The 70,904-nt window shown below is 44.4% G+C and overlaps 13 non-coding genes across 13 annotated transcripts; all 13 read left to right on the top strand.

The window, feature by feature from the left end:
• The first annotated feature begins 20,022 nt into the window (after nt 1-20,022).
• Nucleotides 20,023-20,094, top strand: trnad-guc (transfer RNA aspartic acid (anticodon GUC)). The gene has a single exon. It is a non-coding gene; the product is annotated as a tRNA-Asp (tRNA).
• A 2,138-nt stretch (nt 20,095-22,232) lies between these two features.
• trnas-aga (transfer RNA serine (anticodon AGA)) lies at nt 22,233-22,313 on the top strand. Its single transcript has one exon. It is a non-coding gene; the product is annotated as a tRNA-Ser (tRNA).
• A 1,838-nt stretch (nt 22,314-24,151) lies between these two features.
• trnas-aga (transfer RNA serine (anticodon AGA)) lies at nt 24,152-24,232 on the top strand. Its single transcript has one exon. It is a non-coding gene; the product is annotated as a tRNA-Ser (tRNA).
• Nucleotides 24,233-26,070: 1,838 nt separating this feature from the next.
• trnas-aga (transfer RNA serine (anticodon AGA)) lies at nt 26,071-26,151 on the top strand. The gene has a single exon. It is a non-coding gene; the product is annotated as a tRNA-Ser (tRNA).
• A 1,857-nt stretch (nt 26,152-28,008) lies between these two features.
• Nucleotides 28,009-28,089, top strand: trnas-aga (transfer RNA serine (anticodon AGA)). Its single transcript has one exon. It is a non-coding gene; the product is annotated as a tRNA-Ser (tRNA).
• Nucleotides 28,090-37,419: 9,330 nt separating this feature from the next.
• On the top strand, nt 37,420-37,491 carry trnad-guc (transfer RNA aspartic acid (anticodon GUC)). Its single transcript has one exon. It is a non-coding gene; the product is annotated as a tRNA-Asp (tRNA).
• Nucleotides 37,492-37,710: 219 nt separating this feature from the next.
• trnas-aga (transfer RNA serine (anticodon AGA)) lies at nt 37,711-37,791 on the top strand. The gene has a single exon. It is a non-coding gene; the product is annotated as a tRNA-Ser (tRNA).
• A 1,873-nt stretch (nt 37,792-39,664) lies between these two features.
• trnas-aga (transfer RNA serine (anticodon AGA)) lies at nt 39,665-39,745 on the top strand. The gene has a single exon. It is a non-coding gene; the product is annotated as a tRNA-Ser (tRNA).
• Nucleotides 39,746-41,618: 1,873 nt separating this feature from the next.
• Nucleotides 41,619-41,699, top strand: trnas-aga (transfer RNA serine (anticodon AGA)). The gene has a single exon. It is a non-coding gene; the product is annotated as a tRNA-Ser (tRNA).
• Nucleotides 41,700-43,556: 1,857 nt separating this feature from the next.
• On the top strand, nt 43,557-43,637 carry trnas-aga (transfer RNA serine (anticodon AGA)). Its single transcript has one exon. It is a non-coding gene; the product is annotated as a tRNA-Ser (tRNA).
• Nucleotides 43,638-45,215: 1,578 nt separating this feature from the next.
• trnad-guc (transfer RNA aspartic acid (anticodon GUC)) lies at nt 45,216-45,287 on the top strand. The gene has a single exon. It is a non-coding gene; the product is annotated as a tRNA-Asp (tRNA).
• An 8,058-nt stretch (nt 45,288-53,345) lies between these two features.
• trnas-aga (transfer RNA serine (anticodon AGA)) lies at nt 53,346-53,426 on the top strand. The gene has a single exon. It is a non-coding gene; the product is annotated as a tRNA-Ser (tRNA).
• Nucleotides 53,427-65,641: 12,215 nt separating this feature from the next.
• On the top strand, nt 65,642-65,724 carry trnaf-gaa (transfer RNA phenylalanine (anticodon GAA)). The gene has a single exon. It is a non-coding gene; the product is annotated as a tRNA-Phe (tRNA).
• The last annotated feature ends 5,180 nt before the right edge of the window (nt 65,725-70,904 follow it).

Genomic DNA, 70,904 nt, shown 5'->3' with positions numbered 1-70,904 from the left:
AAAAGGAGCAGGAGTAGGCCATTTGGCCCCTCGAGCCTGCTCCCCATTCAATAAGATCATGGCTGATCTGATCATGGACTCGACTCCACATCCGTGCCCGCTCCCCATAACCCTTTACTCCCTTATCGCTGAAAATGTGTCTCTCTCCACCTTAAATATATTCAAAGACCCAGCTTGCACAGCTCTTTGGGGCAGCTAATTCCATGGATTTACAACCCTCAGAGAAGAAATCTCAGTTTTAAATGGGCGGCTCTTTATTCTGAGACTATTTCCGCTAATTTTTAGTTTCCCCTATGAATGGAAATATCCCCTCTGCATCCAGCTTGGCGAGTCACCTCATTGTCATTAAGTTTCAATAAGATCACCTCTCATTCTTCTGAACTCCAATGTGTAGAGGCTAAACCTACTCAACCTATGCTCAGAAATCAACCCCCTCATCTCTGGAATCAACCTAGTGAACCTTCTCTGAACAGCCTCCAATGTAAGTATATCCTTCCTTACATACGGAGACCAAAACTGTACGCAGTACTCCAGGTGTGGCCTCACCATTACTCTGTACAGTTGTAGCAGGACTTCTCTGCTTTTATACTCTATCCCCCTTGCAATAAAGGCCAACATTCCATTTGCCTTCCTGATTACTTGCTGTACCTGCATACTAACTTTTTGTGTTTCATGCACAAGACCCCCAAGTCTCTCTGTAATGCAGATCTTTGCAATTATTCTCCATTTAAATTATAATTTGCGTTTCTACTATTTCTGCTAAAGTGGATAACCTCACATTTTCCCACATTATAATTCATCTGCCAAATGTTTGCCCTCTGACTAAACCTGTCTGTATCCCTTTGCAGATTTTTTGTGTCTTCCACACAATTTTTGTAACAACTGCAAACTCGGTCCCTTCATCCAAATCATTAATATGGATTGTAAATAGTTGAGGACCCAGCGCCAATCCCTGCGGCACCCCACTAGTCATGTTTGACAACTGGAAAATGACCCATTTATCCCGACCCTCTGTTTTCTGTTAGTTAGCCAATCCCCTATCCACGTTAATATATTACCCCCAACCCAGTGAGCTTTTATATTGTGCAGTAACCTCTTAGGTGGCACCTTATCGAATGCCTTCTGGAAATCCAAATACATCACATCCACTGCTTACCCCTTATCCACCCTGCTCGTTACATCCTCAAAGAACTCCAGCGAATTTGTAAACTTGATTTCCCTTTCATAAAACCATGTTGAATCTGCTTGAATGAATGATGCTTTTCCAAATGTCCTGCTACTGCTTCCTTAATAATGAACTCCAGCATTTTCCCAACGACAGAAGTTAGGCTACCTGGTATATGGTTTCCTGCTTTTTGTCTGCCTCCTTTTTCAAATCGGCAAGTTACATTTGCGCTTTCCAATCTGTTGGGACCGCACTAGAATCCAGGGAATTTTGGTAGATTACAACCAATGCTTCCACTATCTCTGCAGCCACTTCTCTTAAGACCCTAGGATGCAAGCCATCATGTTCAGGGGACTGTTCTGCCTTTAGTCCCATTATTTTACCTAATACTACATCATTAGTGATTGTATTACGTAACTCCCTACCGATAGCCACTCGCTTATCCACTGCTGGGATGTTTTTAGTGTCTTCTACCATGAAGGACTCTTACTGTATTCTGTATTCTGTGCTAGCTTACTTTCTTCATCTATCTTCCCTCTCAATCATTTTTTTAGTCGTTCTCTGCTGGCTTTTAAAAATGTCATAAACATCTGGCCTCCCACTGGTCTTGGCCACACCGTATGCCTTTGTTTTCAATTTGATTCCTCCCTTATTTCCTTAGTTAGCCATTGATGGTTATCACTTCTCTTAGTCTCTCCTTCTCATTGGGATATATTTTTGTTGCAGGTAATGAAATATCTCCTTAAATGTCTGCCACTGCTCATCAACCATCCCATTCTTTAATCTATTTTCCCAGTCCATTTTAGCCAACTCTGCCCTCATACCTCTGCAGTCTCCTTTATTTAAGCTTAGGACCCTAGTTTGAGAACCAACTTTCTCACCCTCCAGCTGAATTTGAAATTCCACCATATTATGGTCACTTATTCCAAGAGGATCTTTTAGTACGAGATCATTTATTAATCCTGCCTCATTACACAGTACTAGATCTAAGATAGCCTGCTCCCTGGTTGGTTCCACAACGTACTGTTCAAGGAAACTATCCCGGATATACTCTATGGACTCCTCAAGGCTACCCTGGCCAATTTGCTTTGTCCAATCAATATGAAGTTTAAAATCACCCATAAATATTGCCGTTCCTTTATTACAAGCCTCCATTATTTCTTGATTTATACTCCGTCCAACAGTGTAGCTACTGTTCAGGGGCCTATAGACTCTGCCCACCAGTGACTTTCCCTTTATTATTCCTCATCTCCACCCAAACTGATTCAATATCTTGATCCTCTGAGCAAATATCATTTCTCACTAATGCACTGATCTCATCCTTTATTAACAGAGCTATCCCACCTCCTTTTTTTTCTGTCTGTCCTTCCGAATTGTCAAATACCCTTGAATATTTAGTTCCCAGTCCTGGTCACCTTGCAACCACGTTTCTGTAATGGCTATCAGATCATACCCATGTGTATCTAATTGTGCCGTCAACTCATCTATTTTAGAAACATAGAAACATAGAAAATAGGTGCAGGAGTAGGCCATTCGGCCCTTCTAGCCTGCACCGCCATTCAATGAGTTCATGGCTGAACATTCAACTTCAGTACCCCATTCCTGCTTTCTCGCCGTACCCCTTGATCCCCCTAGTAGTAAGGACCTCATCTAACTCCTTTTTGAATATATTTAGTGAATTGGCCTCAACAACTTTCTGTGGTAGAGAATTCCACAGGTTCACCACTCTCTGGGTGAAGAGGTTCCTCCGCATCTCGGTCCTAAATGGCTTACCCCTTATCCTTAGACTGTGACCTCTGGTTCTAGACTTCCCCAACATTGGGAACATTCTTTCCTGCATCTAACCTGTCTAACCCCGTCAGAATTTTAAATGTTTCTATGAGGTCCCCTCTCATTCTTCTGAACTCCAGTGAATAGAAGCCCAGTTGATCCAGTCTTTCTTGATAGGTCAGTCCCGCCATCCCGGGAATCAGTCTGGTGAACCTTCGCTGCACTCCCTCAATAGCAAGAATGTCCTTCCTCAGGTTAGGAGACCAAAACTGTACACAATACTCCAGGTGTGGCCTCACCAATGCCCTGTACAACTGTAGCAACACCTCCCTGCCCCTGTACTCAAATCCCCTTGCTATGAAGGCCAACATGCCATTTGCTTTCTTAACCGCCTGCTGCACCTGCATGCCAACCTTCAATGACTGATGTACCATGACACCCAGGTCTCTTTGTCCCTCCCCTTTTCCTAATCTGTCATCATTCAGATAATAGTCTGTCTCTCTATTTTTACCAACAAAGTGGATAACCTCACATTTATCCACATTATACTTCATCTGCCATGCATTTGCCCACTCACCTAACCTATCCAAGTCGCTCTGCAGCCTCACAGCATCCTCCTCGCAGTTCACACTGCCACCCAACTTAGTGTCATCCGCAAATTTGGAGATACTACATTTAATCCCCTCATCTAAATCATTAATGTACAGTGTAAACAGCTGGGGCCCCAGCATAGAACCTTGCGGTACCCCACTAGTCACTGCCTGCCATTCTGAAAAGTACCCACTTACTCCTACTCTTTGCTTCCTGTCTGACAACCAGTTCTCAATCCATGTCAGTACACTACCCCCACTCCCATGTGCTCTAACTTTGAACATCAATCTCTTGTGTGGGACCTTGTCGAACGCCTTCTGAAAGTCCAAATATACCACATCAACTGGTTCTCCCTTATCCACTCTACTGGAAACATCCTCAAAAAAATCCAGAAGATTTGTCAAGCATGATTTCCCTTTCACAAATCCATGCTGACTTGGACCTATCATGTCAACTCTTTCCAAATGCACTGCTATGACATCCTTAATAATTGATTCCATCATTTTACCCACTACCGATGTCAGGCTGACCGGTCTATAATTCCCTGTTTTCTCTCTCCCTCCTTTTTTAAAAAGTGGGGTTACATTGGTTACCCTCCACTCCATAGGAACTGATCCAGAGTCAATGGAATGTTGGAAAATGACTGTCAACGCATCCACTATTTCCAAGGCCACCTCCTTAAGTACTCTGGGATTCAGTCCATCAGGCCCTGGGGATTTATCGGCCTTCAATCCCATCAATTTCCCCAACACAATTTCCCGGCTAATAAGGATTTCCCTCAGTTCCTCCTCCTTACTAGACCCCCCGACCCCTTTTATAACCGGAAGGTTGTTCGTGTCCTCCTTCTTGAATACCGAACCAAAGTACTTGTTCAATTGGTCTGCCATTTCTTTGTTCCCCGTTATGACTTCCCCTGATTCTGACTGCAGCGGACCTACGTTTGTCTTTACTAACCTTTTTCTCTTTACATATCTATAGAAACTTTTGCAATCCGTCTTAATGTTCCCTGCAAGCTTCTTCTCATACTCCATTTTCCCTGCCCTAATCAAACCGTTTGTCCTCCTCTGCTGAGTTCTAAGTTTCTCCCAGTCCCCAGGTTCGCTGCTATTTCTGGCCAATTTGTATGCCACTTCCTTGGCTTTAATACTATCCCTGATTTCCCTTGATAGCCATGGTTGAGCCACCTTACCTTTTTTTATTTTTATGCCAGACAGGAATGTACAATTGTTGTAGTTCATCCATGCGGTCTCTAAATGTCTGCCATTGCCCATCCACAGTCAACCCCTTAAGTATCATTCGCCAATCCATCCCAGCCAATTCACGCCTCATACCTTCAAAGTTAGCCTTCTTTAAGTTCTGGACCATGGTCTCTGAATTAACTGTTTCATTCTCCATCCCAATGCAGAATTCCACCATATAATGGTCACTCTTCCCCAAGGGGCCTCGCACAACGAGATTGCTAATTAATCCTCTCTCATTACATAACACCCAGTCTAAGATGGCCTCCCCCCTAGTTGGTTCCTCGACATATTGGTCTAAAAAAACATCCCTTATGCACTCCAGAAAATCCTCCTCCATCGTATTGTTCCAGTTTGGTTAGCCCAATCTATGTGCATATTAAAGTCACCCATTATAACTGCTGCACCTTTATTGCACGCACCCCTAATATCCTGTTTGATGCCCTCCCCAACATCACTACTACTGTTTGGAGGTCTGTACACAACTTCCACTAACGTTTTTTGCCCTTTGGTGTTCTGCAGCTCTACCCATATAGATTGCACATCATCCAAGCTAATATCCTTGCTAACGATTGCCTTAATCTCCTCCTTAACCAGCAATGCTACCCCACCTCCTTTTCCTTTTATTCTATCCTTCCTGAATATTGAATACCCCTGGATGTTGAGTTCCCAGCCCTGATCATCCTGGAGCTACGTCTCCATAATCCCAATCACATCATATTTGTTAACATCTATTTGCACAGTTAATTCATCCACTTTATTGCGGATACTCCTTGCATTAAGACACAAAGCCTTCAGGCTTGTTTTTTTAACACCCTCTGTCCTTTTAGAATTTTGCTGTACAATGGCCCTTTTTGTTCTTTGCCTTGGGTTTCTCTGCCCTCCACTTTTCCTCATCTCCTTTCTGTCTTTTGTTTTTGCCTCCTTTTTGTTTCCCTCTATCTCCCTGCATTGGTTCCCATCCCCCTGACATATTAGTTTAACTCCTCCCCAACAGCACTAGCAAACACTCCCCCGAGGACATTGGTTCCGATTCTGCCCAGATGCAGACCGTCCGGATTGTACTGGTCCCACCTCCCCCAGAACCGGTTCCAATGCCCCAGGAATTTGAATCCCTCCATGCTGCACCACTGCTCAAGCCACGTATTCATCTGAGCTATCCTGCGATTCCTACTCTGACTAGCACGTGGCACTGGTAGCAATCCCGAGATTACTACTTTTGAGGTCCTACTTTTTAATTTAGCTCCTCGCTCCTTAAATTAATTTCGTAGGAACTCATCCATTTTTTTACCTATGTCATTGGTACCAACGTGCACCACGACAACTGGCTGTTCTCCCTCCCTTTTTAGAATGTCCTGCACCCGCTCCGAGACATCCTTGACCCTTGCACCAGGGAGGCAACATACCATCCTGGAGTCTCGGTTGCGGCCGCAGAAACGCCTATCTATTCCCCTTACAATTGAATCCCCTATCACTATCGCTCGCCCACTCTTTTTCCTGCCCTCCTGTGCAACAGAGCCAGCCACGGTGCCATGAACTTGGCTGCTGCTGCCCGGTCCTGATGACTCATCCCCCTCAACAGCACTCAAAGCAGTGTATCTGTTTTGCAGTGGGATGACCACAGGGGACTCCTGCACTACCTTCCTTGCACTACTCTTCCTGCTGGTCTTCCATTCCCTCGCTGGCTGTGGACCCTTCTCCTGCGGTAAGACCAACTCGCTACACGTGATACTCACGTCATTCTCAGCATCGTGAATGCTCCAGAGTGAATCCACCTTCAGCTCCAACTCCGCAACGCGGACCGTCAGTAGCCGGAGGTGGACACACTTCCCGCACATATAGTCATCAGGGACACTGGTGTTGTCCCCGTGTTCCCACATGGTACAGGAGGAGCATATCACGTGACCGAGCTGTCCTGCCATGACTTAACCCTTAGATACAATTAAATTGCCGACAACAATGTTAAAAGTTACTGATTAATAAAGAAAAAGAAAAACTACTCACCAATCAGCAGCCAATCACTTACCACGTTGGCTGTGACGTCACCTTTTGATTTCTTTCTACTTCTTTTTTGACTTCTCTCAGCTGGAGCTGCACAAGTCACGCCTCTCTGGACTCCCCGGACTGCTGAGCCTTATATAGGCCGCTGCCTCTCTCGACTCCCGCCTCTCTCGACGCTCCCCGGACTGCTGAGCCTTTTATAGGCCGCTGCCTCTCTCGACTCCCGGTTCTCTCGACGCTCCCCGGACTGCTGAGCCTTTGAAAGGCCGCAGCCTCTCTGGACTCCCATCTCTCTCGATGCTCCCCGGACTGCTGAGCCTTTTATAGGCCGCTGCCTCTCTCGACTCCCGCCTCTCTCGACGCTCCCCGGACTGCTGAGCCTTTTATCGGCCGCTGCCTCTCTGGACTCCCGCCTCTCTCGATGCTCCCCGGACTGCTGAGCCTTTAAAAGGCCGCTGCCTCTCTGGACTCCCGCGCCTCTCGATGCTCCCCGGACTGCTGAGCCTTTTATAGGCCGCTGCCTCTCTCGACGCTCCCTGGACTGCTGAGCCTTTTATAGGCCGCTGCCTCTCTCGACTCCCCCCGGACTGCTCAGCCTTTTATAGGCCGCTGCCTCTCTCGACTCCCCCCGGACTGCTGAGCCTTTTATAGGCCGCTGCCTCTCTCGACTCCCGCCTCTCTCCTACGAATGTTATGTGCATTTAGACAAAGAACTTTTAAATTGGTTTTTTTACCTGTTTTTCCTGCTTTTTTCTTCTGTCCTTCAAACTCACTTTCTACATTTTTGCTTTCTCATTCCAGCTTTACTTCCCTACCGACTGAATCTATTCTCAGGTTCCCATTCCCCTGCCAAGCTCGTTTAAACTCTCCCCAACAGCACTGGCAAACCCCCCCCACCTCCGGCGAGGATATTGGTCCCGGCTCTGTTGAGGTGCAACCCGTCCGGCTTGTACTGGTCCCACCTCCCTCCAGAAGCGTTCCCAATGCATCAGGAATCTAAAGCCCTCCCTCCTGTACCATCTCTCCAGCCACGCATTCATCTGCTCTATTCTCCTATTTCTGTACTCACTAGCTCATGGCACCAGGAGTAATTTTAAATATTACTTTAGACCATGTCACTGTTTATAATTACACATGACCCTGTCTCGGTTTATTTTACATTCGACCCTGCCTCTGTTTATATTACACTAGACCCTGTCCCTGTTTATATTACACTAGACAGTATCACTGCTTATAAATAGAAGTATAGAGTACAAACGCGTGGATATTATGATGAACCTGTACAAAACACTGGTTCGGCCTCAACTGGAGTATTATGCCCAATTTTGTGCAACACACTTTGGGAATAATGTGAAGGCCTCGGAGAGGGTGCAGAAAAGATTTACGAGAATGATTCCAGGGATGAGGGACTTCAGTTACCTGGACAACTGGAGCAGCTGAGGTTGCAAGGGGGATAGAGTATAAAAGCAGAGAAGTCCTGCTACAACGGTACAGGGTTTTGATGAGGCCACACCTGGTGTACTGCGTACAGTTTTGGTCTCTGTATTTAAGGAAGGATATACTTTCATTGGAGGCAGCTCAGAGAAGGTTCACCAGGTTGATTCCTGACATGAGGGGGTTGACTTATGAAGAAAGATTGAGTAGCTTGCGCCTATACTCATTCGAGTTCAGAAGACTGAGAGGTGATATAATTGAAACGTATAAGATATTGAGGGGGCTTGACAAGGTGCATTCAGACAGGATATTTCCACTCATAGGGGAATCTAGAGCTAGGGGGCATAGTTTCAAAATAAGGGATTGCCCATTTAAAACTGAGATGAGGGGGAATTTCTTCTCTCAGGGTTCTAATTTTGTGGCATTCTTTGCCCCAGAGAGCTGTGGAGACCGGATCATTGAATATATTTAAGGCGAAGATAGATAGATTTTTTAGCGATTATGGGAGTAAAGGTTTATGGGGAGCGGGCGGGGAAGTGGAGCTGAGTCCATGATTAGATCAGCCATGATTTTATTGAATGATGGAGCAGGCTCGAGGGGCAAATGGCCGACTCCCATTCTTATTTCTTATGTTCCCCTTAGAGCAGGGAAGATTGAGCGGAGATTTGATAGAGGTGTTCAAAATCATGAGTGGTCTTGCCAGAGTAGATCGTGAGATACTGTTCCCATTGGCAGAAGGGTCGTGAACCAGAGGACACAAATTTGAGGTGATTGGCAAAAGAACCAAAGGCGACACAAGAAAAAACCGTTTTGCGTAGCGAGTGTTTAATATCTGGATTGCACGGCCTGAAAGGGTGGTGGAGGCAGACTCAATCACGGCTTTCAAAAGGGAGTTGGATAAGTACCTGAAAGAAAAACATTTGCAGCGCTGTGGGGTAAGGGCGGGGGAGTGGGACTAGCTGAGGTGCTCTTGCAGAGAGCTGGCACGGGCTCGACGGGCCGAATGTTCTTGTTCCGTGCTGTAACCATTCTCTGATTCTATGGTTCTTACTCTCTCATCATAAGCCTCCATTCCCTTCTCCCTCATATGCTGATCTTCAGTGCATCGATACTGGAAACACAGAGCGACCAATCCAGAGCCGCTCTGTATCAGGGTGGGCGCTGGATGCAGAAGTCGCTCCCTGGCCTCCTGTGTGGGTCTGTTTGTTGCATCAGTTTGAGCTGGATTGGAGAGGGGGGAGAAGCTACTGGGTTTAAACCCCAGTACCTCTGGGCCCAGTCGGGACCAACAATTTCCGATGAGAGACTATCAACGGCGGTGGATTCTAGGGGAGATTAGGTTGTGAAACAGACACTGCCCGCACAATGTAGAAGAGTATTGTTTTAGGAACAAGTATTTCTGTAGGGGCTTTCAATATACAGATTTGTTTTAATCCATTCTTAGGATGTGGGTGTCGCTCGTAGGGCCAGAATATATTTCCAATTTCCATTTGCCCCTTGACAAGGTGATGGTGGACCTTCTCGGACCGCTGCAGTCCGTGTGGTGAAGGCCCTCCCACAATGCTGTTAGGTGAGGAGTTCCAGGATTTTCACCCAGTGACGATGTAGGAACGGTGATATATGCCCAAGTCAGGATGGTGTGAAACTTGGAGGTGATGGATTTCCCATGCACCTGCTGCCCTGGTCCATCTAGGTGGGAGAGGTTGTGGGTTTGGGAGGTTCTGTCAAAGTTCTGGTCGAGTTACATATGTTTAAATTCCCTCCCCTTCGCCCTGCCCACCTCTCCCTCCTCCCATAGAGGCCAGAGTCTTGTGTAGGCCCAGACCGGGTGGTGGGTACCCTTCCCTGAAGGACATTGGTGATCAGTTGGGTTATTATGACAATCCGGCAGCTTTCGTGGTCACTTTTTCTGTTGGCGGCCGCACAAATAGCCAGGTTCATTCAGCTCAATTTCAGAACCTGCATTTGTGTTTTTATGGGTTCTCTCTCACCCACCTTTTTTTTTGTTTGAAACTCACTTTACAGGTTATTAAAAGGAGAAGATTTGTCGACCAGAGGCTCAAACCAAACATCACATTAAGATATGACTGAGTCACTCGATTCATCGGGAATGGACTATCATCGGCCTTTGACCATGGAAGCAAAAAGCACTGTTCACAGTGGGGAGAAATGGTACACGTGCTCTGCATGTGGACAAGGCTTCAGCCGATCAGCCAACCTGGAGAGACACAAGTGCAGTCATACTGGGGAGAAACTGTGTAAATATGGGGACTGTGGGAAATGTTTCAAGCTGGAAACACATTGGCGAGTTCACACTGGGGAGAGGCCATTCAGCTGGTCCGATTGTGGGAAGGGATTCACTTGGTCAGCCGACCTGCTGATACACCAGCGAGTTCACACTGGAGAGAGGCCGTTCACCAGCTCCGAGTGTGGGGAGGGATTCACTCAGCCATCCAACCTGCTGATACACCAGCGAGTTCACACTGGGGAGAGGCCGTTCACCTGCTTCGATTGTGGGAAGGGATTCGTTCGGTCCTCCCACCTGCTGAGGCACCAGCGAATTCACGCTGGGGAGCGGCCATTCACCTGCTCTGAGTGTGGGAGGGTATTCACTCAGTCATCCACCCTGATGAAACACCAGAGAGTTCACAAGTGACTGCAGGGGTGGGATTCTGCTATTATTGCTGCTGTTAATCACATCCCGACTGAACCATGTTCATTCTGACAGTTGAGGTTTGTTTCTGCTGATGCTAATAACTCCTGTAACTTGACTGGAGTTTAATATTTGCGATATAGACAAATAAATTAGTGTTGCTTTCAACATATTGCTGTGGATTTTTGTCTTTACCATGCGGGAGTGTTTAGCATCACCTGGCTGGAGCTCAGTGAGGACAATCTGTGGGGAGGATTGTATGGGGGGAGAACTTCTGCATGGGCACAGTCCTTCAGGGTCACACTGAGAGGGGCAAACGGCACTTTGGTCTTTCTCATCACACTTCACTGTCAGCAAAGTCACCGAGCGGGGTAAACTTGATGGTGTAAGGTGCGGATGATATCCACCCAAGTGTGTTTAAAGAGATGGGATGGGTGCTCTGTTAGCCCCTTGCCCATATCTCCAACAGCTCAGTAGAATCATGGGTAGTTCCCTGAGAGTGGAAGGTAGCACACATAGTTCCCATTTTTCAAATTGGTCACAAGTCAGAGCTCTGGAATTGAAGGCCCATCAACGTGACCTCAATCACTGGGAAGGTGCTTGAAGGGTTCCTGGGAGATGCTGTTTTCCATCATGGGGAAAGGGAAGGGGCCATTAGAGATACTGAACATGGATTCCGGTAAACATGGTCACGTCTTACAAGCTAGCTTGAGTTTGTGAAGAAGTTGTTCGGTTGGTGGATGGGGGAATCTGGTTGACATTGTCTACCTCAAGGTGTCAAACTCATTTTCTATAGTGGGCCTGATCCAATATCCTGGCACTTTGCATAGGCCACATTCAGAAAAAGCTATTAAAATAGGAATACATGAAATAAACTACATCGGAATTTACATTTAGATTTGATTTACTGCCTCTGCTCCCGATCTCTGGCACCTCTGAGCTTGAGCATTCATGAACTGACCCTGCTCAAACCATAACCACAAGGATATCGGTGCATGGTTCTGCCTGTGACCACAAGGCTGTGTCACTGCCACACACACATACCGTTTCCTTGTTTCACATCTCCATACAAACACCATCATCCACACATCCCCTTTCTACACAATTGCAGCAGACATGAGCAAGGACATGAGGCTTATTAAAAGACACATTTCATTACAGCAAAGGTTACACTGGGAGACATGTTCAGTTATCTTCCATTACAGGCAAAATGCCGGGCAAACGAGCAGCACACTGGCACCTGAGCACTGTCTCATCGGCCTACAGGCTTTTCTTAAATATATTTTTTGCCTGGATATAAACATAAACCAGCTTTGCAGACGTGATACTCTATTCACACATAGAAGGTGAGAGAGGTGCAGTGGGGAACATACTAAGTCCAGTAGCTGAAAGTGATTCACAGACTGGGTTTTATGTTTAGTGATCCCGGGCGTGTTACCAATACCAGCAAAGACGAAGCCCATGGAATAAAACGGACAGTGGATACTGTCTCACTGTCAGCGATTCAGAATGAGAAGCTTTAACAACAGCTGATGTTTCACAAAGGGAGACCTCACCAGACCAAAGGACATTGGAGGCGTTTAATGGGCTGTTTGTGTCACTGGGCTACAGGAGGCTATTTGTGACAGAAGGAAAGCTGGTCACAGCAAACAAACAGTTTACCTGCCAGTCCAGGCCCACTCTGGCCCCCACCTTCTCTCTATCACTATTGATGGACACTGCTGCAGTAATTGCTCCTTTGACTTTTCCTCTCTTCTCCCTCCTTCACCCTTAATACACGACCCGACACAATCTCCCTCCCCCGACATCCTCACTGTGCTGGAGTCCACGCCAGTCTCCCCATCTGCTCCTTGTTCTCTCCCTGGATCCTGAAACTACAGTCTTCATCCCAAGGTACTTAAGGAAGTGGCCCGAGAAATAGTGGATGCATTGCTCATCATTTTCCAACAGTCTATCGACTCGGTATCAGTTCCTATGAACTGGAGGGTGGCTAATGTAACACCACTTTTTAAAAAAGGGGGGAGAGGAAAACGGGTAATTATAGACTGGTTAGCCTGACATCGGTCGTGGGGAAAATGTTGGAATCAATTATTAAAGATGAAATAGCAGCACATTTGGAAAGCAGTGACGGGATCGGTCCAAGTCAGCATGGATTTATGAAAGGGAAATCATGCTTGACAAATCTTCGAGAATTGTTTGAGGATGTAACTAGTCGAGTGGACAAGGGTGAACCAGTGGATGTGGTGTATTTGGACTTTCAAAAGTTTTTTGACAAGGTCCCACACAAGAGATTGGTGTGCAAAATTAAAGCACATGGTATTAGGGTTAAAGTATGGATGTGGATAGAGAACTGGTTGGCAGACAGGAAGCATAAAGTCTGGATAAACGGGTACTTTTCAGAATGGCAGGCAGTTACTCGTGAGGTGCCGCATGGCTCAGTGCTGGGACCCCAGCTATTTACAATATACATCAATGATTTAGATGAAGGAATGGAGTGTAATATCTCCAAGTTTGCAGATGATACTAAGCTGGATCGCGGTGTGAGCTGTGAGGAGGATGCTAAGAGGCTGCAGGGTGACTTGGACAGGCAAATGCATGGCAGATGAAGTATAATGTGGATAAATGTGAGGTTATCCACTTGATGGCTAAAACATGAAGACAGAATATTATCTGAATGGCGACAGATTAAGAAAAGGGGAGTTGCAATGGGACAAGGGTGTCATGGTACATCAGTCATTGCAAGTTGGCTTGCAGGTACAGCAGGTGGTGAAAAAGGCAAATGGTAAGTTGGCCTTCATTGCAAGCGGATTTGAGTATAGAAGCAGGGAGGTCTTACTACAGTTGTGCAGGGCCTTCCTGAGGCCTCAACTGGAATTTTGTGCTCAGTTTTGGTCTCTTAATCTGAAGAAGGACATTCTTGCTATTGAGGGAGTGCAGCAAAGGTTCACGTGACTGATTCCAGGGTCGGCAGGACTGACCTATGATGAGAGACTCGATCGACTGGGCCTGTATTCACTGGAGTTTAGAAGAATGAGAGTAGATCTCCTAGAAACATATAAGATTCTGATGGCACTGTACAGGTTCGATGCAGGAAGAATGTTCCCGATGTTGAGAAAGTCCAGAACCAGGGGACATAGTCTAAGGATAAGAGGTAAGCCATTTAGGACCGAGATGAGGAGAAACTTCTTCACTCAAAGTTGTTAACCTGTGGAATTTTCTGCCGCAGAGAGTTGTTGATGCCAGTTCGTTACATATATTCAAGAGTGGGTTAGATATGGCCCTTACCTCTAAAGGGATCAAGTGGTATGGAGAGAAAGCAGGAAAGAGGTACTGAGGTGAATGATCAGCCATGATCTTATTGAATGGTGGTGCAGGCTCGAAGGGCCGAATGGCCAATTCCTGCACCTATTTTCTATGTTTCTATATTTCTAACTAACTCTTCCCCCTCCTGAAGTCTACAGGCTCTAAAACTGAAGCTTGGTGGCCCTCAGTCCCTACTCCTTGATTTACATCCCCTTCTCTCCTCCTCTTTCCCCCTTGGTTGTGTTCCACATTCTGGGCCTTGGGCCTTCCCTGGGGATTCTCAGTATGAACAGGGTGTGTGTGTTGAGACAGGATGTCCCAGTTCTCCACCTTTAAAGGGACAAGGAGAGGACCAGCTTGGCTGAATGGCCCTGCTTAGTGACATCACTGCAGCGCCTAGCAACCATCCTTCCTGAGCCCTGCTCATTATGGGCTGGGTTGAGCTCAGTGCTGTCACAGGAAGGGCAACAGGAGCAGGATGCGAGCCGTGTGGAGCCCAGGATTAATGGGGAGAGGTACAGGATCAATTTATACCTTATTGAGTGAGAAATGTCAGTGTCCCAGACACTCCCTGTCCCTCAGTATCTGTGTCGAGGAGCGACCGATGGGTTCAATCTGCATCTAACCCATGCTGTGCCCGACTGGAGAGTGTTTGATGCTGGCACGAGGTGCTCAGCTCAATGAACACAACATTTTAACCAAAGATGATCAGATAAACCCATCAGCTTCTCCCCTGGACACAGGCCCTGAAGGACCGGGAGTGTCTCTAATAATTTAGCTGGTGCCCTTGATTAAATTTAAGCACCTCACATCTCTTTTTAAAAATTTGTTCAGGGGATGTGTGTCTCGTCTCTCACCTCTCATTCTTCGAAACGCTGGAGAAGAAAGGCCTAGTCTACTCAATCGCTCATAGGACAATCCCCCCATCCCAGCAATCAGTCTGGTGAATCTTCATTGCACTCCCTCTATAGCAAGTTTATCTTTCCTTCGGTCAGGAGACCAAAACTGCACACAATACTCCAGGTGTGGTCTCACCAGGGCCCTGTATAATTGCAGTAAGACGTAAATATTCAAATCCTCTTTTAATAAAGGCCAATAAACCTATTGATTTCTTAATTGCTTGCTGCACCTGCATATTAACTTTTAGCGATTTGTGTACAAGAACACCCACGTCCCTCTGAACAGAATGTTTCCCAAACTCTCACCATTTAAAAAAAATACTCTGCCTTTCTATTTTTACTATAAGTGTCTAACTTAACATTTCTTCACATTATATTTTATTTTCCATGTTCTTGCCCACTCACTGAGCCTGTACATATCCGTTTGAAACCTCTTTTCATCCTCCTCACACTTACATCCCCAACGAGCTTTGTAGCCTCAGCAGACTTCGATATATGACATTTGGTCCCCTCATCCAAATTATTGATATAGATTGTGAATAGCTGGGGCCCAAGCACCGATTCTTGCAGCACCCCACCAGTTACAGCCTGCCAACCCGAAAATCACCCGTTTATTCCTACTCCCTGTTTTCTGTCAATTAACCAATCCTTAATCCTTGCTCGTATAATAATCTCTTGTGAGGCACCTCATCGAATGCCTTCTGTAAATCTAAATACACGTCTGTTCCAATTGGATTCTCACAGCCGCTTTGTCTGACTGTCTCTCTCTTTCCCATCATTTCCGTCTGTCCCTGTCTTTGCCTGTCTCTGTTAGTCCCTGCCTGTAAGCTGAGAAGTATTTCCATCATTTTCTGTTTTAATCTCTATCGCTCTCTCTCGATCTGTCTCTCTCCTTGTCACTGTCTTTATCATTGTCTTTCTCTCACTCTTTCCCTCTCTCTCTCAATAAATCACACACACACATCTCTGTATATGTATATATTTGATTCTTTTTCGCACTCAGTCTTCCTCTCCTTCTCAGTCTCACACTTTCTGTCTCTCGTTGTCTCTATCTTGCTGTCTGTCTCTCCCTGTTTGTCGGTTTGTCTCTGTCTCTCAATGTGTCTGTCGACATCTCATGGTGTCCAGTTCTGTTCACAGTGGCTCGATTCCTGCTCTGACAGAACTGGTACCCGTCAGTTCCTCGTTAGTATACTGGTGAGTACCCCTGCCTGTCACGCGAGAGACCGGGTTTGAATTCCCCAACGGGAAGGCAGTTGTTTCAAGATGTCGAATTTTACTTCTGTTTCTTCGAAGAGATGCATATTAAAAAGTTCCAGAGCAATATCGAACTGTAAAAATACAGGTAGATGAGATTGCCTCGTCCAGATTTTTAGCAAACGGAGAATTTTTCAGGAGTCTTTGGCCGTCTGCTGCACAGAGATGGATGACTGAGTTTTTTCTGAGTAACGTTTAAAAAGGCAGCGACGCAGTAGTCGTGGCCGAGTGGTTAAGGCGATGGACTAGAAATCCATTGGGTTATCCCGCGGAGGTTCGAATCGTGCCCACTACGATTCTCAGCATTTTTCATTCCATTTCACAATTTCACCGGTTCTCTGCCAAACTGATCCTGAGATAGATGGAATAACATCCCACACCTTTCAACTTTGACATGTTTTTCTCATTTATATTAATCTGCAATATTCACGATACATCCGTTTCAAAAATCGCAAACATCAGTCAAAGTTGCGACAGAGATTCAGCCTGTCTATCCCTCGAGATGTCTAAGGCATCTGTGCATGCCCGTTGGTGCGTGCAAATTTTTGGTTATGTGTGTGTGTGTCTCTGTGTCTGTCTATCTCTTTATATGTCTCTGTGTATGTGTAACTGTCTGTGGAAATCATCACTATGAATTTGGTATGTTCTGGAACTTATAAAAACGACTTGGGGAAAATAACACGGTTGTGAAATTTTGTATCGGCTTTGGTTCAGTGGCCGCATTCTCGACTGAATCGGGAGTTTGTCTGTTCAAGTCGCACTCCTGAGACTTGAGCATATCATCTTGGCTAACACTCAAGTGCAGCACTTGGGGAATTTTGCAATGTTGAAGCTGTTGACTTTCGGATGAAATGTTAAATTGAAGCTCCGTCTGCACCCTCGGGTGGATATGAAAGTTCCCAGTGCATTATTCGAAAAAGAATAGGAGAGTTGCCCCCGTGTCAACATTACTAAAAATGTTCGGAAATGCTCACTGAAAGCCGATGTGCATGTGTTTGTATGTGGGGTTGGGGTTGAAACCCAGATTCTCACAGAGACAGAATCCAGGTTCTCACAGGACCAGAATAGCCGAGTGGTTGAGGCGTTGGCCTTAAAACTCAAGGGGTTTGTCCCGCGTGGGTTCGTCCCCCACTCCTGGTATCTCTTTAATTTAACACGGATTTCCTCCCATTCTGATCAGTGAGACCGGATTTTCATCGGTTGAATCAGCAATTTTCTGCAACAATGTGACACTCTGAACCGATAATGAAATGAAATTGTGAAATGTATCTGTGTCGCTCGGTTTCTGCATCTCTCTCTCTCTTCAGAGAGTTTTGTATGTTTGAGTCTTTGTCTCTCTCAGTCTGACTCACTCTGTCTGTCCCTGTTTCTCTGTTTGTCTTTGTCCCTCAATCTGTCTCTTTCTCACGGTGCCACGCCTGGTCCAATGGGATTCTCTCTGACTGTTTGTCTGACTGGCTCTCTCTTTCCCATCATTTCGGTCTGTCCATCTCTTTGCCTGTCTCTGTTAGTCCCTGCCTGTAAGCTGAGAAGTATTTCCATTATTTTCTGTTTTAGTCTCTGTCGCTCTCTATCTATCTGTCTCTCTCCTTGTCACTGTCTTTATCATTGTCTTTCTCTCACTCTTTCCGTCTCTCCCTTAATAGATCACACACACATCTCTGTATATGCATATATTTGAGTCTTTTTCTCACTCAGTCTCCCTCTCCTTCTCAGTCTCACACTTTCTGTCTCTCGTTGTCTCTATCTCGCTGTCTGTCTCTCCCTGTTTGTCGGTTTGTCTCTGTCTCTCAATGTGTCTGTCGACTTCTCCTGGTGTCCAGTTCTGTTCAAAGTGACTCGATTCCTGCTCTGACAGAACTGGGACCCGTCTGTTCCTCGTTAGTATAGTGGTGAGTATCCCTGCCTTTTACGAGGTAGACCGGGGTTCAATTCCCCGACGGGGAGGCAGTTGTTTCAAGATGTCTAATTTTACTTCTGTTTCTTGGAAGAGATGCATATTAAAAAGTTCCAGAGCAATGTGGAACTGTAAAAATACAGACAGATGAGATTGCCTCGTCCAGATTTTTAGCAAACGGAGAATATTTCAGGAGTCTTTGGCCGTCTGCTGCACAGAGATGGATGACTGAGTTTTTTCTGAGTAAAGTTTAAAGAGGCAGCGACACAGTGGTTCTCTGCCAAACTGATCCTGAGATAGATGGAATAACGTCCCACACCTTTCAACTTTGACATTTTTTTCTCATTTTTATTAATCTGCAATATTCACGATACATCCGTTTCAAAAGTCGCAAACATCAGTCAAAGTTGCGACAGTGATTCAGCCTGTCTATCCCTCGAGATGTCTGAGGCATCTGTGCATGCCTGTTGGTGCGTGCAAATTTTTGGTTATGTGTGTGTGGGTCTCTGTGTCTATCTATCTATTTATATGTCTCTGTGAATGTGCAACTGTCACTGGAAATCATCACCATGAATTTGGTATGTCCTGGAACTTATAAAAACGACTTGGGGAAAATAATACGGTTGTGAACTTTTGTATCGGCTTTGGTTCAGTGGCCGCATTCTCGACTGAATCGGGTGTTTGTCTGTTCAAGTCGCACTCCTGAGACTTGAGCATATCATCTTGGCTAACACTCAAGTGCAGCACTTGGGGAATTTTGCAATGTTGAAGCTGTTGACTTTCGGATGAAATGTTGAATTGAAGCTCCGTCTGCACCCTCGGGTGGATATGAAAGTTTCCAGTGCATTACTCGAAAAAGAATAGGAGAGTTGCCCCCGTCTCAATATTCCTAAAAATGTTCCTAAATGCTCACTGAAAGCCGATGTGCATGTGTTTCTATGTGGGGTTGGGGCTGAAGCCCAGATTCTCACAGAGACAGAATCCAGGTTCTCACAGGACCAGAATAGCCAAGTGGTTGAGGCGTTGGCCTCAAAACTCAATGGGTTTGTCCCGCGTGGGTTCGTCCCCCACTCCTGGTATCTCTTTAATTTAACACGGATTTCCTCCCATTCTGATCAGTGAGACCGGATTTTCATCGGTTGAATCAGCAATTTTCTGTAACAATGTGACACTCTGAACCGATAATGAAATGAAATTGTGAAATGTATCTGTGTCGCTCGGTTTCTGCCTCTCTCTCTCTCTTCAGAGAGTTTTGTATGTTTGAGTCTTTGTCTCTCTCATTCTGACTCACTCTGTCTGTCCCTGTTTCTCTGTTTGTCTTTGTCTCTCAATCTGTCTCTTTCTCACGGTGCCACGTCTGGTCCAATGGGATTCTCTCTGACTGTTTGTCTGACTGGCTCTCTCTTTCCCATCATTTCGGTCTGTCCATGTCTTTGCCTGTCTCTGTTAGTCCCTGCCTGTAAGCTGAGAAGTATTTCCATCATTTTCTGTTTTAGTCTCTATCGCTCTCTCTCTATCTGTCTCTCTCCTTGTCACTGTCTTTATCATTGTCTTTCTCTCACTCTTTCCCTCTCGCTCTTAATAGATCACACACACATCTCTGTATATGTATATATTTGAGTCTTTTTCTCACTCAGTCTGCCTCTCCTTCTCAGTCTCACACTTTCTGTCTCTCGTTGTCTCTATCTCGCTGTCTGTCTCTCCCTGTTTGTCGATTTGTCTCTGTCTCTCAATGTGTCTGTCGACTTCTCCTGGTGTCCAGTTCTGTTCACAGTGACTCGATTCCTGCTCTGACAGAGCTGGTACCCGTCAGTTCCTCGTTAGTATAGTGGTGAGTATCCCCGCCTGTCACGCGGGAGACCGGGGTTCAATTCCCCGACGGGGAGGCAGTTGTTTCAAGAGGTCGAATTTTACTTCTGTTTCTTGGAAGAGATGCATGTTAAAAAGTTCCAGAGCAATATGGAACTGTAAAAATACAGGTGGATGAGATTGTCTCGTCCAGATTTTTAGCAAACGGAGAATTTTTCAGGGGTCTTTGGCCGTCTGCTGCACAGAGATGGATGACTGAGTTTTTTCTGAGTAAAGTTTAAAAAGGCACCGACACAGTAGTCGTGGACGAGTGGTTAAGGCGATGGACTAGAAATCCATTGGGTTATCCCGCGCAGGTTCGAATCTTGCCGACTAAGATTCTCAGCATTTTTCATTCCATTTCACAATTTAACCGGTTCTCTGCCAAACTGATCCTGAGATAGATGGAATAACGTCCCACACCTTTCAACTTTGACATTTTTTTCTCACTTTTATTAATCTGCAATATTCACGATACATCCGTTTCAAAAATTGCGACAGTGATTCAGCCTGTCTATCCCTCGAGATGTCTGAGGCATCTGTGCATGACCGTTGGTGCGTGCAAATTTTTGGTTACATGTGTGTGGGTCTCTGTGTCTGTCTATCTATTTATATGTCTCTGTGTATGTGCAACTGTCACTGGAAATCATCACCATGAATTTGGTATGTCCTGGAACTTATAAAAACGACTTGGGGAAAATAATACGGTTGTGAAATTTTGTATCGGCTTTGGTTCAGTGGCCGCATTCTCGACTGAATCGGGAGTTTGTCTGTTCAAGTCGCACTTCTGAGACTTGAGCATATCATCTTGGCCAACACTCAAGTGCAGCACTTGGTGAATTTTGCAATGTTATGGCTGTTGACTTTCGGATGAAAAATTAAATTGAAGCTCCGTCTGCACCCTCGGGTGGATATGAAAGTTCCCAGAGCATTACTCGAAAAAGAATAGGAGAGTTGCCCCCGTCTCAATATTACTAAAAATGTTCGTAAATGCTCACTGAAAGCCGATGTGCATGTGTTTGTATGTGGGGTTGGGGTTGAAGCCCAGATTCTCACAGAGACAGAATCCAGGTTCTCACAGGACCAGAATAGCCGAGTGGTTGAGGCGTTGGCCTTAAAACTCAATGAGTTTGTCCCGCGTGGGTTCGTCCCCCACTCCTGGTGTCTCTTTAATTTAACACGGATTTCCTCCCATTCTGATCAGTGAGACCGGATTTTCATCGGTTGAATCAGCAATTTTCTGTAACAATGTGACACTCTGAACCGATTGTGAAATGTATCTGTGTCGCTCGGTTTCTGCCTCTCTCTCTCTCTTCAGAGAGTTTGTATGTTTGAGTCTTTGTCTCTCTCAGTCTGACTCACTCTGTCTGTCCCTGTTTCTCTGTTTGTCTTTGTCTCTCAATCTGTCTCTTTCTCACGGTGCCACGTCTGGTCCAATGGGATTCTCTCTGACTCTTTGTCTGACTGGCTCTCTCTTTCCCATCATTTCGGTCTGTCCATTTCTTTGCTTATCTCTGTTAGTCCCTGCCTGTAAGCTGAGAAGTATTTCCATCATTTTCTGTTTTAGTCTCTATCGCTCTCTCTCTATCTGTCTCTCTCCTTGTCACTGTCTTTATCGTTTTCTTTCTCTCACTCTTTCCCTCTCTCTCTTAATAGATCACACACACATCTCTGTATATGTATATATTTGAGTCTTTTTCTCACTCAGTCTGCCTCTCCTTCTCAGTCTCACACTTTCTGTCTCTCGTTGTCTCTATCTCACTGTCTGTCTCTCCCTGTTTGTCGGTTTGTCTCTGTCTCTCAATGTGTCTGTCGACTTCTCCTGGTGTCCAGTTCTGTTCACAGTGACTCGATTCCAGCTCTGACAGGACTGGTACCCGTCAGTTCCTCGTTAGTATAGTGGTGAGTATCCCCGCCTGTCACGCGGGAGACCGTGATTCAATTCCCCGACGGGGATGCAGTTGTTTCAAGATGTCGAATTTTACTTCTGTTTCTTGGAAGAGATGCATATTAAAAAGTTCCAGAGCAATATGGAACTGTAAAAATACAGGTAGATGAGATTGTCTCGTCCAGATTTTTCGCAAACGGAGAATTTTTCAGGAGTCTTTGGCCGTCTGCTGCACAGAGATGGATGACTGAGTTTTTTCTGAGTAAAGTTTAAAAAGGCAGCGACACAGTAGTCGTGGCCGAGTGGTTAAGGCGATGGACTAGAAATCCATTGGGTTATCCCGCGCAGGTTCGAATCTTGCCGACTACGATTCTCAGCATTTTTCATTCCATTTCACAATTTAACCGGTTCTCTGCCAAACTGATCCTGAGATAGATGGAATAACGTCCCACACCTTTCAACTTTGACATTTTTTTCTCACTTTTATTAATCTGCAATATTCACGATACATCCGTTTCAAAAATTGCGACAGTGATTCAGCCTGTCTATCCCTCGAGATGTCTGAGGCATCTGTGCATGACCGTTGGTGCGTGCAAATTTTTGGTTACATGTGTGTGGGTCTCTGTGTCTGTCTATCTATTTATATGTCTCTGTGTATGTGCAACTGTCACTGGAAATCATCACCATGAATTTGGTATGTCCTGGAACTTATAAAAACGACTTGGGGAAAATAATACGGTTGTGAAATTTTGTATCGGCTTTGGTTCAGTGGCCGCATTCTCGACTGAATCGGGAGTTTGTCTGTTCAAGTCGCACTTCTGAGACTTGAGCATATCATCTTGGCCAACACTCAAGTGCAGCACTTGGTGAATTTTGCAATGTTATGGCTGTTGACTTTCGGATGAAAAATTAAATTGAAGCTCCGTCTGCACCCTCGGGTGGATATGAAAGTTCCCAGAGCATTACTCGAAAAAGAATAGGAGAGTTGCCCCCGTCTCAATATTACTAAAAATGTTCGTAAATGCTCACTGAAAGCCGATGTGCATGTGTTTGTATGTGGGGTTGGGGTTGAAGCCCAGATTCTCACAGAGACAGAATCCAGGTTCTCACAGGACCAGAATAGCCGAGTGGTTGAGGCGTTGGCCTTAAAACTCAATGAGTTTGTCCCGCGTGGGTTCGTCCCCCACTCCTGGTGTCTCTTTAATTTAACACGGATTTCCTCCCATTCTGATCAGTGAGACCGGATTTTCATCGGTTGAATCAGCAATTTTCTGTAACAATGTGACACTCTGAACCGATTGTGAAATGTATCTGTGTCGCTCGGTTTCTGCCTCTCTCTCTCTCTTCAGAGAGTTTGTATGTTTGAGTCTTTGTCTCTCTCAGTCTGACTCACTCTGTCTGTCCCTGTTTCTCTGTTTGTCTTTGTCTCTCAATCTGTCTCTTTCTCACGGTGCCACGTCTGGTCCAATGGGATTCTCTCTGACTCTTTGTCTGACTGGCTCTCTCTTTCCCATCATTTCGGTCTGTCCATGTCTTTGCTTATCTCTGTTAGTCCCTGCCTGTAAGCTGAGAAGTATTTCCATCATTTTCTGTTTTAGTCTCTATCGCTCTCTCTCTATCTGTCTCTCTCCTTGTCACTGTCTTTATCGTTTTCTTTCTCTCACTCTTTCCCTCTCTCTCTTAATAGATCACACACACATCTCTGTATATGTATATATTTGAGTCTTTTTCTCACTCAGTCTGCCTCTCCTTCTCAGTCTCACACTTTCTGTCTCTCGTTGTCTCTATCTCACTGTCTGTCTCTCCCTGTTTGTCGGTTTGTCTCTGTCTCTCAATGTGTCTGTCGACTTCTCCTGGTGTCCAGTTCTGTTCACAGTGACTCGATTCCAGCTCTGACAGGACTGGTACCCGTCAGTTCCTCGTTAGTATAGTGGTGAGTATCCCCGCCTGTCACGCGGGAGACCGTGATTCAATTCCCCGACGGGGATGCAGTTGTTTCAAGATGTCGAATTTTACTTCTGTTTCTTGGAAGAGATGCATATTAAAAAGTTCCAGAGCAATATGGAACTGTAAAAATACAGGTAGATGAGATTGTCTCGTCCAGATTTTTCGCAAACGGAGAATTTTTCAGGAGTCTTTGGCCGTCTGCTGCACAGAGATGGATGACTGAGTTTTTTCTGAGTAAAGTTTAAAAAGGCAGCGACACAGTAGTCGTGGCCGAGTGGTTAAGGCGATGGACTAGAAATCCATTGGGTTATCCCGCGCAGGTTCGAATCTTGCCGACTACGATTCTCAGCATTTTTCATTCCATTTCACAATTTAACCGGTTCTCTGCCAAACTGATCCTGAGATAGATGGAATAACGTCCCACACCTTTCAACTTTGACATTTTTTTCTCACTTTTATTAATCTGCAATATTCACGATACATCCGTTTCAAAAATTGCGACAGTGATTCAGCCTGTCTATCCCTCGAGATGTCTGAGGCATCTGTGCATGACCGTTGGTGCGTGCAAATTTTTGGTTACATGTGTGTGGGTCTCTGTGTCTGTCTATCTATTTATATGTCTCTGTGTATGTGCAACTGTCACTGGAAATCATCACCATGAATTTGGTATGTCCTGGAACTTATAAAAACGACTTGGGGAAAATAATACGGTTGTGAAATTTTGTATCGGCTTTGGTTCAGTGGCCGCATTCTCGACTGAATCGGGAGTTTGTCTGTTCAAGTCGCACTTCTGAGACTTGAGCATATCATCTTGGCCAACACTCAAGTGCAGCACTTGGTGAATTTTGCAATGTTATGGCTGTTGACTTTCGGATGAAAAATTAAATTGAAGCTCCGTCTGCACCCTCGGGTGGATATGAAAGTTCCCAGAGCATTACTCGAAAAAGAATAGGAGAGTTGCCCCCGTCTCAATATTACTAAAAATGTTCGTAAATGCTCACTGAAAGCCGATGTGCATGTGTTTGTATGTGGGGTTGGGGTTGAAGCCCAGATTCTCACAGAGACAGAATCCAGGTTCTCACAGGACCAGAATAGCCGAGTGGTTGAGGCGTTGGCCTTAAAACTCAATGAGTTTGTCCCGCGTGGGTTCGTCCCCCACTCCTGGTGTCTCTTTAATTTAACACGGATTTCCTCCCATTCTGATCAGTGAGACCGGATTTTCATCGGTTGAATCAGCAATTTTCTGTAACAATGTGACACTCTGAACCGATTGTGAAATGTATCTGTGTCGCTCGGTTTCTGCCTCTCTCTCTCTCTTCAGAGAGTTTGTATGTTTGAGTCTTTGTCTCTCTCAGTCTGACTCACTCTGTCTGTCCCTGTTTCTCTGTTTGTCTTTGTCTCTCAATCTGTCTCTTTCTCACGGTGCCACGTCTGGTCCAATGGGATTCTCTCTGACTCTTTGTCTGACTGGCTCTCTCTTTCCCATCATTTCGGTCTGTCCATGTCTTTGCTTATCTCTGTTAGTCCCTGCCTGTAAGCTGAGAAGTATTTCCATCATTTTCTGTTTTAGTCTCTATCGCTCTCTCTCTATCTGTCTCTCTCCTTGTCACTGTCTTTATCGTTTTCTTTCTCTCACTCTTTCCCTCTCTCTCTTAATAGATCACACACACATCTCTGTATATGTATATATTTGAGTCTTTTTCTCACTCAGTCTGCCTCTCCTTCTCAGTCTCACACTTTCTGTCTCTCGTTGTCTCTATCTCACTGTCTGTCTCTCCCTGTTTGTCGGTTTGTCTCTGTCTCTCAATGTGTCTGTCGACTTCTCCTGGTGTCCAGTTCTGTTCACAGTGACTCGATTCCAGCTCTGACAGGACTGGTACCCGTCAGTTCCTCGTTAGTATAGTGGTGAGTATCCCCGCCTGTCACGCGGGAGACCGTGATTCAATTCCCCGACGGGGATGCAGTTGTTTCAAGATGTCGAATTTTACTTCTGTTTCTTGGAAGAGATGCATATTAAAAAGTTCCAGAGCAATATGGAACTGTAAAAATACAGGTAGATGAGATTGTCTCGTCCAGATTTTTCGCAAACGGAGAATTTTTCAGGAGTCTTTGGCCGTCTGCTGCACAGAGATGGATGACTGAGTTTTTTCTGAGTAAAGTTTAAAAAGGCAGCGACACAGTAGTCGTGGCCGAGTGGTTAAGGCGATGGACTAGAAATCCATTGGGTTATCCCGCGCAGGTTCGAATCTTGCCGACTACGATTCTCAGCATTTTTCATTCCATTTCACAATTTAACCGGTTCTCTGCCAAACTGATTTTGAGATAGATGGAATAACGTCCCACACCTTTCAACTTTGACATTTTTTTCTCATTTTTATAAATCTGCAATATTCACGATACATCCGTTTCAAAAATCGCAAACATCAGTCAAAGTTGCAACAGTGATTCAGCCTGTCTATCCCTCGAGATGTCTGAGGCATCTGTGCATGCCCGTTGGTGCGTGCAAATTTTTGGTTACATGTGTGTGGGTCTCTGTGTCTGTCTATCTATTTATATGTCTCTGTGTATGTGCAACTGTCACTGCAAATCATCACCATGAATTTGGTATGTCCTGGAAATTATAAAAACGACTTGGGGAAAATAACACGGTTGTGAAATTTTGTATCGGCTTTGGTTCAGTGGCCGCATTCTCGACTGAATCGGGAGTTTGTCTGTTCAAGTCGCACTCCTGAGACTTGAGCATATCATCTTGGCTAACACTCAAGTGCAGCACTTGGGGAATTTTGCAATGTTATGGCTGTTGACTTTCGGATGAAAAATTAAATTGAAGCTCCGTCTGCACCCTCGGGTGGATATGAAAGTTCCCAGTGCATTACTCGAAAAAGAATAGGAGAGTTGCCCCCGTGTCAATATTACTAAAAATGTTCGTAAATGCTCACTGAAAGCCGATGTGCATGTGTTTGTATGTGGTGTTGGGGTTGAAGCCCAGATTCTCACAGAGACAGAATCCAGGTTCTCACAGGACCAGAATAGCCGAGTGGTTGAGGCGTTGGCCTTAAAACTCAATGAGTTTGTCCCGCGTGGGTTCGTCCCCCACTCCTGGTATCTCTTTAATTTAACACGGATTTCCTCCCATTCTGATCAGTGAGACCGGATTTTCATCGGTTGAATCAGCAATTTTCTGTAACAATGTGACACTCTGAACCGATTGTGAAATGTATCTGTGTCGCTCGGTTTCTGCCTCTCTCTCTCTCTTCAGAGAGGTTTGTATGTTTGAGTCTTTGTCTCTCTCAGTCTGACTCACTCTGTCTGTCCCTGTTTCTCTGTTTGTCTTTGTCTCTCAATCTGTCTCTTTCTCACGGTGCCACGTCTGGTCCAATGGGATTCTCTCTGAGTCTTTGTCTGACTGGCTCTCTCTTTCCCATCATTTCGGTCTGTCCATGTCTTAGCTAATCTCTGTTCGTCCCTGCCTGTCAGCTGAGAAGTATTTCCATCATTTTCCGTTTTAGTCTCTATCGCTCTCTCTCTATCTGTCTCTCTCCTTGTCACTGTCTTTATCATTTTCTTTCTCTCACTCTTTCCCTCTCTCTCTTAATAGATCACACACACATCTCTGTATATGTATATATTGGAGTCTTTTTCTCACTCAGTCTGCCTCTCCTTCTCAGTCTCACACTTTCTGTCTCTCGTTGTCTCTATCTCGCTGTCTGTCTCTCCCTGTTTGTCGGTTTGTCTCTGTCTCTCAATGTGTCTGTCGACTTCTCCTGGTGTCCAGTTCTGTTCACAGTGACTCGATTCCAGCTCTGACAGAACTGGCACCCGTCCGTTCCTCGTTAGTATAGTGGTGAGTATCCCCGCCTGTCACGCGGGAGACCGTGGTTCAATTCCCCGACGGGATGCAGTTGTTTCAAGATGTCGAATTTTACTTCTGTTTCTTGGAAGAGATGCATATTAAAAAGTTCCAGAGCAATATGGAACTGTAAAAATACAGGTCGATGAGATTGTCTCGTCCAGATTTTTAGCAAACGGAGAATTTTTCAGGAGTCTTTGGCCGTCTGCTGCACAGAGATGGATGACTGAGTTTTTTCTGAGTAGAGTTTAAAAAGGCAGCGACACAGTAGTCGTGGCCGAATGGTTAAGGCGATGGACTAGAAATCCATTGGGTTATCCTGCGCAGGTTCAAATCCTGCCGACTACGATTCTCAGCATTTTTCATTCCATTTCACAATTTAACCGGTTCTCTGCCAAACTGATCCTGAGATAGACGGAATAACGTCCCACACCTTTCAACTTTGACATTTTTTTCTCATTTTTATTAATCTGCAATATTCACGATACATCCGTTTCAAAAATCGCAAACATCAGTCAAAGTTGCGACAGTGATTCAGCCTGTCTATCCCTCGAGATGTCTGAGGCATCTGTGCATGCCCTTTGATGCGTGCAAATTTTTGGTTACGTGTGTGTGGGTCTCTGTGTCTGTCTATCTATTTATACGTCTCTGTGTATGTGCAACTGTCACTGGAAATCATCACCATGAATTTGGTATGTCCTGGAACTAATAAAAACGACTTGGGGAAACTAATACGGTTGTGAACTTTTGTATCGGCTTTGGTTCAGTGGCCGCATTCTCGACTGAATCGGGAGTTTGTCTGTTCAAGTCGCACTCCTGAGACTTGAGCATATCATCTTGGCTAACACTCAAGTGCAGCACTTGCGGAATTTTGCAATGTTGGAGCTGTTGACTTTCGGATGAAATGTTGAATTGAAGCTCCGTCTGCACCCTCGGGTGGATATGAAAGTTTCCAGTGCATTACTCGAAAAAGAATAGGAGAGTTGCCCCCGTCTCAATATTCCTAAAAATGTTCCTAAATGCTCACTGAAAGCCGATGTGCATGTGTTTGTATGTGGGGTTGGGGTTGAAGCCCAGATTCTCACAGAGACAGAATCCAGGTTCTCACAGGACCAGAATAGCCGAGTGGTTGAGGCGTTGGCCTTACAACTCAATGGGTTTGTCCCGCGTGGGTTCGTCCCCCACTCCTGGTATCTCTTTAATTTAACACGGATTTCCTCCCATTCTGATCAGTGAGACCGGATTTTCATCGGTTGAATCAGCAATTTTCTGTAACAATGTGACACTCTGAACCGATAATGAAATGAAATTGTGAAATGTATCTGTGTCGCTCGGTTTCTGCCTCTCTCTCTCTCTTCAGAGAGTTTTGTATGTTTGAGTCTTTGTCTCTCTCAGTCTGACTCACTCTGTCTGTCCCTGTTTCTCTGTTTGTCTTTGTCTCTCAATCTGTCTCTTTCTCACGTTGCCACGTCTGGTCCAATGGGATTCTCTCTGACTGTTTGTCTGACTGGCTCTCTCTTTCCCATCAATTCGGTCTGTCCATGTCTTTGCCTGTCTCTGTTAGTCCCTGCCTGTAAGCTGAGAAGTATTTCCATCATTTTCTGTTTTAGTCTGTATCGCTCTCTCTCTACCTGTCTCTCTCCTTGTCACTGTCTTTATCATTGTCTTTCTATCACTCTTTCCCTCTCTCTCTTAATAGATCACACACACATCTCTGTATATGTATATATTTGAGTCTTTTTCTCACTCAGTCTGCCTCTCCTTCTCAGTCTCACACTTTCTGTCTCTCGTTGTCTCTATCTCGCTATCTGTCTCTCCCTGTTTGTCGATTTGTCTCTGTCTCTCAATGTGTCTGTCGACTTCTCCTGGTTTCCAGTTCTGTTCACAGTGACTCGATTCCTGCTCTGACAGAGCTGGTGCCCGTCAGTTCCTCGTTAGAATAGTGGTGAGTATCCCCGCCTGTCACGCGGGAGACCGTGGTTCAATTCCCCGACGGGGAGGCAGTTGTTTCAAGATGTCGAATTTTACTTCTGTTTCTTGGAAGAGATGCATATTAAAAAGTTCCAGAGCAATATGGAACTGTAAAAATATAGGTAGATGAGATTTTCTCGTCCAGATTTTTAGCAAACGGAGAATTTTTCAGGAGTCTTTGGCCGTCTGCTGCACAGAGATGGATGACTGAGTTTTTTCTGAGTAAAGTTTAAAAAGGTAGCGACACAGTAGTCGTGGCCGAGTGGTTGAGGCGATGGACTAGAAATCCATTGCGTTATCCCACGCAGGTTCGAATCCTGCCGACTAAGATTCTCAGCATTTTTCATTCCATTTCACAATTTAACCGGTTCTCTGCCAAACTGATCCTGAGATAGATGGAATAACGTCCCACACCTTTCAACTTTGACATTTTTTTCTCACTTTTATTAATCTGCAATATTCACGATACATCCGTTTCAAAAATTGCGACAGTGATTCAGCCTGTCTATCCCTCGAGATGTCTGAGGCATCTGTGCATGCCCGTTGGTGCGTGCAAATTTTTGGTTACATGTGTGTGGGTCTCTGTGTCTGTCTATCTATTTATATGTCTCTGTGTATGTGCAACTGTCACTGGAAATCATCACCATGAATTTGGTATGTCCTGGAACTTATAAAAACGACTTGGGGAAAATAATACGGTTGTGAACTTTTGTATCGGCTTTGGTTCAGTGGCCGCATTCTCGACTGAATCGGGAGTTTGTCTGTTCAAGTCGCACTTCTGAGACTTGAGCATATCATCTTGGCCAACACTCAAGTGCAGCACTTGGGGAATTTTGCAATGTTATGGCTGTTGACTTTCGGATGAAAAATTAAATTGAAGCTCCGTCTGCACCCTCGGGTGGATATGAAAGTTCCCAGTGCATTACTCGAAAAAGAATAGGAGAGTTGCCCCCGTGTCAATATTACTAAAAATGTTCGTAAATGCTCACTGAAAGCCGATGTGCATGTGTTTGTATGTGGGGTTGGGGTTGAAGCCCAGATTCTCACAGAGACAGAATCCAGGTTCTCACAGGACCAGAATAGCCGAGTGGTTGAGGCGTTGGCCTTAAAACTCAATGAGTTTGTCCCGCGTGGGTTCGTACCCCACTCCTGGTGTCTCTTTAATTTAACACGGATTTCCTCCCATTCTGATCAGTGAGACCGGATTTTCATCGGTTGAATCAGCAATTTTCTGTAACAATGTGACACTCTGAACCGATTGTGAAATGTATCTGTGTCGCTCGGTTTCTGCCTCTCTCTCTCTCTTCAGAGAGTTTGTATGTTTGAGTCTTTGTCTCTCTCAGTCTGACTCACTCTGTCTGTCCCTGTTTCTCTGTTTGTCTTTGTCTCTCAATCTGTCTCTTTCTCACGGTGCCACGTCTGGTCCAATGGGATTCTCTCTGACTCTTTGTCTGACTGGCTCTCTCTTTCCCATCATTTCGGTCTGTCCATGTCTTTGCTTATCTCTGTTAGTCCCTGCCTGTAAGCTGAGAAGTATTTCCATCATTTTCTGTTTTAGTCTCTATCGCTCTCTCTCTATCTGTCTCTCTTCTTGTCACTGTCTTTATCATTTTCTTTCTCTCACTCTTTCCCTCTCTCTCTTAATAGATCACACACACACATCTCTGTATATGTATATATTTGAGTCTTTTTCTCACTCAGTCTGCCTCTCCTTCTCAGTCTCACACTTTCTGTCTCTCGTTGTCTCTATCTCACTGTCTGTCTCTCCCTGTTTGTCGGTTTGTCTCTGTCTCTCAATGTGTCTGTCAACTTCTCCTGGTGTCCAGTTCTGTTCACAGTGACTCGATTCCAGCTCTGACAGGACTGGTACCCGTCAGTTCCTCGTTAGTATAGTGGTGAGTATCCCCGCCTGTCACGCGGGAGACCGTGATTCAATTCCCCGACGGGAATGCAGTTGTTTCAAGATGTCGAATTTTACTTCTGTTTCTTGGAAGAGATGCATATTAAAAAGTTCCAGAGCAATATGGAACTGTAAAAATACAGGTCGATGAGATTGTCTCGTCCAGATTTTTAGCAAACGGAGAATTTTTCAGGAGTCTTTGGCCGTCTGCTGCACAGAGATGGATGACTGAGTTTTTTCTGAGTAAAGTTTAAAAAGGCAGCGACACAGTAGTCGTGGCCGAGTGGTTGAGGCGATGGACTAGAAATCCATTGCGTTATCCCACGCAGGTTCGAATCCTGCCGACTAAGATTCTCAGCATTTTTCATTCCATTTCACAATTTAACCGGTTCTCTGCCAAACTGATCCTGAGATAGATGGAATAACGTCCCACACCTTTCAACTTTGACATTTTTTTCTCACTTTTATTAATCTGCAATATTCACGATACATCCGTTTCAAAAATTGCGACAGTGATTCAGCCTGTCTATCCCTCGAGATGTCTGAGGCATCTGTGCATGCCCGTTGGTGCGTGCAAATTTTTGGTTACATGTGTGTGGGTCTCTGTGTCTGTCTATCTATTTATATGTCTCTGTGTATGTGCAACTGTCACTGGAAATCATCACCATGAATTTGGTATGTCCTGGAACTTATAAAAACGACTTTGGGAAAATAATACGGTTGTGAACTTTTGTATCGGCTTTGGTTCAGTGGCCGCATTCTCGACTGAATCGGGAGTTTGTCTGTTCAAGTCGCACTTCTGAGACTTGAGCATATCATCTTGGCCAACACTCAAGTGCAGCACTTGGGGAATTTTGCAATGTTATGGCTGTTGACTTTCGGATGAAAAATTAAATTGAAGCTCCGTCTGCACCCTCGGGTGGATATGAAAGTTCCCAGTGCATTACTCGAAAAAGAATAGGAGAGTTGCCACCGTCTCAATATTACTAAAAATGTTCGTAAATGCTCACTGAAAGCCGATGTGCATGTGTTTGTATGTGGGGTTGGGGTTGAAGCCCAGATTCTCACAGAGACAGAATCCAGGTTCTCACAGGACCAGAATAGCCGAGTGGTTGAGGCGTTGGCCTTAAAACTCAATGAGTTTGTCCCGCGTGGGTTCGTCCCCCACTCCTGGTGTCTCTTTAATTTAACACGGATTTCCTCCCATTCTGATCAGTGAGACCGGATTTTCATCGGTTGAATCAGCAATTTTCTGTAACAATGTGACACTCTGAACCGATTGTGAAATGTATCTGTGTCGCTCGGTTTCTGCCTCTCTCTCTCTCTTCAGAGAGTTTGTATGTTTGAGTCTTTGTCTCTCTCAGTCTGACTCACTCTGTCTGTCCCTGTTTCTCTGTTTGTCTTTGTCTCTCAATCTGTCTCTTTCTCACGGTGCCACGTCTGGTCCAATGGGATTCTCTCTGACTCTTTGTCTGACTGGCTCTCTCTTTCCCATCATTTCGGTCTGTCCATGTCTTTGCTTATCTCTGTTAGTCCCTGCCTGTAAGCTGAGAAGTATTTCCATCATTTTCTGTTTTAGTCTCTATCGCTCTCTCTCTATCTGTCTCTCTCCTTGTCACTGTCTTTATCATTTTCTTTCTCTCACTCTTTCCCTCTCTCTCTTAATAGATCACACACACACATCTCTGTATATGTATATATTTGAGTCTTTTTCTCACTCAGTCTGCCTCTCCTTCTCAGTCTCACACTTTCTGTCTCTCGTTGTCTCTATCTCACTGTCTGTCTCTCCCTGTTTGTCGGTTTGTCTCTGTCTCTCAATGTGTCTGTCGACTTCTCCTGGTGTCCAGTTCTGTTCACAGTGACTCGATTCCAGCTCCGACAGGACTGGTACCCGTCAGTTCCTCGTTAGTATAGTGGTGAGTATCCCCGCCTGTCACGCGGGAGACCGTGATTCAATTCCCCGACGGGGATGCAGTTGTTTCAAGATGTCGAATTTTACTTCTGTTTCTTGGAAGAGATGCATATTAAAAAGTTCCAGAGCAATATGGAACTGTAAAAATACAGGTCGATGAGATTGTCTCGTCCAGATTTTTAGCAAACGGAGAATTTTTCAGGAGTCTTTGGCCGTCTGCTGCACAGAGATGGATGACTGAGTTTTTTCTGAGTAGAGTTTAAAAAGTCAGCGACACAGTAGCCGTGGCCGAGTGGTTAAGGCGATGGACTAGAAATCCATTGGCTTATCCTGCGCAGGTTCGAATCCTGCCGACTACGATTCTCAGCATTTTTCATTCCATTTCACAATTTAACCGGTTCTCTGCCAAACTGATCCTGAGATAAATGGAATAACGTCCCACACCTTTCAACTTTGACATTTTTTTCTCATTTTTATTAATCTGCAATATTCACGATACATCCGTTTCAAAAATCGCAAACATCAGTCAAAGTTGCGACAGTGATTCAGCCTGTCTATCCCTCGAGATGTCTGAGGCATCTGTGCATGCCCTTTGATGCGTGCAAATTTTTGGTTACGTGTGTGTGGGTCTCTGTGTCTGTCTATCTATTTATACGTCTCTGTGTATGTGCAACTGTCACTGGAAATCATCACCATGAATTTGGTATGTCCTGGAACTAATAAAAACGACTTGGGGAAAATAATACGGTTGTGAACTTTTGTATCGGCTTTGGTTCAGTGGCCGCATTCTCGACTGAATCGGGAGTTTGTCTGTTCAAGTCGCACTCCTGAGACTTGAGCATATCATCTTGGCTAACACTCAAGTGCAGCACTTGCGGAATTTTGCAATGTTGGAGCTGTTGACTTTCGGATGAAATGTTGAATTGAAGCTCCGTCTGCACCCTCGGGTGGATATGAAAGTTTCCAGTGCATTACTCGAAAAAGAATAGGAGAGTTGCCCCCGTCTCAATATTCCTAAAAATGTTCCTAAATGCTCACTGAATGCCGATGTGCATGTGTTTGTATGTGGTGTTGGGGTTGAAGTCCAGATTCTCACAGAGACAGAATCCAGATTCTCACAGGACCAGAATAGCCGAGTGGTTGAGGCGTTGGCCTTAAAACTCAATGGGTTTGTCCCGCGTGGGTTCGTCCCCCACTCCTGGTATCTCTTTAATTTAACACGGATTTCCTCCCATTCTGATCAGTGAGACCGGATTTTCATCGGTTGAATCAGCAATTTTCTGTAACAATGTGACACTCTGAACCGATAATGAAATGAAATTGTGAAATGTATCTGTGTCGCTCGGTTTCTGCCTCTCTCTCTCTCTTCAGAGAGTTTTGTATGTTTGAGTCTTTGTCTCTCTCAGTCTGACTCACTCTGTCTGTCCCTGTTTCTCTGTTTGTCTTTGTCTCTCAATCTGTCTCTTTCTCACGTTGCCACGTCTGGTCCAATGGGATTCTCTCTGACTGTTTGTCTGACTGGCTCTCTCTTTCCCATCAATTCGGTCTGTCCATGTCTTTGCCTGTCTCTGTTAGTCCCTGCCTGTAAGCTGAGAAGTATTTCCATCATTTTCTGTTTTAGTCTGTATCGCTCTCTCTCTACCTGTCTCTCTCCTTGTCACTGTCTTTATCATTGTCTTTCTCTCACTCTTTCCCTCTCTCTCTTAATAGATCACACACACATCTCTGTATATGTTTATATTTGAGTCTTTTTCTCACTCAGTCTGCCTCTCCTTCTCAGTCTCACACTTTCTGTCTCTCGTTGTCCCTATCTCGCTATCTGTCTCTCCCTGTTTGTCGATTTGTCTCTGTCTCTCAATGTGTCTGTCGACTTCTCCTGGTTTCCAGTTCTGTTCACAGTGACTCGATTCCTGCTCTGACAGAGCTGGTGCCCGTCAGTTCCTCGTTAGTATAGTGGTGAGTATCCCTGCCTGTCACGCGGGAGACCGTGGTTCAATTCCCCGACGGGGAGGCAGTTGTTTCAAGATGTCGAATTTTACTTCTGTTTCTTGGAAGAGATGCATATTAAAAAATTCCAGAGCAATATGGAACTGTAAAAATATAGGTAGATGAGATTTTCTCGTCCAGATTTTTAGCAAACGGAGAATTTTTCAGGAGTCTTTGGCCGTCTGCTGCACAGAGATGGATGACTGAGTTTTTTCTGAGTAAAGTTTAAAAAGGCAGCGACACAGTAGTCGTGGCCGAGTGGTTGAGGCGATGGACTAGAAATCCATTGGGTTATCCCACGCACGTTCGAATCCTGCCGACTATGATTCTCAGCATTTTTCATTCCATTTCACAATTTAACCGGTTCTCTGCCAAACTGATCATGAGATAAATGGAATAACGTCCCACACCTTTCAACTTTGACATTTTTTTCTCATTTTTATTAATCTGCAATATTCACGATACATCCGTTTCAAAAATCGCAAACATCAGTCAAAGTTGCGACAGTGATTCAGCCTGTCTATCCCTCGAGATGTCTGAGGCATCTGTGCATGCCCGTTGGTGCGTGCAAATTTTTGGTGACATGTGTGTGGGTCTCTGTGTCTGTCTATCTATTTATATGTCTCTGTGTATGTGCAACTGTCACTGGAAATCATCACCATGAATTTGGTATGTCCTGGAACTTATAAAAACGACTTGGGGAAAATAATACGCTTGTGAACTTTTGTATCGGCTTTGGTTCAGTGGCCGCATTCTCGACTGAATCGGGAGTTTGTCTGTTCAAGTCGCACTCCTGAGACTTGAGCATATCATCTTGGCCAACAGTCAAGTGCAGCACTTGGGGAATTTTGCAATGTTATGGCTGTTGACTTTCGGATGAAAAATTAAATTGAAGCTCCGTCTGCACCCTCGGGTGGATATGAAAGTTCCCAGTGCATTACTCGAAAAAGAATAGGAGAGTTGCCCCCGTGTCAATATTACTAAAAATGTTCGTAAATGCTCACTGAAAGCCGATGTGCATGTGTTTGTATGTGGGGTTGGGTTTGAAGCCCAGATTCTCACAGAGACAGAATCCAGGTTCTCACAGGACCAGAATAGCCGAGTGGTTGAGGCGTTAACCTTAAAACTCAATGAGTTTGTCCCGCGTGGGTTCGTCTCCCGCGTGGGTTAGTCCCCCACTTCTGGTGTCTCTTTAATTTAACACGGATTTCCTCCCATTCTGATCAGTGAGACTGGATTTTCATCGGTTGAATCAGCAATTTTCTGTAACAATGTGACACTCTGAACCGATTGTGAAATGTATCTGTGTCGCTCGGTTTCTGCCTCTCTCTCTCTCTTCAGAGAGTTTTGCATGTTTGAGTCTTTGTCTCTCTCAGTCTGACTCACTCTGTCTGTCCCTGTTTCTCTGTTTGTCTTTGTCTCTCAATCTGTCTCTTTCTCACGGTGCCACGTCTGGTCCAATGGGATTCTCTCTGACTCTTTGTCTGACTGGCTCTCTCTTTCCCATCATTTCGGTCTGTCCATGTCTTTGCCTGTCTCTGTTAGTCCCTGCCTGTAAGCTGAGAAGTATTTCCATCATTTTCTGTTTTAGTCTCTATCGCTCTCTCTCTATCTGTCTCTCTCCTTGTCACTGTCTTTATCATTGTCTTTCTCTCACTCTTTCCCTCTCTCTCTTAATAGATCACACACACATCTCTGTATATGTATATATTTGAGTCTTTTTCTCACTCAGTCTGCCTCTCCTTCTCAGTCTCACACTTTCTGTCTCTCGTTGTCTCTATCTCGCTGTCTGTCTCTCCCTGTTTGTCGTTTTGTCTCTGTCTCTCAATGTGTCTGTCGACTTCTCCTGGTGTCCAGTTCTGTTCACAGTGACTCGATTCCTGCTCTGACAGAAGTGGTACCCGTTAGTTCCTCGTTAGTATAGTGGTGAGTATCCCCGCCTGTCACGCGGGAGACCGGGGTTCAATTCCCCGACGGGGATGCAGTTGTTTCAAGATGTCGAATTTTACTTCTGTTTCTTGGAAGAGATGCATGTTAAAAAGTTCCAGAGCAATATGGAACTGTAAAAATACAGGTAGATGAGTTTGTCTCGTCCAGATTTTTAGCAAACGGAGAATTTTTCAGGAGTCTTTGGCCGTCTGCTGCACAGAGATGGATGACTGAGTTTTTTCTGAGTAAAGTTTAAAAAGGCAGCGACACAGTAGTCGTGGCCGAGTGGTTAAGGCGATGGACTAGAAATCCATTGGGTTATCCCGCGCAGGTTCGAATCCTGCCGACTACGATTCTCAGTATTTTTCATTCCATTTCACAATTTAACCGGTTCTCTGCCAAACTGATCCTGAGATAGATGGAATAACGTCCCACACCTTTCAACTTTGACATTTCTTTCTCATTTTTATTAATCTGCAATATTCACGATACATCCGTTTGAAAAATCGCAAACATCAGTCAAAGTTGCGACAGTGATTCAGCCTGTCTATCCCTCGAGATGTCTGAGGCATCTGTGCATGCCCGTTGGTGCGTGCAAATTTTTGGTTACATGTGTGTGGGTCTCTGTGTCTGTCTATCTATTTATATGTCTCTGTGTATGTGCAACTGTCACTGGAAATCATCACCATGAATTTGGTATGTCCTGGAACTTATAAAAACGACTTGGTGAAAATAATACGGTTGTGAAATTTTGTATCGGCTTTGGTTCAGTGGCCGCATTCTCGACTGAATCGGGAGTTTGTCTGTTCAAGTCGCACTCCTGAGACTTGAGCATATCATCTTGGCTAACACTCAAGTGCAGCATTTGGGGAATTTTGCAATGTTATGGCTGTTGACTTTCGGATGAAAAATTAAATTGAAGCTCCGTCTGCACCCTCGGGTGGATATGAAAGTTCCTAGTGCATTACTCGAAAAAGAATAGGAGAGTTGCCCCCGTCTCAATATTACTAAAAATGTTCGTAAATGCTCACTGAATGCCGATGTGCATGTGTTTGTACGTGGGGTTGGGTTTGAAGCCCAGATTCTCACAGAGACAGAATCCAGGTTCTCACAGGACCAGAATAGCCGAGTGGTTGAGGCGTTGGCCTTAAAACTCAATGAGTTTGTCCCGCGTGGGTTCGTCTCCCGCGTGTGTTAGTCCCCCACTCCTGGTGTCTCTTTAATTTAACACGGATTTCCTCCCATTCTGATCAGTGAGACTGGATTTTCATCGGTTGAATCAGCAATTTTCTGTAACAATGTGACACTCTGAACCGATTGTGAAATGTATCTGTGTCGCTCGGTTTCTGCCTCTCTCTCTCTTCAGAGAGTTTTGTATGTTTGAGTCTTTGTCTCTCTCAGTCTGACTCACTCTGTCTGTCCCTGTTTCTCTGTTTGTCTTTGTCTCTCAATCTGTCTCTTTCTCACGTTGGCACGTCTGGTCCAATGGGATTCTCTCTGACTCTTTGTCTGACTGGCTCTCTCTTTCCCATCATTTCGGTCTGTCCATTTCTTTGCTTATCTCTGTTACTCCCTGCCTGTAAGCTGAGAAGTATTTCCATCATTTTCTGTTTTAGTCTCTATCGCTCTCTCTCTATCTGTCTCTCTCCTTGTCACTGTCTTTATCATTGTCTTTCTCTCACTCTTTCCCTCTCTCTCTTAATAGATCACACACACATCTCTGTATATGTATATATTTGAGTCTTTTTCTCACTCAGTCTGCCTCTCCTTCTCAGTCTCACACTTTCTGTCTCTCGTTGTCTCTATCTCGCTGTCTGTCTCTCCCTGTTTGTCGGTTTGTCTCTGTCTCTCAATGTGTCTGTCGACTTCTCCTGGTGTCCAGTTCTGTTCACAGTGACTCGATTCCTGCTCTGACAGAACTGGTACCCGTCAGTTTCTCGTTAGTATAGTGGTGAGTATCCCCGCCTGTCACGCGGGAGACCGTGGTTCACTTCCCCGACGGGGCTGCAGTTGTTTCAAGATGTCGAATTTTACTTCTGTTTCTTGGAAGAGATGCATGTTAAAAAGTTCCAGAGCAATATGGAACTGTAAAAATACAGGTAGATGAGTTTGTCTCGTCCAGATTTTTAGCAAACGGAGAATTTTTCAGGAGTCTTTGGCCGTCTGCTGCACAGAGATGGATGACTGAGTTTTTTCTGAGTAAAGTTTAAAAAGGCAGCGACACAGTAGTCGTGGCCGAGTGGTTAAGGCGATGGACTAGAAATCCATTGGGTTATCCCGCGCAGGTTCGAATCCTGCCGACTACGATTCTCAGTATTTTTCATTCCATTTCACAATTTAACCGGTTCTCTGCCAAACTGATCCTGAGATAGATGGAATAACGTCCCACACCTTTCAACTTTGACATTTCTTTCTCATTTTTATTAATCTGCAATATTCACGATACATCCGTTTGAAAAATCGCAAACATCAGTCAAAGTTGCGACAGTGATTCAGCCTGTCTATCCCTCGAGATGTCTGAGGCATCTGTGCATGCCCGTTGGTGCGTGCAAATTTTTGGTTACATGTGTGTGGGTCTCTGTGTCTGTCTATCTATTTATATGTCTCTGTGTATGTGCAACTGTCACTGGAAATCATCACCATGAATTTGGTATGTCCTGGAACTTATAAAAACGACTTGGTGAAAATAATACGGTTGTGAAATTTTGTATCGGCTTTGGTTCAGTGGCCGCATTCTCGACTGAATCGGGAGTTTGTCTGTTCAAGTCGCACTCCTGAGACTTGAGCATATCATCTTGGCTAACACTCAAGTGCAGCATTTGGGGAATTTTGCAATGTTATGGCTGTTGACTTTCGGATGAAAAATTAAATTGAAGCTCCGTCTGCACCCTCGGGTGGATATGAAAGTTCCTAGTGCATTACTCGAAAAAGAATAGGAGAGTTGCCCCCGTCTCAATATTACTAAAAATGTTCGTAAATGCTCACTGAATGCCGATGTGCATGTGTTTGTACGTGGGGTTGGGTTTGAAGCCCAGATTCTCACAGAGACAGAATCCAGGTTCTCACAGGACCAGAATAGCCGAGTGGTTGAGGCGTTGGCCTTAAAACTCAATGAGTTTGTCCCGCGTGGGTTCGTCTCCCGCGTGTGTTAGTCCCCCACTCCTGGTGTCTCTTTAATTTAACACGGATTTCCTCCCATTCTGATCAGTGAGACTGGATTTTCATCGGTTGAATCAGCAATTTTCTGTAACAATGTGACACTCTGAACCGATTGTGAAATGTATCTGTGTCGCTCGGTTTCTGCCTCTCTCTCTCTTCAGAGAGTTTTGTATGTTTGAGTCTTTGTCTCTCTCAGTCTGACTCACTCTGTCTGTCCCTGTTTCTCTGTTTGTCTTTGTCTCTCAATCTGTCTCTTTCTCACGTTGGCACGTCTGGTCCAATGGGATTCTCTCTGACTCTTTGTCTGACTGGCTCTCTCTTTCCCATCATTTCGGTCTGTCCATTTCTTTGCTTATCTCTGTTACTCCCTGCCTGTAAGCTGAGAAGTATTTCCATCATTTTCTGTTTTAGTCTCTATCGCTCTCTCTCTATCTGTCTCTCTCCTTGTCACTGTCTTTATCATTGTCTTTCTCTCACTCTTTCCCTCTCTCTCTTAATAGATCACACACACATCTCTGTATATGTATATATTTGAGTCTTTTTCTCACTCAGTCTGCCTCTCCTTCTCAGTCTCACACTTTCTGTCTCTCGTTGTCTCTATCTCGCTGTCTGTCTCTCCCTGTTTGTCGGTTTGTCTCTGTCTCTCAATGTGTCTGTCGACTTCTCCTGGTGTCCAGTTCTGTTCACAGTGACTCGATTCCTGCTCTGACAGAACTGGTACCCGTCAGTTTCTCGTTAGTATAGTGGTGAGTATCCCCGCCTGTCACGCGGGAGACCGTGGTTCACTTCCCCGACGGGGCTGCAGTTGTTTCAAGATGTCGAATTTTACTTCTGTTTCTTGGAAGAGATGCATGTTAAAAAGTTCCAGAGCAATGTGGAACTGAAAAAATACAGGGAGATGAGATTGTCTCGTCCAGATTTTTAGCAAACGGAGAGTTTTTCAGGAGTCTTTGGCCGTCTGCTGCACAGAGATGGATGACTGAGTTTTTTCTGAGTAAAGTTTAAAAAGGCAGCGACACAGTAGTCGTGGCCGAGTGGTTAAGGCGATGGACTAGAAATCCATTGGGTTATCCCGCGCAGGTTCGAATCCTGCCGACTACGATTCTCAGCATTTTTCATTCCATTTCACAATTTAACCGGTTCTCTGCCAAACTGATCCTGAGATAGATGGAATAACGTCCCACACCTTTCAACTTTGACATTTTTTTCTCATTTTTATTAACCTGCAATATTCACGATACATCCGTTTCAAAAATCGCAAACATCAGTCAAAGTTGCGACAGTGATTCAGCCTGTCTATCCCTCGAGATGTCTGAGGCATCTGTGCATGCCCGTTGGTGCGTGCAAATTTTTGGTTACATGTGTGTGGGTCTCTGTGTCTGTCTATCTATTTATATGTCTCTGTGTATGTGCAACTGTCACTGGAAATCATCACCATGAATTTGGTATGTCCTGGAACTTATAAAAACGACTTGGGGAAAATAATACGGTTGTGAACTTTTGTATCGGCTTTGGTTCAGTAGCCGCATTCTCGACTGAATCGGGAGTTTGTCTGTTCAAGTCGCACTCCTGAGACTTGAGCATATCATCTTGGCCAACACTCAAGTGCAGCACTTGGGGAATTTTGCAATGTTATGGCTGTTGACTTTCGGATGAAAAATTAAATTGAAGCTCCGTCTGCACCCTCGGGTGGATATGAAAGTTCCCAGTGCATTACTCGAAAAAGAATAGGAGAGTTGCCCCCGTGTCAATATTACTAAAAATGTTCGTAAATGCTCACTGAAAGCCGATGTGCATGTGTTTGTATGTGGGGTTGGGGTTGAAGCCCAGATTCTCACAGAGACAGAATCCAAGTTCTCACAGGACCAGAATAGCCGAGTGGTTGAGGCGTTGGCCTTAAAACTCAATGAGTTTGTCCCGCGTGGGTTCGTCTCCCACTCCTGGTGTCTCTTTAATTTAACACGGATTTCCTCCCATTCTGATCAGTGAGACCGGATTTTCATCGGTTGAATCAGCAATTTTCTGTAACAATGTGACACTCTGAACCGATTGTGAAATGTATCTGTGTCGCTCGGTTTCTGCCTCTCTCTCTCTCTTCAGAGAGTTTGTATGTTTGAGTCTTTGTCTCTCTTCGTCTGACTCACTCTGTCTGTCCCTGTTTCTCTGTTTGTCTTTGTCTCTCAATCTGTCTCTTTCTCACGGTGCCACGTCTGGTCCAATGGGATTCTCTCTGACTCTTTGTCTGAAAGGCTCTCTCTTTCCCATCATTTCGGTCTGTCCATGTCTTTGCTTATCTCTGTTAGTCCCTGCCTGTAAGCTGAGAAGTATTTCCATTATTTTCCGTTTTCGTCTCTATCGCTCTCTCTCTATCTGTCTCTCTCCTTGTCACTGACTTTATCATTTTCTTTCTCTCACTCTTTCCCTCTCTCTCTTAATAGATCACACACACATCTCTGTATATGTATATATTTGAGTCTTTTTCTCACTCAGTCTGCCTCTCCTTCTCAGTCTCACACTTTCTGTCTCTCGTTGTCTCTATCTCGCTGTCTGTCTCTCCCTGTTTGTCGGTTTGTCTCTGTCTCTCAATGTGTCTGTCGACTTCTCCTGGTGTCCAGTTCTGTTCACAGTGACTCGATTCCAGCTCTGACAGAACTGGTACCCGTCAGTTCCTCGGTAGTATAGTGGTGAGTATCCCTGCCTGTCACGCGGGAGACTGTGGTTCAATTCCCCGATGGGGATGCAGTTGTTTCAAGATGTCGAATTTTACTTCTGTTTCTTTGAAGAGATGCATATTAATAAGTTCCAGAGCAATATGGAACTGTAAAAATACAGGTAGATGAGATTGTCTCGTCCAGATTTTAAGCAAACGGAGAGTTTTTCAGGAGTCTTTGGCCGTCTGCTGCACAGAGATGGATGACTGAGTTTTTTCTGAGTAAAGTTTAAAAAGGCAGTGACACAGTAGTCGTGGCCGAGTGGTTAAGGCGATGGACTAGAAATCCATTGGGTTATCCCGCGCAGGTTCGAATCCTGCCGACTACGATTCTCAGCATTTTTCATTCCATTTCACAATTGAACCGGTTCTCTGCCAAACTGATCCTGAGATAGACGGAATAACGTCCCACACCTTTCAACTTTGACATTTTTTTCTCATTTTTATTAACCTGCAATATTCACGATACATCCGTTTCAAAAATCGCAAACATCAGTCAAAGTTGCGACAGTGATTCAGCCTGTCTATCCCTCGAGATGTCTGAGGCATCTGTGCATGCCCGTTGGTGCGTGCAAATTTTTGGTTACATGTGTGTGGGTCTCTGTGTCTGTCTATCTATTTATATGTCTCTGTGTATGTGCAACTGTCACTGGAAATCATCACCATGAATTTGGTATGTCCTGGAACTTATAAAAACGACTTGGGGAAAATAATACGGTTGTGAACTTTTGTATCGGCTTTGGTTCAGTAGCCGCATTCTCGACTGAATCGGGAGTTTGTCTGTTCAAGTCGCACTCCTGAGACTTGAGCATATCATCTTGGCCAACACTCAAGTGCAGCACTTGGGGAATTTTGCAATGTTATGGCTGTTGACTTTCGGATGAAAAATTAAATTGAAGCTCCGTCTGCACCCTCGGGTGGATATGAAAGTTCCCAGTGCATTACTCGAAAAAGAATAGGAGAGTTGCCCCCGTGTCAATATTACTAAAAATGTTCGTAAATGCTCACTGAAAGCCGATGTGCATGTGTTTGTATGTGGGGTTGGGGTTGAAGCCCAGATTCTCACAGAGACAGAATCCAGGTTCTCACAGGACCAGAATAGCCGAGTGGTTGAGGCGTTGGCCTTAAAACTCAATGAGTTTGTCCCGCGTGGGTTCGTCTCCCACTCCTGGTGTCTCTTTAATTTAACACGGATTTCCTCCCATTCTGATCAGTGAGACCGGATTTTCATCGGTTGAATCAGCAATTTTCTGTAACAATGTGACACTCTGAACCGATAATGAAATGAAATTGTGAAATGTATCTGTGTCGCTCGGTTTCTGCCTCTCTCTCTCTTCAGAGAGTTTTGTATGTTTGAGTCTTTGTCTCTCTCAGTCTGACTCACTCTGTCTGTCCCTGCTTCTCTGTTTGTCTTTGTCTCTCAATCTGTCTCTTTCTCACGTTGCCACTTCTGGTCCAATGGGATTCTCTCTGACTGTTTGTCTGACTGGCTCTCTCTTTCCCATCATTTCGGTCTGTCCATGTCTTTGCCTGTCTCTGTTAGTCCCTGCCTGTAAGCTGAGAAGTATTTCCATCATTTTCTGTTTTAGTCTCTATCGCTCTCTCTCTATCTGTCTCTCTCCTTGTCACTGTCTTTATCATTGTCTTTCTCTCACTCTTTCCCTCTCTCTCTTAATAGATCACACACACATCTCTGTGTATGTATATATTTGAGTCTTTTTCTCACTCAGTCTGCCTCTCCTTCTCAGTCTCACACTTTCTGTCTCTCGTTGTCTCTATCTCGCTGTCTGTCTCTCCCTGTTTGTCGATTTGTCTCTGTCTCTCAATGTGTCTGTCGACTTCTCCTGGTGTCCAGTTCTGTTCACAGTGACTCGATTCCTGCTCTGACAGAGCTGGTACCCGTCAGTTCCTCGTTAGTATAGTGGTGAGTATCCCCGCCTGTCACGCGGGAGACCGGGGTTCAATTCCCCGACGGGGAGGCAGTTGTTTCAAGATGTCGAATTTTACTTCTGTTTCTTGGAAGAGATGCATATTAAAAAGTTCCAGAGCAATATGGAACTGTAAAAATACAGGTCGATGAGATTGTCTCGTCCAGATTTTTAGCAAACGGAGAATTTTTCAGGAGTCTTTGGCCGTCTGCTGCACAGAGATGGATGACTGAGTTTTTTCTGAGTAAAGTTTAAAAAGGCAGCGACACAGTACTCGTGGCCGAGTGGTTAAGGCGATGGACTAGAAATCCATTGGGTTATCCCGCGCAGATTCGAATCCTGCCGACTACGATTCTCAGCATTTTTCATTCCATTTCACAATTTAACCGGTTCTCTGCCAAACTGATCCTGAGGTAGATGGAATAACGTCCCACACCTTTCAACTTTGACATTTTTTTCTCATTTTTATTAATCTGCAATATTCACGATACATCCGTTTCAAAAATCGCAAACATCAGTCAAAGTTGCGACAGTGATTCAGCCTGTCTATCCCTCGAGATGTCTGAGGCATCTGTGCATGCCCGTTGGTGCGTGCAAATTTTTGGTTACATGTGTGTGGGTCTCTGTGTCTGTCTATCTATTTATATGTCTCTGTGTATGTGCAACTGTCACTGGAAATCATCACCATGAATTTGGTATGTCCTGGAACTTATAAAAACGACTTGGGGAAAATAATACGGTTGTGAAATTTTGTATCGGCTGTGGTTCAGTGGCCGCATTCTCGACTGAATCGGGAGTTTGTCTGTTCAAGTCGCACTCCTGAGACTTGAGCATATCATCTTGGCAAACACTCAAGTGCAGCACTTGGGGAATTTTGCAATGTTATGGCTGTTGACTTTCGGATGAAAAATTAAATTGAAGCTCCGTCTGCACCCTCGGGTGGATAAGAAAGTTCCCAGTACATTACTCGAAAAAGAAAGGAGAGTTGCCCCCGTGTCAATATTACTAAAAATGTTCGTAAATGCTCACTGAAAGCCGATGTGCATGTGTTTGCATGTGGGGTTGGGGTTGAAGCCCAGATTCTCACAGAGACAGAATCCAGGTTCTCACAGGACCAGAATAGCCGAGTGGTTGAGGCGTTGGCCTTAAAACTCAATGAGTTTGTCCCGCGTGGGTTCGTCTCCCGCGTGGGTTCGTCCCCCACTCCTGCTGTCTCTTTAATTTAACACGGATTTCCTCCCATTCTGATCAGTGAGACTGGATTTTCATCGGTTGAATCAGCAATTTTCTGTAACAATGTGACACTCTGAACCGATTGTGAAATGTATCTGTGTCGCTCGCTTTCTGCCTCTCTCTCTCTCTTCAGAGAGTTTTGTATGTTTGAGTCTTTGTCTCTCTCAGTCTGACTCACTCTGTCTGTCCCTGTTTCTCTGTTTGTCTTTGTCTCTCAATCTGTCTCTTTCTCACGTTGCCACGTCTGGTCCAATGGGATTCTCTCTGACTGTTTGTCTGACTGGCTCTCTCTTTCCCATCAATTCGGTCTGTCCATGTCTTTGCCTGTCTCTGTTAGTCCCTGCCTGTAAGCTGAGAAGTATTTCCATCATTTTCTGTTTTAGTCTGTATCGCTCTCTCTCTACCTGTCTCTCTCCTTGTCACTGTCTTTATCATTGTCTTTCTCTCACTCTTTCCCTCTCTCTCTTAATAGATCACACACACATCTCTGTATATGTATATATTTGAGTCTTTTTCTCACTCAGTCTGCCTCTCCTTCTCAGTCTCACACTTTCTGTCTCTCGTTGTCCCTATCTCGCTATCTGTCTCTCCCTGTTTGTCGATTTGTCTCTGTCTCTCAATGTGTCTGTCGACTTCTCCTGGTTTCCAGTTCTGTTCACAGTGACTCGATTCCTGCTCTGACAGAGCTGGTGCCCGTCAGTTCCTCGTTAGTATAGTGGTGAGTATCCCTGCCTGTCACGCGGGAGACCGTGGTTCAATTCCCCGACGGGGAGGCAGTTGTTTCAAGATGTCGAATTTTACTTCTGTTTCTTGGAAGAGATGCATATTAAAAAATTCCAGAGCAATATGGAACTGTAAAAATATAGGTAGATGAGATTTTCTCGTCCAGATTTTTAGCAAACGGAGAATTTTTCAGGAGTCTTTGGCCGTCTGCTGCACAGAGATGGATGACTGAGTTTTTTCTGAGTAAAGTTTAAAAAGGCAGCGACACAGTAGTCGTGGCCGAGTGGTTGAGGCGATGGACTAGAAATCCATTGGGTTATCCCACGCACGTTCGAATCCTGCCGACTATGATTCTCAGCATTTTTCATTCCATTTCACAATTTAACCGGTTCTCTGCCAAACTGATCATGAGATAAATGGAATAACGTCCCACACCTTTCAACTTTGACATTTTTTTCTCATTTTTATTAATCTGCAATATTCACGATACATCCGTTTCAAAAATCGCAAACATCAGTCAAAGTTGCGACAGTGATTCAGCCTGTCTATCCCTCGAGATGTCTGAGGCATCTGTGCATGCCCGTTGGTGCGTGCAAATTTTTGGTGACATGTGTGTGGGTCTCTGTGTCTGTCTATCTATTTATATGTCTCTGTGTATGTGCAACTGTCACTGGAAATCATCACCATGAATTTGGTATGTCCTGGAACTTATAAAAACGACTTGGGGAAAATAATACGCTTGTGAACTTTTGTATCGGCTTTGGTTCAGTGGCCGCATTCTCGACTGAATCGGGAGTTTGTCTGTTCAAGTCGCACTCCTGAGACTTGAGCATATCATCTTGGCCAACAGTCAAGTGCAGCACTTGGGGAATTTTGCAATGTTATGGCTGTTGACTTTCGGATGAAAAATTAAATTGAAGCTCCGTCTGCACCCTCGGGTGGATATGAAAGTTCCCAGTGCATTACTCGAAAAAGAATAGGAGAGTTGCCCCCGTGTCAATATTACTAAAAATGTTCGTAAATGCTCACTGAAAGCCGATGTGCATGTGTTTGTATGTGGGGTTGGGTTTGAAGCCCAGATTCTCACAGAGACAGAATCCAGGTTCTCACAGGACCAGAATAGCCGAGTGGTTGAGGCGTTAACCTTAAAACTCAATGAGTTTGTCCCGCGTGGGTTCGTCTCCCGCGTGGGTTAGTCCCCCACTTCTGGTGTCTCTTTAATTTAACACGGATTTCCTCCCATTCTGATCAGTGAGACCGGATTTTCATCGGTTGAATCAGCAATTTTCTGTGACAATGTGACACTCTGAACCGATAATGAAATGAAATTGTGAAATGTATCTGCGTTGCTCGGTCTCTACCTCTCTCTCTCTCTTCAGAGAGTTGTGTATGTGTTTGTATGTTTGAGTCTTTGTCTCTCTCAGTCTGACTCACTCTGTCTGTCCCTGTTTCTCTGTTTGTCTCTGTCTCTCAATCTGTCTCTTTCTCACGGTGGCACGTCTGTTCCAATTGGATTCTCTCAGACTCTTTTTCTGACTCGCTCTCTCTTTCCCATCATTTCGGTCTGTCCATGTCTTTGCCTGTCTCTGTTAGTCCCTGCCTGTAAGCTGAGAAGTATTTTCATCATTTTCTGTTTTAGTCTCTATCGATCTCTCTCCATCTGTCTCCTTGTCACTGTCTTTATCATTGTCTTTCTATCACTCTTTCCCTCTCTCTCTTAATAGATCACACACACACATCTCTGTATATGTATCTGTTTGAGTCTTTTTCTCACTCAGTCTGCCTCTCCTTCTCAGACTCACACTTTCTGTCTTTCGTTGTCTCTATCTCGCTGTCTGTCTCTCCCTGTTTGTCGGTTTGTCTGTGTCTCTCAATGTGTCTGTCGACTTCTCATGGTGTCCAGTTCTGTTCACAGTGGCTCGATTCCTGCTTTGACAGAGCGGGTACACGTCAATTCCTCGTTAGTATAGTGGTGAGTATCCCCGCCTGTCACGTGGGAGACCGGGGTTCCATTCCCCGACAGGGAGTCAGTTGTTTCAAATTGTAGAATTTTACTTCTGTTTCTTGGAAGAGATTCATATTAAAAAATTGCAGAGCAATATCGAACTGTAAAAATACAGGTAGAGGAGATTGCCTCGTCCAGATTTTTAGCAAACGGAGAATTTTTCAGGAGTCTTTGGCCGTCTGCTGCACAGAGATGGATGACTGAGTTTTTTCTGAGTAACGTTTAATAAAGCAGCGAAACAGTAGTTGTGGCCGAGTGGTTAAGGCGATGGATTGGAAATCCATTGGGATTATCCTGCGAATCCTGCCGGCTACGATTCTCAGCATTTTTCATTCCATTTCACAATTCAACCGGTTCTCTGCCAAACTGACCCTGAGATGGATGGAATAACGTCCCACACCTTTCAACACTGACATTTTTTTCTCATTTTTACTAATCTGCAATATTCACGATACATACGTTTCAAAAATCGCAAACATCAGTCAAAGTTGCGACAGTGATTCAGCCTGTCTATCCCTCGAGATGACGAAGGCATCTGTGCATTCCCGTTGGTGTGTGCAAATTTTTGGTTATGTGTGTGCGTGTCTCTGTGTCTGTCTATCTCTATATATGTCTCTGTGTATGTGCAACTGTCTGTGGAAATCATCACCATGAATTTGGTATGTCCTGGAACTTATAAAAAAGACTTGGGGGAAACAATAAAGTTGTGAACTTTTTTATCGGCTTTGGTTCAGTGGCAGCATTCTCGACTGAATCGGGAGTATGTGTGTTCAAGTCGCACTTCTGAGACTTGAGCATTATCATCTTGACTAACACTCAAGTGCAGCTCTTGGGGAATTTTGTAATGTTGAAGCTGTTGACTTTCGGATGAAATATTAAATTGAAGTTCCGTCTGCACCCTCGGGTGGATATGAAAGTTCCAGTACATTACTCGAAAAAGAAAAGGAAAGTTGCCCCCGTCTCAATATTACTAAAAATGTTCGTAAATGCTCACTGAAATCCGATGTGCATGTGTTTGTATGTGGGGTTGGGGTTGAAGCCCAGATTCTCACAGAGACAGAATGCAGGTCTCACAGGACCAGAATAGCCGAGTGGTTGAGGCGTTGGCCTTAAATTTTAATGTTTTTTTCCCGCGTGGGTTCGTACCCCACTCCTGGTATCTCTTTAATTTAACACGGATTTCCTCCCATTCTGATCAGTGAGACCGGATTTTGATCGGTTGAATCAGCAATTTTTTGTAACAATGTGACACTCTGAACCGATCATGAAATGAAATTGTGAAATGTATCTGCGTCGCTCGGTCCCTACCTCTCTCTCTCTTCAGAGAGTTGTGTATGTGTTTGTATGTTTGAGTCTTTGTCTCTCTCAGTCTGACTCACTCTGTCTGTCCCTGTTTCTCTGTTTGTCTCTGTCTCTCAATCTGTCTCTTTCTCACGGTGCCACGTCTAGTCCAATGGGATTCTCTCTGACTGTTTGTCTGACTGGCTCTCTCTTTCCCATCATTTCGGTCTGTCCATGTCTTTGCCTGTCTCTGTTAGTCCCTGCCTGTAAGCTGAGAAGTATTTCCATCATTTTCTGTTTTAGTCTCTATCGCTCTCTCTCTATCTGTCTCTCTCCTTGTCACTGTCTTTGTCATTGTCTTTCTCTCACTCTTTCCCTCTCTCTCTTAATGGATCACACACACATCTCTGTATATGTATATATTTGAGTCTTTTTCTCACTTAATCTGCCTCTCCTTCTCAGTCTCACACTTTCTGTCTCTCGTTGTCTCTATCTCGCTGTCTGTCTCTCCCTGTTTGTCGGTTTGTCTCTCTCTCTCAATGTGTCTGTCGACTTCTCCTGGTGTCCAGTTCTGTTCACAGTGACTCGATTCCTGCTCTGACAGCGCTGGTACCCGTCAGTTCCTCTTTAGTATAGTGGTGAGTATCCCCGCCTGTCACGCGGGAGACCGTGGTTCAATTCCCCGACGGGGATGCAGTTGTTTCAAGATGTCGAATTTTACTTCTGCTTCTTGGAAGAGATGCACATTAAAAAGTTCCAGAGCAACATGGAACTGTAAAAATACAGGTAGATGAGATTGCCTCGTCCAGATTTTTAGCAAACGGATAATTTTTCAGGAGTCTTTGGCCGTCTGCTGCACAGAGATGGATGACTGAGTTTTTTCTGAGTAGCGTTAAAGAAGACAGCAACACAGTAGTCGTGGACGAGTGGTTAAGGCGATGGACGAGAAATCCATTGGGTTATCCCGCGCATGTTGGTATCCTGCCGACTGCAATTATCTGCATTTTTCATTCTATTTCACAATTTAACCGGTTCTCTGCCAAACTGATCCTGAGATGGATGGAATAACGTCCCACACCTTTCAACACTGACATTTTTTTCTCATTTGTATTAATCTGCAATATTCACGATACATCCGTTTCAAAAATCGCAAACATCAGTCAAAGTTGCGACAGTGATTCAGCCTGTCTATCCCTCGAAATGACGAAGGCATCTGTGCATGCCCGTTGGTGCATGCAAATGTTTGGTTATGTGTGTGTGTCTCTGTGTCTGTCTATCTCTATATATGTCTCTGTGTATGTGCACCTGTCTGTGGAAATCATCACCATGAATTTGGTATGTCCTGGAACTTATAAAACAGACTTGGGGGAAACAATAAAGTTGTGAACTTTTGTATCGGCTTTGGTTCAGTGGCAGCATTCTCGACTGAATCGGGAGTATGTGTGTTCAAGTCGCACTTCTGAGACTTGAGCATTATCATCTTGACTAACACTCAAGTGCAGCTCTTGGGGAATTTTGTAATGTTGAAGCTGTTGACTTTCGGATGAAATATTAAATTGAAGTTCCGTCTGCACCCTCGGGTGGATATGAAAGTTCCAGTACATTACTCGAAAAAGAAAAGGAAAGTTGCCCCCGTCCCAATATTACTAAAAATGTTCGTAAATGCTCACTGAAAGCCGATGTGCATGTGTTTGTATGTGGGGTTGGGGTTGAAGCCCAGATTCTCACAGAGACAGAATGCAGGTCTCACAGGACCAAGATAGCCGAGTGGTTGAGGCGTTGGCCTTAAATTTTAATGTTTTTTTCCCGCGTGGGTTCGTACCCCACTCCTGGTATCTCTTTAATTTAACACGGATTTCCTCCCATTCTGATCAGTGAGACCGGATTTTGATCGGTTGAATCAGCAATTTTCTGTAACAATGTGACACTCTGAACCGATAATGAAATGAAATTGTGAAATGTATCTGCGTCGCTCGGTCTCTACCTCTCTCTCTCTTCAGAGAGTTGTGTATGTGTTTGTATGTTTGAGTCTTTGTCTCTCTCAGTCTGACTCACTCTGTCTGTCCCTGTTTCTCTGTTTGTCTCTGTCTCTCAATCTGTCTCTTTCTCACGGTGCCACGTCTGTTCCAATTGGATTCTCTCAGACTCTTTGTCTGACTGGCTCTCTCTTTCCCATCATTTCGGTCTGTCCATGTCCTTGCATGTCTCTGTTAGTCCCTGCCTGTAAGCTGAGAAGTATTTTCATCATTTTCTGTTTTAGTCTCTATCGATCTCTCTCCATCTGTCTCCTTGTCACTGTCTTTATCATTGTCTTTCTATCACTCTTTACCCCTCTCTCTTAATAGATCACACACACACATCTCTGCATATGTATATGTTTGAGTCTTTTTCTCACTCAGTCTGCCTCTCCTTCTCAGTCTCACACTTTCTGTCTCTCGTTGTCTCGATCTCGCTGTCTGTCTCTCCCTGTTTGTCGGTTTGTCTCTGTTTCTCAATGTGTCTGTCGACTTCTCCTGGTGTCCAGTTCTGTTCACAGTGACTCGATTCCTGCTCTGACAAAACTGGTACCCGTCAGTTCCTCGTTAGTATAGTGGTGAGTATCCCCGCCTGTCACACGGGAGAAAGGGGTTCAATTCCCCGACGGGGAGGCAGTTGTTTCAAATTGTACAATTTTACTTCTGTTTCTTGGAAGAGATTCATATTAAAAAATTGCAGAGCAATATCGAACTCTAAAAATACAGGTCGAGGAGATTGCCTCGTCCAGATTTTTAGCAAACGGAGAATTTTTCAAGAGTCTTTGGCCGTCTGCTGCACAGAGATGGATGACTGAGTTTTTTCTGAGTAAAGTTTAAAAAGGCAGCGACACAGTAGTCGTGGCCGAGTGGTTAAGGCGATGGACTAGAAATCCATTGGGTTATCCCGCGCAGGTTCGAATCCTGCCGACTACGATTATCAGCATTTTTCATTCCATTTCACAATTTAACCGGTTCTCTGCCAAACTGATCCTGAGATGGATGGAAAATCGTCCCACACCTTTCAACACTGACATTTTTTTCTCATTTTTGCTAATCTGCAATATTCACGATACATCTGTTTCAAAAATCGCAAACGTCAGTCAAAGTTGCGACAGTGATTCAGCCTGTCTATCCCTCGAGATGACGAAGGCATCTGTGCATTCCCGTAATTGCGTGCAAATTTTTGGTTATGTGTGTGCGTGTCTCTGTGTCTGTCTATCTCTATATATGTCTCTGTGTATGTGCAACTGTCTGTGGAAATCATCACCATGAATTTGGTATGTCCTGGAACATATAAAAAAGAATTGGTGGAAATAAAAAGGTTGTGAACTTTTGTATCGGCTTTGGTTCAGTGGCAGCATTCTCGACTGAATCGGGAGTTTGTGTGTTCAAGTCGCACTTCTGAGACTTTAGCATTATCATCTTGACTAACACTTAAGTGCAGCTCTTGGGGAATTTTGCAATGTTGAAGCTGTTGACTTTCGGATGAAATGTTAAATTGAAGCTCCGTCTGCACACTCGGGTGGATATGAAAGTTTCCAGTAGATTACTCGAAAAAGAATAGGAGAGTTGCCCCCGTCTCAATATTACTAAAAATGTTTGTAAATGCTGACTGAAAGCCGATGTGCATGTGTTTGTATGTGGGGTTGGGGTTGAAGCCCAGATTCTCACAGAGACAGAATGCAGGTCTCACAGGACCAGGATAGCCGAGTGGTTGAGGCGTTGGCCTTAAATTTTAATGGTTATTTCCCGCGTGGGTTCGTACCCCACTCCTGTTATCTCTTTAATTTAACACGGATTTCCTCCCATTCTGATCAGTGAGACCGGATTTTCATCGGTTGAATCAGCAATTTTCTGTAACAATGTGACACTCTGAACCGATAATCAAATGAAATTGTGAAATGTATCTGCGTTGCTCGGTCTCTACCTCTCTCTCTCTCTTCAGAGAGTTGTGTATGTGTTTGTATGTTTGAGTCTTTGTCTCTCTCAGTCTGACTCACTCTGTCTGTCCCTGTTTCTCTGTTTGTCTCTGTCTCTCAATCTGTCTCTTTCTCACGGTGCCACGTCTGTTCCAATGGGATTCTCTCAGACTCTTTGTCTGACTGGCTCTCTCTTTCCCATCATTTCGGTCCGTCATTGTCTTTGCCTGTCTCTGTTAGTCCAGCCTTTAACCTGATAAGTATTTCCATCGTTTTCTGTTTTAGTCTCGATCTCTCTCTCTGTCAGTTCCTCTTATTGTCACTGTCTTTATCATTTTCTTTCTCTCACTCTTACCCTCTCTCTCTTAATTGATCACACATACACACATCTCTGTATATGTATGTGTTTGAGTCTTTTTCTCACTAAGTCTGCCTCTCCTTCTCAGTCTTACTCTTTCTGACTCATGTTGTCTCTATCTCGCTGTCTGTCTCTCCCTGCTTGTCGGTTTGTCTCTGTCTCTCAATGTGTCTGTCGACTTCTCATGGTGTCCAGTTCTGTGCACAGCTCGATTCCTGCTCTGACAGAGCTGGTGTCTGTCAGTTCATCGTTAGTATAGTGGTAACTATCCCTGCCTGTCACGCGGGAGACTGGGGTTCAATTACCCGACTCGAAGCCAGGTGTTTAAAAATGTAGCATTTTACTTCTGTTTCTTGGTCGAGATTCATATTAAAAAGTTCCAGAGCAATATAGAACTGGAAAACTACACATAGAGGAGATTGACTCTTCCAGATTTTTAGCAAGCGGAGAATTTTTCAGGATTCTTTGGCCGTATGTTGCACAGAGATGGATAACTGAGTTTTTTTGAGTAACGTTTAAGAAGGCAGAGTCGCATTCGAAGTGGCCGAGTGCTTAAGACGATAGATTAGAAATCCATTGGGTTTCCCCTGCGTAGTTTTGAATCCTGTCCACTACGATTCTCGGCATTTTTCATTCCATTTCACAATTTAACCAGAACTTTGCAAAACTGATCCTGAGACAGATGGTATCACGTCCCACACCTTTCACGACTGACATTTTTTTCTCATTTTTATTAATCTGCAATATTTACGATACATACGCATAGGAAAACACAAAAATCAGTCAAAGTTGCGACAGTGAGTCAGCCTGTCTATCCCTTTATATGTTGAAGGCATCTGTGCATGTCCGTTGGTGCGTGTAAATTTTTGGTTTTCTATGTGGGTGTCTCCCTGTGTCTGTCGATCTGAATATATGTCTCTGTGTTTGTGCAACTATCTGTGGAAATCATCACCATGAATTTGTTATGTCCTGGAAATTATAAAAAAGACTTGGGGAACATAAGACGGTTGTGGACGTTTGTATCGACTTTGGTTCGGTGGCAGCATTCTCGACTGAATCGGGAGTTTGTGTGTTCAAGTCGCACTCCTGAGACTTGAGCATATCATCTTGGCTAACAATCAAGTGCAGCACTTGGGGAATTTTGCAATGTTGAAGCTGTTGACTTTAGTATGAAATGTTAAATTGAAGCTGAGTCTGCACCCTCGGGTGGATGTGAAAGGTTCCAGAGCCTTACTCGAAAAAGAAAAAGAGAGTTTACCCCGTGTCAATATTACTAAAAATGTTCGGAAATGCTCAATGAAAGCCTACATCTATGTGTGTCTGTGGGGGTGGGGTTGAAGCCCAGTTTCTCACAGAGACAGAATCCATATTCTGACAGGACCAGGATGGCCGAGTGGTTTCGGCGTTGGCCTCAAAATTCAATGGGATGTTTCCCGCGTGTTCTCGTACCTGACTCCTGGTACTTCTTTAATTTAACACGGATTTCCTCCCATTCTCACCAGTGATACCCGATTTTCATCTGTTGAATGTGCAACTCTGTGACACTCTGAGCCGACAATGAAACGAAATTGTGAGATGTATCTGTGTCGCTCGGTCTCTCCTCTCTCTTTCTTTAGAGAGGTGTGTTTGTGGTTGTGTGTTTTTCACTCTCAGTCTGACTCACTCTGTCTGTTCCTGTGTCTCTGTCTCTTTCTCACGGTGTCCAGTTCTGTTCCAATGGGATTCTCTTCGACTCTTTGTCAGACTGGCTCTCTCTTTTTCATAATTTCTCTCTGTCCATGTCTTTGCCTGCCTCTGTTAGTTCCTGCCTCTAACCTGCTGAGTATTTCCAGCATTTGTGTTTCTATCTCTGACACTCTCTATCTGTCGCTCTCTCTCTCCTTGTCACTGTCTTTATTATTCTCTTTCTCTCACTCTTTCCCTCTCTCTTTATAGATCACACACACACACATCTCTGTATATGTGTGTGTTTGAGTCTTTTTCTCACTCAGTCTGCCTCTCCTTCTCAGTCTCACATTTTCTGTCTCTCATTGTCTCTATCTCGCTGTCAGTCTCTCCCTGTTTGTCGGTTTGTCTCTGTCTCTCAATGTGTCTGTCGTCTTCTCATGGTGTCCAGTTCCATTCTCAGCTCGCTTCCTGCTCTGATAGAACTCATGCTCGTTAGTATAGTGGTGAGTATCCACGCCTGTTCCGCTGGAGACCGTGGTTCTACTTCCCAACGCGGTGGCAGCATTTAAAAAATGCAGAATTTTACGTGTTTCTTGGTGTTGGTTCATATTAAAAAGTTCCAGAGCAATATAGAACAGTACAAATACAGGAAGAGGAGATTGCCTCTTCCAGATCTTTAGCAAACGGAGACTTTTTCCGGATTTTGTGGCCATCTGCTGCACAGAGATGGATGACTGAGTTTTATCTGAGTAACATTTAATGATGCAGCGAGCTAGTTGTCGTGGCCGAGTGGGTAAGACAATAGACAAAAAATCCATCGGGGTGTCTCTGCGCAGTTTTGAACTCTGCCGACTATGTTTCTCAGCATATTTCATTCTGTTTCACAATTTAACCACGTTACTGCGAAACTGATTCTGAGATAGATGGAGCAACGTCCCACATCTATCGATGCAGCCGCTGTTTTCTTTCTTTCATTAACCTGCAGTATTCACGATAAATACGGATAGAAAAACGCAAAAACCAGCCAAAGTAGCCTCAGTGACCCTGCCTGTCTATCCATCTATTTGTCGAAGGCAACCTGTGTATATCTTGATTTGAGTGTCATGGTACATCAGTCATTGAAAGTTGCCATGTAGGTGCAGCAGGCGGTGAAGAAAACAAAATGGCATGTTCGCCTTCATAGCTAGGGGATTTGAGTATGGGAGCAGGAAGACCTTACTGCAGTTGTACAGGGCCTTGGTGAGGTCACACCTGGAATATTGTGTTCAGTTTTGGTCCCCGAATCTGAGGAAGGACGTCCTTGCTATTGAGGGAGTAGAGCGAAGGTTCACCAGCATGATTCCCGGGATGGCAGGATTGACATATGAGGAGAGACTGGATCAACTGGGCTGGTATCCACTGGAGTTTAGAAGAATGAGAGGGTATCTCACAGAAACATATAAAATTCTGACGAGATTTGAGGCTGGAAGAATGTTCTCATTGCTGGGGAGTTTGAGACCAAGGTTTACAGTGTAAAAATAAGGGATAAGCCATTTATGACCGAGATGATGAGAAACTTCTACACTCAGAGAGTGGTTAACCTGTGAAATTTTCTACCGCAGAAAGTCGTTGAAGGCAGTTCGTTAGATATATTCAAAAGGGAGTTAGATATGGCCCTTACAGCTAAAGAGATCAAGGGGTATGGAGAGAAAGCAGGAAAGGGGTACTGAGGTTGAATGATGAGCCATGATCTTATTGAAAGATGGTGCAGGCTCGAAGGGCCGAATGACATATTCCTGCAACTAATTTCTATATTTCTATGTTGATGCGTGTATATTTTTGGTTATTGTGTATGCGCGTGTCTGTGTATGTCTATCTGTATGTATGTCTCTGTGTATGTGCAACTGTCTGTGGAAATCATCACCATGAATTTGGTACGTCCCGCAACTTTTTAAAACACTTGGGGAAAATAATACGGTTGTGATCTTTGCTATCGGTTTTGATTCAGTGGCTCCATTCTCGACTGAATCAGGAGGTTGTGTGTGTAAGTCCCACTCTTGAGACTTGAACACATCATCTTGGGTGACTCTCAAATGCAGTATTTGGAGAATTTTGCATTGTTGAAGCTGTTGACCATCGGCTGAAATTTTAAATTGAAGCTCCATCTGCACCCTCGGGTGGATGTGAAAGTTCCCAGAGCCTTAGTCGATAAAGAATAGGAGAGTTGCGCCCGTGTCAATATTCCGAAAAATGTTCGTAAATGCTCCCTGAAATCCTCTGTGTCTGTGTGTCGCTGTGTGGCTGGAGCTGAAGCCCAGATTCTCACAGATGCAGCGTCCAACCACTAACAGGATCAGGACCAGGATGGCCGAATAGTAAAGGCGTTGGATTTAAGATCTAATGGGTTATATACTCGCGTGGGTTCAAACCGCACTCCTGGTGATTCCTTAATTAAACAGAGATTTTTCCCATCCTGCCTAGTGATACCCGATTTTCATGTGCTGAATCTCCAATTTTCTGCAACTATGTGACATTCTGAGCCGACAATGAAATGACATTGTGAAATGTATCTGTGTTGCTCGGTCTCTGCCTCTCTCTCTCTTTAGAGGGCTGTGAATGTGTTTGAGTGTCTGCCTCTCTCTATCACACACTCTCTGTCCCTGTTTCTTTGTTTGTCTCTGTCTCTCAATCTGTCTCTTTCTCACGGTGTCTAGTTCTGTTGCAATGGGATTCTCTCAGACTCTCAGTCTGACTGCCTATATCTGTCCCATTATCTCTGTCTGTCCATGGCTTTGCCTGTCTCTGTTAATCCCTGTCTCTAACCTGATAAGTATTTCCATTCTGTTCTGTTTTTGTTTCTATGTCTCTCTCTCTATCTGTCTTTCTCTCTATCTGTCGCCCTCTTTTACTCTCTCTTTGTCCCTGTCCTTTTCTCTGTCATTCCATCACTATTTGCCTCACTCTCTTTATGGAGCATGCAAATACATATATTTGAGTCTTTTTCTCCTTCAATCTGATCCTCCCTTTCAGTCTCAAACTTTCTGTCTCTCTTTGTCTCTATCTCGCTCTCTGTCTGTCACCGTTTCCCTGTTTGTCTCTGGTTCTCAATGTGTCTGTCACTTTCTCACGGTGTCCAGTTCTGTTCGAATGGGATTCTCTCAGTCTCTCTGTCTGACTGTCTCACTCTTTTCCATCATCTCTGTCTGTCTATGTTTCTGCCTATCTGTCTCTCTTTGCCTGTCGCTGGTAGTTCCTGTCTCTAACCTGCTGAGTATTTCCATCATTTTCTGTTTATATCGTTGTCTCTCTCTCGATCTGTCGCTCTCTCTCTTACTGTCTCTCTCCTTGTCACTGTCTTTATCACTGTCTTTCTTTCACTCTTTCCCTCGCTCTCTTTATTGATCACACACACACATCTCTGTATATGTAAGTGTTTGAGTCTTTTCCTCAGAGTCTGCCTGACTTTTCAGTCTCACCCTTTCTGTCTCTCGTTGTCCCTCTTTCGCTGTCTGTCTCTCCCTGTTTGTCGGTTTGTCTCTGTCTCTCAAAGTGTCTGTCGACTTCAGTTCCCAGCTCGATTACTGCTCGAACAGAGCCCGTACCTTCGTCCGTAAAGTCGTGATTTTGCTCCCCTGTTATGCAGGAGAACCGGGTTCAATTCCCCGACGGAAAAGCAGTTTTTTTAAAATGTCTAATTTTATTGCTGTTTCTTGGAATAGATTCATATTAAAAAGTTCCAGAACAATATAGAACAGTAAAAATACAGCAAGAGGAGATTGCCTCTTCCAGATTTTTTGCAAACAGAGACTTTTTCAGGATTCTGTGGATGTCTGCTGCACAGAGATGGATGACTGAGTAACATTTAAAGTGCCAGAGCCGCAGTAGTTGTGGCCGAGTGGTTAACGTGATGAATTTGAAATCCTTTGGGTTTTCTGCGCTCAGGTTCGAATCCTGCCGACTGCAATTTTCATTCCATTTTACAATTTAACCAGGTTTTTGCAAAACTAATCCTGAGATAGGTGGAATAACGTCCCACATCTTTCAACACTGACATCAATTTCTCATTTTTATTAATCTGCAATATTCACGATACATACGGATAGAAAAATGCAAAAATCAGCCAAAGTAGCAACAGTGATTCAGCCTGTCTGTCCCTCGAGATGTGGAAGGCATCTGTGCATGTCCGTTGGTGCATGTATATTTTTGGTTATGTATGTATGTTTGTCTCTCTGTGTCTGTCTATCTGTATATATTTCTCTGTGTATGTGCAACTGTCTGTGGAAATCATCACCATGAATTTGGTATGTCCTGGAACTTTTTCAAAAGACTTGGGGAAAATAATACGGTTGTGAACTTTGGTATCGGCTTTGATTCAGTGGCAGCATCCTCGACTGAAAAACTCAAAAGCAAGATAAAGTAGCGACAGTGACCCTGCCTGTCTATCCATCTATTTGTCTAAGGCAACCTGTGTGTATCTTGATCTGGGTGTCATGGTACATCAGTCATTGAAATTTGGCGTGCAGGTGCAGCAGGCGGTGAAGAAGGCAAATGGCATGTTCGCCTTCATAGCGAGGGGATTTGAGTATAGGAGCAGGGAGGTTTTACTGCAGTTGTACAGGGCCTCGATGAGGCCACACCTGGAATATTATGTTCAGTTTTGGTCTCCGAATCTGAGGAAGGACGTCCTTGCTATTGAGGGAGCACAGCGAAGGTTCACCAGCATGATTCATGTGATGGCAGGACTGAAATAGGAGGAGAGACTGGATCAACTGGACTGGTATCCACTTGAGTTTAGAAGAATGAGAGGGGATCTTATAGAAACAAATAAAATTGTGACGAAATTTGACAAGTGAGAGGCAGGACGAATGTTTCCGTTACTGGGGAGTTCGAGAAGCAGGGGTCACAGTCTAAGAATAAGGGGTAAGCCATTTAGGACCGAGATGAGGAGAAACGTCTTCACTCAGAAAGTGGTTAACCTGTGGAATTTTCTACCGCAGAAAGTTCTTGAGGCCAGTTTGTTACATATATTCAAGAGGGAGTTAGATATGGCCCTTACGGCTCAAGGGTTCAAGGGGTATGGAGAGAAAGCAGGAAATGGGTACTGAGGTTGAATGATCAGCCATGAGCATAAAGAACGGTGGTGCAGGCTCAAAGAGCCTAATGGCCTGCTCCTGCAACTAATTTCTATGTTTCTATGTTTTTTTGTTGATGTGTGTATATTTTTGGTTATTGTGTGTGTGTGTGTCCGTGTATGTCTATCTGCATGTATGTCTCTGTGTATGCACAACTGTCGATGCAAATCATCACCATGAATTTGGTATGTCCTGGAAATTTTTAAAAAACTTTGGGAAAATAATACGGTTGTGATCTTTGGTATCGGCCTTGGTTCATTGGCTCCATTCTCGACTGAATCGGGAGGTTGTGTGTGTAAGTCCCACTCCTGAGACTTGAGCAGATAATCTTTGCTGACACTCAAGTGCAGTACCTGGGGAATTTTGCATTGTTGAAGCTGTTGACCATCGGCTGAAATGTTAAATTGAAGCTCCGTCTGCAACCTCGGGTGGATGTGAAAGTTCCCAGAGCATTTCACGAAAAAGAATAGGAGAGTTGCGCCTGTGTCAATATTACTAAACATTTTCGTAAATGCTCACTGAAACCCGATTTGTATGTGTTTGTGTTGCTGTGGAGGTGGAGCTGAAGCCCAGATTCTCACAGAGATAGAATCCAAACGCTGCAAAGACCAGGATGGGCGAGTGGTTAAGCCGTTTGCCTTAAAATTCAATGGGTTTTTCCCGCGTGGTTTCGAACCCCAATCCTAGAATCTCTTTAATTTAACAGAGATTTTTCCCATTCTGCCCAATGATACCGGATTTTCATCTGTTGAATCTGCAATTTTCTGTAACTCTGTGACACTCTGAGCCGATCATGAAATGAAATTGTGAAATGTATCTGTTTATCTCAGCCTCTGCCTTTCTCTCTTCAGAGAGCTGTGTATGTGTTTGTGTGCTTGATCCTTTGTCTCCCTCAGTCTGCCTCTCTCTGACTCACTCTGTCGGTGAATGGTTCTCTGTTTGTCTCTGTCTCTCAATCTGTCTCTTTCTCACGGTGTCCAGTTCTGTTCCAATGGGATTCTCTCAGACTCTCTGTCTGACTGTCTCTCTCTTTCCCATCATCCCTGCCCGTGTCTTTGCCTGTCTCATTTTGTACTTGTCTCTAATCTGACGAGTCTCTAATCTGATGACTATGTTTCCATGTTTTTGAAACATAGAAACATGGAAAATAACTGCAGGAGTAGGACATTAGGCCCTTCGAGCCTGCGCCGCCATTCAATATGATCATGGCTGATCATTCCTTCAGTTACCCTTTCCTGTTTTTCTCTCCATACCACTTCATCCACTTAACCGGAAGGACCATATCTAACTCCCTCTTGAATATATCCAATGAACTGGCTTCAACAACTCTCTGTGGTAGGAAATTCCACAGGTCAACAACTCTCTGAGTGAAGAAGTTTCTCCTCATCTCACTGCTAAATGTCCTACCCCTTATCCTAAGTGTATGTCCCCTGGTTCTGGCTTCCCCAACATCGAGAACATTCTTCCCGAATCTAACCTGTGCAGTCCCGTCAGAATCTTATGTGATTCTATGAGATCCCCTCTCATCATTCTAAACGCCAGTGATAAAAGGCCTAGTTGATCCAATCTCTCCTCATATGACAGTCCTGCCATCACTGGAATCACTCTGGTGAACCTTCGCTGAACACCCTCAACAGCAAGAACGTCCTTCCTCACACTAAGGCCTTGCACAACTACAGTAAGATCTCCTAGCTCCTATATTCAAATCCCCTCGCTACGAAGGCCAACACACCATTTGCCTTCTTTATCGCCTGCTGTACCTGCATGCCCACTTTCAGTGACTGATGAACCATAACACCAAGGTCTCATTGCACCTCACCTTTTTCTAGTCTTCCGCCATTCAGATAATATTCTGCCTTCGTGTTTTTGCCCCCAAAATGGATAACCTCACATTTATCCACATTATACTGCATCTGCCATGTATTTGCCCACTCACCTAACCTGTCCAATTCGCCTCTTAGCGTCCTCCTCACAGCCCGTACCGCCACCCAGCTTAGTGTCATCCGCAAACTTGGAGATATTACACTCTATTCCTTCAACCAAATTGTTCATGTATATTGTAAAGAGCTGGAGTCCCAGCACTGAGCCCTGCGGCACCCCACTAGTCACTTACTGCCAGTCTGAAAATGACCCGTTTATCCCGATTCTCTGCTTCCTGTCTGCCAACCAGTTCTCTATCCATGTCAGTACATTAATCCCAATGCCATGCACTTTGATTTTGTGCGCCAATCTCTTGTTCGGGACCTTGTCAAAAGCCTATTGAAAGTCCACATACACCACATCCACTGGTTCTCCCTTGTCCACTCTACTCGTTACATCCTCAAAAAATTCCAGAAGATTCGTCAAGCTTGATTTTACTTTCATAAATCCATGCTGACTCGGTCCGATCCTGTCACTGCTTTCCAAATGGGCTGCTATTTCATCGTTAATGATTGATTCCAACATTTTCCCCACTACCGATGTCAGGCTAACCGGTCTATAATTACCCGCTTTCTCGGTCCCTCCTTTTTTAAAAAGTGCCGTCACATTAGCTACCCTCTAGTCCATAGGAACTGATCCAGAGTTGATAGATTGTTGGAAAATTATCACCAATGCATCCACTATTTCTACGGCCACTTCCTTAAGTACTCTGGCATGCAGACTATCAGGAGCCGGGGATTTATCGGCCTTTAATCCCATCAATTTCTCCAACACAATTTCCCGCCAATAAGAATATCTTTCAGTTCCTCATTCTCACGAGACGCACAGTCCCCTAGTACATTCGGAAGGTTTTTTGTATCTTCCTTTGTAAAGACAGAACCGAATTATTGTCTGGAACTGACTTTCTCTCTATCTGTCTCCCTCTTTGTCTCTCTCTTTGTCCCTGTCTTTGTCTCTTTCATTGCATCATATTTGATTCCTTCTCTTTATGGAGCACACAAACACATCTCTGTGTATGTATGTGTTTGAGTCTTTATCTCATTCAGTCTGACCCTCCCTCTCAGTCTCAAACTTTCTGTCTCTCTTTGCCTCTATCTCGCTGTCTGTCTCTCCCTGTTTCCCTGTTTGTCTGTCTCTCAATGTGTCTGTCTCTTTCTCATGATGTCCAGTTCTGTTCCAGTGGGATTCTCTCAGTCTCTCTGTCTCACTGTCTCACTCATTCCCATCATCTCTGTCTGTCTATGTCTCTACCTGTCTGTCTTTATTTGCCTGTCTCTGTTAGTTCCGGTCACTAACCTGCTGAGTATTTCCATCATTTTCTGTTTATATCTCTGTATATCTCTCTATCTGTCGCTCACTCTTCATCTGTCTCTCTCCTTGTTACTGTCTTTATCACGGTCTTTCTCTCACTGTTTCCCTCTCTCTCTTTATATCTGTATGTGTGTGTGTTTGTGTCTTTTTCTCACTCAGTCTACCTCTCCTTCTCAGTCTCACACTTTCTGTCTCACGTTGTCTCTATCTCGCTGTCTGTCTCTCCCTGTTTGTCGGTTTGTCTCTGTCTCTCAATGTGCCTGTCTACTTCTCATGGTGTCCATTTCTGTTCTCAGCTTGATTCCTGCACTGACAGAATCCACACCCGTCTGCTCCTCATTCGTGTCTTAGTTAATAACCCTCTCTGTCACACGCGAGGTAGGCGTTCAATTCCCCAACGAGGATGAAGCTTTTTTAAAATGTTGAATATTACTTCTGTATGTCCTGAAACTTCATTAAATGACTTGGGGAAAATAATACGGATGTGAACTTTGGTATAGGCTTTGCTTCAGTGGCAGCATTCTCGACTGAATAAGGAGGTTGTGTGTGTAAGTCCCACTACTGAGACTTAAGCATATAATCTTGGCTGACACTCAAGTGCAGTACTTGGGGAATTTTGCAATGTTGAAGCTGTTGACTTTCAGATGAAATGTTAAAGTGAAGTTCCGTCTGCACCATCGGTTGGATGTCAAAGTTCCCAGTGCATTACTCGAAAAAGAACAGGAGAGTTGCCCCTTTGTCAATATTACTATAAATATTCGAAAATGCTCATTAAAAACCTGTGTTTGTGAGACTGGAGCTGCAGCCCAGATTCTCACAGAGACAAAATCCGAATATCGACAAAATCCGAACATTGACAAAACCAGGATGGCCGAGTTGTTAAGGCGTTGGACGGAAAATCCAATGGGTTTATACCTGCGTGGGTTCGAACCCCACTCGTAGTACATCTTTAAATTCAAACCGATTTCCTCCCATCCTGCTCAGTTATATCCAAATCTATTCTGTTGAATCTGTATTTGTCGTTAACATTGTAACATTCAAAGAAATGGGATTGTGCAATGTATCTCTGCCTCTCACTCTCTGTCTTTAGAGTGCTCTTTATGTGTTTGAGTCTGACTCCCTGTGTCTGAGGAATTAGAAGCTGAGTTCAGGGAGCTGGGAGGTAAATTAACAAATCGGACCTCAAAGGTAGCAATCTCAGGGATAGCTACCACTTTTCAGAGTAGGAATCGCAGGATAGTTCAGATGAATGTGTGTTGCAGAAGGGAGGGATTCAATTTCTTGGGACATTGGAACCGTTCTGGGGGAGCTGGGACCTGTGCAAACCGGACGGTCTGCACCTCAGCAGAACCAATGTCCACGAGGGAGAGTTTGCTCGTGTTGTTGGGGAGTGGTTAAACTGATATGGCAGCGGGATGGGAACCTTTGGGGTAAAAAAATTAAGGGTGGAGGGCAGAGAAACCGAAAGCAAAAATCAAAAAGGGCCACATTGCAGCAAAATTCTAAAGGGACAAGGTCTGCTAAGATAAAAAGCCTGAAGGCACTGTGCCTCAATGCGAGGAGTATTAGTAATAAGTTGTACAAATTAACTGCACAGGCAGCAATTAATGAATATGATGTAATTGGCATCACGGAGAAATGGCTCCAGGGTGACGAAGGCTAGGAACGCAACATCCAGGGGTATTCACCATTCAGAAAGGATAGACACAAAGGAAAAGGAGGTGGGGTGGCATTGCTGGTTGAAGAGGAAATTTACACAAGAGTCAGGAAGCACATTCGCGTGGCTTCTGTGTGGGTGGATCTGTGGAATATCAAAGGGACAAAAACGCTAGTGGGAGTTGTGTACCACCAAACAATCGTAGTGAGTTTGCTGACAGCATCCAACAAGAAAGTAGGGATGTGTGCAATAAAGGTACATCAGTTATCATGGGCGACTTTAATCTACATATCGATTGGGCTAACCAAACTGGTAGCAATACGGTGGAGGAGGCTTTGCTGGAGTGTATTAGTGATGGTTTTCTCGACCAATATGTCGAGGGACCATATAGAGGGCTGGCCATCCTCGACTGCTTGATGTGTAATGAGAAAGGACTAATTAGCAATCTTGTTGTGCGAGGCCCCTTCGGGAAGAGTAACCACAATAAGGTAGAATTCTTTGTTAAGGTGGAGAGTGAAATGGTTAATTCTGAGACTGGGGTCCTGAACTTAAGGAAAGGTAACATCGATGGTATGAGACATGAATTGGCTAGAATAGACTTGCAAATGATACATAAAGGGTTGACGGCAGATAGGCAATGGAAAGCATATAAAGATCACATCGATGAACTTCAACAATTGTACATCCCTGTCTGGAGTAGAAATGAAACGGGGAAGGTGGCTCAACCGTGGCCAACAAGGGAAATTAAGGATAGCGTTAATTCCAAGGAAGAGGCATATAAATTGGTCAGAAAAAGCATCAACCCGAGGACGGGGAGAAACTTAGAATTCAGCAGAGGAGGACAAAGGGTTTAATTAGGAGGGGGAAAATAGAGTATGAGAGGAAGCTTGCTGCGAACATAAACACTTCTATAAATATGTGAAGAGAAAAAGAGTAGTGAAGGCAAACGTAGGTCTCTTGCAGTCAGATTCAGGTGAATAGGGAACAAAGAAATGGTGGACCAGTTGAACAAATACTTTGGTTCTGCCTTCACGAAGGAAGATGCGCATAATCTTCTGGAAATAGTACGTGACCGAGGGGCTAGTGAGAAGGAGGAACTGAAGAAAATCCTTATTTGTGGGAAATTGTGTTAGGGAAATTGATGGGACTAAAGGCCGATAAATCCCCGGGGCCTGAAGGTCTGCATCCCAGAGTACTTAAGGAAGTGGTCCTAGAAATAGTGGATGCATTGTGATTATTTTCCAACAGTCCATCGATTCTCGATCAGTTTATATGGACTGGAGGGTAGCTAATGTAACACCACATTTTGAAAATGAGGGAGAGAGAAAACGGGTAATTATAGACCGGTTAGCCTGACATCAGTGGTGGGGAAAATGTTGTAATTAATTTTTAAAGATGAAATAGCAGCCCATTTGGAAAGCAGTGACAGGATTGGTCCAAGTCAGCATGGATTTATGAAATGAAAATCATGCTTGACAAATCTTCTAGAATTTTGTAAGGATGTAACTAGTAGAGTCGACAAGGGAGAACAAGTGGATATGGTGTAGTGGGACTTTCAAAATACTTTTGACAAGGTCCCACACAAGAGGTTGGTGTGCAAAATTAAAGTACATGGTATTGGGGGTAATGTATTGACGTGGATAGAGAACTCGTTGGCAGACAGGAAGCAGAGAGTCGGGATAAACGGGTTCTTTTCATAATGGGAGGTAGTGACTAGTTGGGTGCCGCAGGGCTCAGTGCTGGGACGCCAGCAATTTACATCAATTATTTAGATGAAGGAATTTTGTATAATATCTCCAAGTTTGCAGATGACATTATGCTGGATGGCGGTGTGAAATGTGATGAGGATGCTAACAGGCTGCAGGGTGACTTGGACAGGTTAGCTGAGTGGGCACTTGCATGGCAGATGTAGTGTAATGTGGATAAATATGAGGTTATGCACTCTGGTGGCAGAAACACGAAGGCAGAATATTATTTGAATGGCGGCAGATGAGGAAAAGGGGAGGTGCAACGAGATCCGGGTGTCATGGCACATCAGTCATTGATGGTTGGCATGCAGGTGCAGCAGACAGAAAGAAGGCAAATAGCATGTTAGCCCCATATCTTGGGGATTTGAATATAACAGCTGTACTGGGCCTTGGTGAGGCCTCACCTGGAATACTGTGTTCAGTTTTGTTATAATCTGAGGAAGGACGTTCTTGCTATTGAGGGAGTGCAGCAAACGTTCACCAGACTGATTTCCGGTATGGCAGGACTGACATATGAGGAGAGATAGGATCGGCCGGGCCTGTATTCACTGGAGTTTAGAAGAATGAGAGGGGACCTCAGAAACATTCTGACTGGACTAGGCAGGTTAGATGCACGAAGAATGTTCCCGATGTTGAGGAAGTCCAGAACCAGTGGTCACAGTCTGAGGACAAGTGATAAGCCATTTAGGACCGAGATGAGGAGAAACTTCTTCACTCATAGAGTTGTTAACCTGTGGAATTCTCTTCCGCAGAACGTTGTTGATGCCTGTTCATCAGATATATTCAAGAGGGAGTTGGATATGGCCCTTAAGGTAATGGGATCAAGAGGTGTGGAGCGAAAGCAGGAAAGGGGTACTGAGGTGAACGATCAGCCATGATCTTATTGAATGTTGGTGCATGCTCGAAGGGGCGAATGGTTTATTCCTGCAACCTTTTTCTATGTTTCCATGTTTCTATGTTTCAGGGTGCATGCATCTAATGGCCCAGTGTGTTGTTCCATTTCTTTCAACTGGGTGCTATTTATTGAATCTGTAACTCGCCCGGTTTGTATCTGATCCATATTGTGTCTCACCTGACCAATCATCCATCTCCATAGGCATGACATGTGTCTCTTTTCCTGTCCTCGGCATCGTCCTCTCAATTGCTGCTTATTTAGCTCGTTAATTGTTCGTGCATGGGATTCCAATACGGATACACCCTGTAGCATTTTTTTGGATGTTTTGGATCCTAATTGTGAAGATTGTATCCCAATCCTGGTCTGTTTCCTGATTAGTAACTCCGTTGTTCCCCTCAAACTATCTGCAACTGCCTGGATCGCCTGTATATCTGGTGTATCCACTAGAGATGTCCCTGTACAGTTAATGCGTCATTTGCTATAGATCTCCTCTGTCTTCCTTCTTTGTGTCTCAGCTGCTTGTGTTACTCCCTTGCTCCTGATGTGTCACTAGCTATTCCCAGGATTGTGTCTAGCAATCGTATTTACAATGCTTTAGTCTTGTGGCTATTTTTTTCTGGCTGTTCAACTTATGCTCACAGGTCACATTTCATGCTGGACATTGTCAATAACAACATGACTTCTGTTCCAGGTTTAACTACCACGCAATTTCCCAAGGTTAATTCCCCTGGTTTACAATATTCAGGTAACATTTTGTACACACTTATCTTATGGCTTCAAGACAAACGCTCCTGACACTTAGATGCCGCCCCCTAGAGGCTGCTTTACGTAGTTGTTGTACCCTCCGGTGTGGTAAATTACTTCTGGGCCCTCAAGGGGCGGCCTTGTAGCTTGTCCTTGTAGAATCGAAAGCAAGGTGATGATCACGTTTATATTCTGTTGATAAAACACATCCTGGCTATTCCAGGTTTTAGTTAGAATCTTTCCATTTCCATTTCAACCGGAGTTTCCTTTCACTAGCCACTGTATTGCTTCTGCAATTGCTGTGGTTAGGCACAAAATTCCTGCAGTAGCTAAAGAACCCCAATATCTTACACACCCCTCAGGCTGGTTTTAGTCGGGGCATAATCCTAATGTCCTCCTTCCTGTCATTGGACATGGTCCGAGTTCCTTGGGATATTTCGTGTCCCAGGTACTGTACCACAGCTTGTCCGATTTGTGCCTTTTTGGGATTTACTTTAAATCCTGCTTTCCGTTATCTCAAATGTCTTTTCCATAACTAGAACAGAGTCTAACATGTAGGCTTTGATAACTGCTTTCCGTTATCTCAAATGTTCCAGTTTCAAAGCCTTCATGTCTCACTTTCTGTGGTTCTTCAACCACCGTATCTGAAATCACAAGTTCAACTTATATTTTCCTTTGTTCTAAACTGCTAAAGCCTGCCGTTTTAACATTTTAATTTTTTCAAAGTTCCTTTTAACTTTCACAGATAGCTCCCCACTTGCCCAGGAGTTTGACCTGATGCTGGAAGGTATTTCTACATTGTTTCGAAACATTATAGTTTTATTTATTTTTTTTAAGAGATCAGATTTAACTTTTTATGTTAAATGTAACTCATTTTGTTGTATATTTTCTTAAACAGTGGTACTTAAAATTTTCACAACAAAATTAACTCTTCATTGCTCCCATCATAATTTCTGCTCACCTTTTGTAGTATTTGTATTTATTGTTGGATTATGAAATGTCAAGTATGGTAAAACTGTTTTTTAATCGGACTTCTCATTAATGCTTATAGTAATTCACAGGTCACAGAATGCAGAGTAC

Source organism: Pristiophorus japonicus, chromosome 23, assembly GCF_044704955.1.
Source record: "Pristiophorus japonicus isolate sPriJap1 chromosome 23, sPriJap1.hap1, whole genome shotgun sequence".
NCBI lineage: Eukaryota > Metazoa > Chordata > Chondrichthyes > Pristiophoridae > Pristiophorus > Pristiophorus japonicus.
The sequence above is the reverse complement of the archived record's forward strand: the minus strand, read 5'-3'. Positions and strand labels throughout refer to the sequence as shown.